This window comes from Vicia villosa, unplaced genomic scaffold (assembly GCF_029867415.1).
Source record: "Vicia villosa cultivar HV-30 ecotype Madison, WI unplaced genomic scaffold, Vvil1.0 ctg.003190F_1_1, whole genome shotgun sequence".
In the NCBI taxonomy this organism is placed as follows: domain Eukaryota; kingdom Viridiplantae; phylum Streptophyta; class Magnoliopsida; order Fabales; family Fabaceae; genus Vicia; species Vicia villosa.
In genome coordinates, this window is record NW_026706135.1 from 198135 (window position 1) to 270223 (window position 72089).

General features: G+C 37.8%; 4 protein-coding genes and 1 non-coding gene across 5 annotated transcripts; 2 read left to right on the top strand and 3 right to left on the bottom strand.

The window, feature by feature from the left end:
* Nucleotides 1-25041: 25041 nt before the first annotated feature.
* Nucleotides 25042-26318, top strand: LOC131640546 (probable WRKY transcription factor 65). Its single transcript, XM_058910946.1, has 3 exons — nt 25042-25279; nt 25380-25508; nt 25669-26318. The coding sequence occupies exons 1-3, from the start codon at nt 25245-25247 to the stop codon at nt 26147-26149; spliced, it is 645 nt and encodes a 214-aa protein (XP_058766929.1). The 5' UTR covers nt 25042-25244; the 3' UTR covers nt 26150-26318.
* Nucleotides 26319-29299: 2981 nt separating this feature from the next.
* Nucleotides 29300-31718, bottom strand: LOC131640551 (pentatricopeptide repeat-containing protein At5g59600-like). Its single transcript, XM_058910948.1, has one exon. The coding sequence runs from the start codon at nt 31716-31718 to the stop codon at nt 30108-30110; it is 1611 nt and encodes a 536-aa protein (XP_058766931.1). The 3' UTR covers nt 29300-30107.
* A 116-nt stretch (nt 31719-31834) lies between these two features.
* Nucleotides 31835-31906, bottom strand: TRNAG-UCC (transfer RNA glycine (anticodon UCC)). The gene has a single exon. It is a non-coding gene; the product is annotated as a tRNA-Gly (tRNA).
* Nucleotides 31907-42081: 10175 nt separating this feature from the next.
* LOC131640552 (uncharacterized) lies at nt 42082-42983 on the top strand. Its single transcript, XM_058910949.1, has 3 exons — nt 42082-42315; nt 42423-42557; nt 42654-42983. The coding sequence occupies exons 1-3, from the start codon at nt 42082-42084 to the stop codon at nt 42981-42983; spliced, it is 699 nt and encodes a 232-aa protein (XP_058766932.1).
* Nucleotides 42984-55510: 12527 nt separating this feature from the next.
* On the bottom strand, nt 55511-57495 carry LOC131640554 (uncharacterized). The gene is made up of 3 exons (XM_058910950.1): nt 57488-57495; nt 56006-56048; nt 55511-55939 (listed from the first exon to the last, which is right to left on the bottom strand). The coding sequence occupies exons 1-3, from the start codon at nt 57493-57495 to the stop codon at nt 55511-55513; spliced, it is 480 nt and encodes a 159-aa protein (XP_058766933.1).
* Nucleotides 57496-72089: the final 14594 nt, after the last annotated feature.

Consider the following 72089-nt stretch of genomic DNA (forward strand, 5'->3'; position numbering starts at 1 on the left):
CAAAGAATTAGGAAATCATTTTTTGTACACAACATCATGGATTAGTCTACAGCAATCATACAAAACTTGGTGGTTAAATTATGTTCCTAAGGTATTAAACGAAATCACTTTGCAAAACCTATCAAAATCAAGAGAAACATGAACATATGTGAACAAAAGATTTATTAAAAATAGTAAGAAAGTTCTACAAATCTTTAAGAAAATACTACAATCATGTACACACATAAAACTACCTAAAACGTATTTTTACTTATTTTTTATTTGAAAGAAAACTGAATTATGAGCTAAGAGTTAAAGGGAAACAAGTTTTAAAACAAAGCCTAAATCTGCCTAAGCCAAGGGTGCATGAGCAAAAAGGAAAAGAACTGAATTTTGGTTATCAGCGCATTTGGGCCCAACAGATGGGGGTGTGGAAAGCAAAAGATTCGCAGGCCCAACCAATGTCACATATTGTTGCATTTTATTTGTTTCATTATTTTCCTTTTTCCAATAATCAGCATGTGCATTTAACAATCATTTTTTATATCATGGTCCTCTTTAACGTGACATAATAAAGGATATCAATTGGTCAAGTATGAACTTAAGTCACTAAAAACAAAATAAGGAAACTAGCCAATCACAACTCGACAACGCAGCACCCAATGATTTGAATAAGGATAAAACCACAAACTCATGGGAGACGGACCAATGGCATGCTGACACGTACATCGCCTGAACTAAAACAAACAAATAACACAGACGCCGGAGAGCCACCTCCGGTCGTCTTCTCCGATCAAGCGCGCGGCGGAGATGAACACAGGTTTCCAGAAATTAAAAACTCCGCCACTATCTCGCTCAGTTTTTTCCGCTGATTACGGATCCGACCTCCGTTTTCACTAATTCAGACTCTAACGTTCTAACCGATAGCGTTCTTTAAAACCCTAACTTCTAAAAGCATCACCAAACATTGCGCTATACGCACCAATAGACTCCCTACCTTCTTCTGAACAATAAAATGCCATTAAAACACACAACGACATGAAGCAAACAGGCACCTGAGTCAATGCTTTCAAGAACCAACGGATACATACGAGCACGTCATTAGCTATGCTATATGAATCCTACTCATGCTGCTAATACATGGAGAGGGGAACAAGATCCCTTACCTGAAGCAAAATATTGAGTCAGCGATGAGGAATTCTGCTGCCTTTTACTCCTTAGCCTTGATGAAGATGAGCTTCGCGATGATGATTGTAAGTTGATGATGGTGCTAGCGTTGTGAGGTTTTGAACGATGAGAAATAAACTCAGCCTTGCTTGAATCTTTGAGGACGGATCTTTGACGAAACGTGATCGGAAGCAAGAGAGTAGATCGGAGTGACGCAAGGTGTACTGATCTGAGAGTGGAGGAATAAGAGTAGAGCTCGTTACAGTGATTGTATGAAGCTCGAAGGAGGAGCAATGGTGGTTGAGTTTGTGGGATGAAGGTGAGGGACGTTCATGGTGGAGAGTGGTAGAGGTAGGTGGTGGTTGAAGAAGGTAGAAGAGTTTGTTACAGTTTGTAACAACTCTTAGGGAGTGTGTGAGGGATGAGAGAATCGGAGAGAGGAGAAGAGAGATATGGCTGTGTGAAAAAATGGAAGGAGTGAGAGTGTCCTCTAATTCATGAAGAGTTTTGATTTATATAGTGGGGATGCATGGGTATTATGGTGGAGTCGCGTGTGGGATAGCATTTCTCTCACAAATTTAGTGAACAAGATTCTCCACTTGTAGCAAATTTCCAGTATGCTTTTTCACGTGGGCAATGACTGCATGGCTCAACTAGGCAAGGCTGGGAAATTCCCTTCTTTATACATGCATGCTGCAGCAACGAAATGATGTCAACACCTCTTCCACATGAGCTCATTTTGACGCCTATATCTCTTGCAGATCTTCACCATTCGATCTGTTTTTGGGTTTATCCTAAAGAGGACATGAAGCTGAAGAGTTTTCATGTTCACATCACCATGAACCTATGCTTACAAGGGTGATAATTATGGCCTTGGACATGATGAATCTACTGCATGGGACATGTACACACGTGACTTGGATTTTGGGCTTACTTTCATAGCAGGGATGCGACTTGCTCAGGGCATGATTTTGAGACTTTATAGTTTGCTCGTCACCCCACTAAAATCCATGATTTTCATCTCATTGGATAAAGGACATGGCGAGGAACAATTCAACCCCAAGGTTGATCCCGATGGAGATTTATGGGCCTCTAAAAATGACTTTGAATTCAGCACGCCACATGTTTGGGAAAATGCCTGCGTGTGGCCTGGATTTATGCCCAACAACATGACTTGAACAAATGTGATTCTGAAAACTTCAAACCAACATAACTCTTGAATCAAGCTTCAAATGGAAAAACTCCCAACTAGAGAATTGTAGAGGGCTATGATTTGAACACTTTTGATGTTGAGCTTGTCTTAAAATTCTGTCGTTTTCAACATGATAATCGGACCTGAAGTCAGCTGCCCAGCCAATTGGAAATTCACCCAAAAATTCTTTAAGTGTAGAACTTTCCTCTTTTGGCAAGTTCCCATTTCAACTAACTTTCCAAATTTGGCAGTTTTGATTATTTCTTGATTTTTTCCTCGTTTCTTTGACTTTATTTGACCGGTTTTCCACCAAAAGTCAATATTTGAATAATTCTTCTGATTTTGACCCAAAGGTCAACTCTTCTGGTTTTCTCTGATTATTGATGAAATTCCCGATTAAATCTTCTCCAGTCAGATCCAGTCAAACGAATGTGTCCTACATGGTCAATATGAAAGCTTCTTACTCATAAGATCCGTTCTTGATTAAATGTTGACCAGAAAGTCAACTGGTTGACTTTGGTCAAAGAAACCCTAATTCAGAATAATCAGATAAGCATCAAGCTTGTACTTCCCAACCAATGCCTTGACTTGAAGGTGAGAAAACCACTGATTCAAGAGTGCCCTCAGAAGGATAGTGCCACGAGACCAGACCTCAGATCCTCATATTTAATCAGGAGTTCTTTGCCATAAAGGCTCTTTCTTTCCAGTCTTCGATTGGTAACCATGATATGAATGCATGAGTTGAATGGCCTATATGAAACATGAATGTAAACCAGATAATTAAGGGTAGGACAAATTTGGGGTATGACAGGGATTCCTTCAGATTATTGACTTTGCAGGAGGACTTTTGATTACCTTAGACATTGTCTCTTTGCCTTTCCTACCTAATGAACTAATAGATATTTTTATGAAAAGAAAAGATAAATGATAATCATGTTCATATGCATCTATTCATTCAAAATTATCATTGGATGTTTGCGTATTCGAAAAAGAGAAAAATGGAAACTCGAAAGAGAGAAAGCAACTTGTATTAAGAAAGCCATGAGTAGGCAAAATAAAAACATATTGTGTGTTTTTTTTTTGAAAAAGGTACAGAATAAAACAAAAGAAAAGTAGCTATGTGTAAACAATCCTATTGAGTTTCAACTCTGCTATTGCTATTATGTCTTCGAGCGTCTCATCCCTTGCTTGTTGGAGAAATATGATTGAATCGATCCGAGCCTTTTGAACTTGATGTTGTAGATGTGTCTGATTGATGAATGATGTGAGCGAGACATAGTTGTACGCTTAATCCTTAACTTTTGCCTAGACCGCCCTTTTAGGTTTTCGGTCTAGCAGGATACCCTTTTTTGCCAAGTCGCCCTTTCGGGTTTTCAACTTGCCGGGTGTACATTTTTTATATATATCCCTAATTTTTGCCCAAACCCTTTTGGTTTGCCGGGATGCCCTTACTTTTGCCTAGGTACATCGGCCTAGCGGGTCATATTTATGCGTAGTATTTTTTAACTATGTCTGCGTTCACAGGCTGTGGAAAGTCTTCTCCGTCCATAGTGGTGAGTATCATGGCTCCTCCGGAAAAGATCTTCTTGATTACAAATGGTCCCTCATAGGTGGGAGTCCACTTGCCCCTAGGATCACCTTGTGGTAGAATAATCCTCTTTATGACCAAGTCACCAGCCTGATAAACTTGTTGTTTGACTCTTTTGTTGAATGCCTTGATCATACGCTTCTGATACAATTGTCCATGACAAACAGCCGCAAGCCTCTTTTCGTCAATCAGGTTTATCTGATCCAGTCGAGTTTGAATCCATTCATCTTCGTCTAGCTCTGCCTCTTTCATGATCCTTAAGGACGGAATCTGAACTTCGATCGGTAGCACAGCCTCCATGCCATAGACTAATGAGAACGGGGTTGCCCCAGTCGATGTGCGTGCAGAAGTACGGTAACCGTGAAGAGCAAACAGTAACATCTCGTGCCAATCCTTATAAGTCACAGTTATTTTCTGTACAATTTTCTTTATGTTCTTGTTGGCGGCTTCCACAGCGCCATTTGTAACACCCGAGGCCGAAGAAGGCGAGGGTTGGTTGCACCGCATGGAACACCTGAGGCCTGAGATGGCAAGGGTGGTCGCCACATCGGAATGAGAGGGATCCTAAGGCTGTGCAGGTATGGGACTGTATGGTCGAAGGAAAGCTTATAAGGATTGATGGGTACTACCTATACCAACAAGATGCATCTTCTTTTCGGGAGCCCGTTCAATAAGAACTCCACAGTTAAGCGTGCTTGACTTGGAGTAGTATTGGGATGGGTGACCTTCTGGGAAGTTTCCCGGAAAGCGTGCGAGTGAGGTCAAAGCATGCTGAAAAGACCCGTGTTGGTTTGTGGGGTCAGTCGATCATCCTGAAAGCAGTCTGGGGCGTTACAAATGGTATTAGAGCCATACCTCTCCCAGTACGATGTGGTTCGAGGACAAACCATGCGGAAGCTGGTGGGCATGTAACACCCGAGGCCGAAGAAGGCGAGGGTTGGTTGCACCGCATGGAACACCTGAGGCCTGAGATGGCAAGGGTGGTCGCCACATCGGAATGAGAGGGATCCTAAGGCTGTGCAGGTATGGGACTGCATGGTCGAAGGAAAGCTTATAAGGATTGATGGGTACTACCTATACCAACAAGATGCATCTTCTTTTCGGGAGCCCGTTCAATAAGAACTCCACAGTTAAGCGTGCTTGACTTGGAGTAGTATTGGGATGGGTGACCTTCTGGGAAGTTTCCCGGAAAGCGTGCGAGTGAGGTCAAAGCATGCTGAAAAGACCCGTGTTGGTTTGTGGGGTCAGTCGATCATCCTGAAAGCAGTCTGGGGCGTTACACCATTCATCTTTGGTCTATATGGAGAAGAGTTGTGATGCTTGATGTTGAACTGTGTGCAGAGCTCGGTGATCATCTTGTTATTCAAATTGGTACCATTATCAGTGATAATCCTCTCGGGGATGCCATACTGACAGATGAGATGGAAGCAGCCTCTACCCATTTGATGGATGCCCCTTTAGGGTATCCTTGAGTCTCGAGGTATCTTTTTACTTCGTGAAACCATGGTTTCTCTTCAACCTCGTTAGTAACTATCTCGTAACAGTATGCTGGTTCGTCATATCTTTCAATAATAACTATAGGAGCCTCGTTGTCCCATCTGACCTTGAACATGGATGACATAGTAGCTAATGCGTCTGCCAGTTGATTCTCTTCTCGGGGAATGTGTTCAAAAGTAATCTCTTCGAAGTGTGGAATTAAAGATAGCACCAAATCTTTATAAGGCATGAGATTAGGATGCTTCGTGTCCCATTCTCCTTTGATTTGACTGATTACTAAGGCTGAATCCAAATATACTTCCAAGAACTTGATTCTTAAGTCGATAGCAGCTCTGAGTCCCAAGATACATGCTTCATACTCAGCCATATTATTGGTACAGTCGAAACATAGTCTTGCTGTGAACGGGGTGTGTCCACCTGCGGGAGAGACAATCACAGCGCCAATACCATTACCAAGTGCATTCGAAGCTCCATCAAAAATCATAGTCCATCGGGATTGTCATACCCCAAAATTTGCCCATCATATTTTCACACTCAAGCTCATTTGAATCTTAGAAGCTTAAGATTCGACTGAGTATACACTCTCCTAAACTACAGTCTCCCAAACTAGGGTTTTGTGTCTCTCCAAGTAAAATCAACTTCTGGTACCTCAAATGGACTTCATGGCCTCTCATATGCCTCAAAATATCCTCATGACAAGTTTCAAGCTCTGATTCCTCATATTGCTCACTCAATGGCCCGAACGATCAATAATCGACTAGTTGATCTAAAAAGTCAAACTATGGTCAAACCACAGTCAAAACTTCTGATTTTTTTGTCAATATGCTCATTATGAAGTATCATTCACCATTTGATCAAGTATTGATCATGGTTCATCAAGGAAAGCTTCAGAATCATCAAGAACCTGAGTTACTAATTTAGGGTTTTGAAAGAAAAAGTCAACTGAACTTTGACCGGCCATAACTTTCACATGGAACATCAGAAATTTCCTATCCAAAGCTCAATTTAAAGGAAATTGAATTCTCTACAAGTTTGTCTCTCACATGCCAAGTCCAAAAATGCTTCATTTGGAAGATATAAGCCAGAACACTACAGGTCCTTCTAGAAGATCGCAAAAGAGTCATCTTTTTGCAAAGAAGTGTACATGAACATGGAAACTTCAATGAAAATGGAACCAAAAGGGGTGTTTAAAGGACTCTTTGATATCTACAAAAAGTATGAGAACACCTTATTATGATTAAAAATGAGGGAGATACGTGTTGCACAAGTTGGTCAATTCTCAAGGAAAGGGCAAAACCTTAATTGGCAAATTTTCAATTTTTGAGTATTGGGCTTTGATTTTTGGTTTTCTCACGTGATCTTAAGCTCATAAGAAGGCCTTCAAACCAAATATTATTTATTTCTTGATTTTATTGCATTTTTATTGGATTTATTCAATTAAATTCAATTTAAAATCAAAGATAAATAATAAATGATTATGTGATCAATATTACAAACCAAAGTCAACCTAAAATCATTCATAAGGACCTCTAAATCCATAATATTAATTTTGTGATATTTATTTATGTTTTATTTGAATTTTATTCATATAAATGGTAAATAAATTAAATAAAATATAATCTTAATGAATCAATGGATAAGGCTTTAGTTTTTAATCATATAGAAGCCCAAAAATACTCCTTGAAGTCCAAAAATTCGTTGGCTTATGTTAAGAAGAAGGTTGACCAAAATTAGAAAGTTTTTTTTTACGTGATTTCCAAACAAATATCAATCTTTCTAATTACATGAGGTTCAAGCCCAAAGGTTTGACCTAATTGGTACACAACATATATGTAGCACGGCCAGATGAAAAAAGTGGGGGAGAGAACGTGAGAAACAAACCCTAAAGTCTTACAAAACCCTAAAAAGTTGCAAGCCACGGATTTCTCACCACAGGCCGTTTCAATCGCATCCAAACATCCAAACATCATCTGCAGGTAATGTATGGTAAGAAGGGATCAAGATCCATGGTTTTAAACTCATAAATCGCAACGTATACATATGCATGTTCATGGTTTTTTCCATATTCATATATCTTGGTTTAAGTGATGTTTCGATTAAAACCATTGTTCGTTTTGAGTTGCTGGGCATCTAAAAGACAGGTTTGAACCATCGTTGCAAGTTCAGAGTGCCTGAAACTCGAGACACCATTACTAGGGCATGGATGGTATTGTGGTTCGTATTCCATGATACAAGCGTTTTTAGGTCAAAACGACCCCACCAATGGGTTCAGCACCTTTGATTTAGGGGGGTAAGGTACCTCTTAAATTTTTATTCTGCGTATTCTTGCGTTTTCTAATTTGCAGGAAATTGGAAGGATTTTTCGCAAGAGAAACTGCAGCAAAATCCATGCCAAAATCCGCAGGTACATAGGTAGAAGAAGATGAATAGGAGGACTGACCGTTTGACCGCGCGCTGCCACTCCCTCATTGGCCAGTCAAATTCCCAGTTTCTCTCTCACCACGCGTGGCATGTAGGCGTTGGACGGTCAACAAACAGAAATCCTCCCTCTTCTCTGATTGGCCGCGCATACAATAAAAGGGGGTCCCACTCTGAATATTTTTTTGACCTTTCCATTCAGTGTTTAGTGACTTATTTATTTCGTTTTGTTTGACCCAACAACAGCAAGCGAATTTGGTACAGATGGCGAGGCACTAAGGATTGTAACCGTGTGATCCCTAGTTCGATCCCTGCATGGGGTGTTTCTTTTTACTTAAAATTGTTTGTTACTTCTCAATCATGGATCCAGTGCTCACGCCCAGCACCAGATCATCATACTCCCATGCTTCTCCACCATAGATCTCTCCCCAGCACCAGATCCAATGTTCATAAAACGAAGGACTACCATGGACCCTCAAGCTGCATCACACTAGATCCTAGAGCTAAGTTTTCTAAAATCCTTTATTTTATTTAATTAATTACATAAACACCTTTATTTATTTTTTTTATAATTCTTTTATTCTTTACTTATTTAAACCAATTACTTTTATCATATAATAATTTCATAACCAAACCCGATTTTATTTTTAATATTAAAAATAATTGTTTTTTTAGTTTTAAATTAATATTTATTCTAGGGTTACAATTTGATTTTGGGCTCGTTAAAATTATTTTATGCCTTAAATCTTGATTTTAGCATGATAACTAATCACTGTCAGTGGTAGGTATGATCCATTAACATCTTTTAGCCTTACAAACCCTGTAGGTCATAATAAGTTTTATTGAATAAACCTGTTAGGTTCAAGGGTAGGGTTGTAAACCTTTTAGGGTTTATAGATTTTTTAATCAATTAAGGTTTGTAGATCACTCATACACTAACCTTTTTCTTTCTTTATTCAAATTTTCAGGATTAATCAAGATTCTCCGATTACGCGCCTTCAATCAAAAAGCTAAGTTTCTGGCTCCTTTTTTGTTTAAATATTATTTTAATTTTTACTTTGTCTTGTAATATAAGTTAGGATTTATTTTTAAATATCGATGAATCTCTCCTACACTCACTGCTATTTATTTTTTTATTATTTTCTCAGATGATCAGAGTCAATCAAAAATTCAGAGAAGATCAAAGAAGATCAAGGCAAAGAAGATGTGGAAATTAATTTTTCCCTTTTATTTCTGTGATTTCTGTTGTCTTTTAATTTCCCCCCATCCCCGCAGGTGTTTATTGTAATAGCGTAGGACATTCTTTTTCTGCCTTTAATTTCTGCCATTTTAACTGCGTGGTTAGTAATCTTAGGGAGTGACAAGATTAATTAACTGAACGATAGCTCACCTAAATCAAGATAACATAACTGAATTTGAACCACCTGATTGTGCCACACACGCACCTTTAGGGTAATCTCTCTGGTTGCCTTCGTTGCTTGTTGCCTTGTTGCCTCTATTGTACTAAATAGTCAAGTCCCTTCGAATATAGGGATACCTTAGCTTGTTGCCTTCGATTCAAAATCACCACGTCCCTCCGATAAAAGATCATAGTCCCTTTCGAGTTGCCTACGATAAATATGATCTCGTCCCTCGATTAAGTGGTGATAGTCCCTTCGATTGCTAAGGTATCCTTACTGTTGCCTTAATGACTATTTTATCCTTCCCTAAAGACTACTTACCTCTTCATGGTGGGGACAGTTTTATGGCGAATGATACTTTCTCGATGACCCTTCACATCCAATTGAAAGACTTCCTGCCTTCTCATGGTATGGATAGACCCTTTCGCCCGAAAGACTTAAAGAACAAGAAATACCATAATCTTAGGGTAGGTAGCTCTTAACTGCTTGCTCACAACAAAATTTCAAATTACTTTTCACACCTCTTTTCCAACTCAATTCAAAACAAGGCTACGCTTATTTACAAGCTAAAGTCCTTAAACAAATCCTTTCTTATTCAAACTTTTTCAAACAAACAAAGTGAGCTAAGCAATTAAGAGCCCATGGATAACCATGGATGCAAAGGGTGCCTTACACCTTCCCTTTGTATAACCTACCCCCCGAACTCAAAATCTTTCAAAGGTCTTTCCTGTTCTTTTTGCCTTTCCAATTGGATAAAATAAAAGTCGGTGGCGACTCTTGCTTACCGCGACATTTCGATCGATAAAAAGTCAGTTCACCGTATTACAGGGATCCTGGTTCAGGTCCTTCATCCGGGCCAGGTTGTTCATAATCAGTAACAAGCATCACATCTTCATCTGGAAATTCAAAACTCATAGATTGATAGTCGTCTACATCTTGTTGGGCCAAATGATCTGCCACTACACTAACTTTGATTGCTTTCTGTGTTGTATATTGGATGTCGTATTCTGTTAGTATCATTTGCCATCTTGCTATTCGTCTAGAGAGAGCGGGTTTTTCGAACACATACTTGATAGGATCCATTCTAGAAATCAACAAAGTGGTATGGTTCAACATATACTGTCTTAGTCGGCGAGCAGCCCATGCCAAAGCACAGCAAGTTTTCTCGAGCAGTGAGTATCTTGTTTCACAGTCGGTAAACTTTTTGCTAAGGTAGTATATTGCATGCTCTTTTCGACCAGACTCGTCATGTTGCCCCAGTACGCACCCCATCGAATTCTCTAACACTGTTAAGTACATGATTAGAGGTCTTCCTTCAGCAGGTGGTATCATGATCGGAGGTTCTTGCAGGTACTTCTTTATCTTGTCAAAGGATTCTTGACATTGGTTGTTCCATTTCACTACTTGATCTTTCCTCAGTAACTTGAAGATTGGCTCACAAGTAGCGGTCAGATGGGAGATAAATCTAGCAATGTAGTTCAGACGTCCCAAGAATCCTCTAACTTCTTTCTCGTTTCGTGGAGCAGGCATCTCTTGTATAGCTTTTACCTTTGCAGGATCGACTTCAATACCTTTACTACTAACAACGAAACCCAACAGCTTACCAGACCTTACGCCAAAGGTACACTTGTTCGGATTCAGTCTCAGCTTGTACTTCTTCAACCTATCAAACAACTTCTGTAAATGGTTTAGATATTCTTCTTCAGCGTTGGACTTTGCAATCATATCGTCAACATAGACCTCTATTTCTTTGTGGATCATGTCATGGAATAGAGCTACCATTGCACGTTGGTACGTTGCCCCAGCGTTCTTCAACCCAAATGGCATGACCTTGTAACAAAAGGTGCCCCAAGGCGTAGTGAAGGTTGTCTTCTCCATGTCTTCGGGTGCCATCTTAATCTGATTGTAACCTGAGAAACCATCCATGAAAGAGAAAACCTTGCATTGTGCAGTACTATCAACCAGAATGTCAATATGCGGTAGTGGGAAATCATCTTTAGGGCTTGCTCGATTCAAATCTCTGTAGTCTACACACATTCTGACATTTCCATCCTTCTTGGGCACGGGTACTATGTTGGCAATCCATGGCGGATAACTCACTACTTTCAGGAACCCAGCGTTGAATTGTTTCTCGACCTCTTCTTTGATTTTCTGAGCCATGTCAGGTCTATTTCTTCGTAACTTCTTTTTAACCGGAGGACTATTTTCTTTGATAGGTAGACGATGAACCACAATATCAGTATCAAGCCCAGACATATCTTCGTAGGACCAAGCAAAGATCTCAACATTGTCTCGTAACATCTGAATTAGTCTTTGTTTGACAGTATCCTCTAATTCAGCCCCTATCTTGATCTCTTTCTTTTCTTTGTCGGTACCTATGTTCACAACCTCAATTGGCTCTTCATGCGGCTGTATAGTCTTCTCTTCTTGCTCTAGTAATCTGGCAAGTTCTCTAGGCACTTCACAACCTTCCTCACCTTCATCCTCGGCTTGGTAGATCGGATTTTCAAAGTCATATTTAGCAATAGCAGAGTCGTTATCAATAGGATCCAGAGTGGATATGAATCTGCAGTGCATGTGGGTGTGTGTGAGAACACATAGCTATAAAAGTAAAGGAAAATAAAAGCGAACACACAATTTGAATACGAAACGTCCAATGTTTTATTGAATGAAAATATGCTTATGAAATGACAAGCCCTAACAATGGACCATTGTGCCTCGGGCAGGACACACGGCTTTAGAGTTTATTGTTTATTGAAGTACATAATTTAAACTTGGAAATAAAAAAGGAAAGCGGGAAATAAAACTAAGAACGACAATTACTCCTGGCTATAGGAGATAGAAACAATGTCTTCAGTCTTCCAGTTGTCAGCCCTTTGTCTGATGTAGGGAAGATCCACTTGTCCAGGTTGTAATTATCTTCATCTTCTCCAATGGCATTGACCCCCTTGCTGATGAAATGATGCTTCAAACCTTCTGGACGAGGATGTTGTTCTCCCTTCTGATCCTTAGCAGTGCGGCCTAAACCCCATTTGTTGGACTTGTATGGAATATCAGGTAATTGCCCCCAGATGGTGCAACCCCCTTCTTCTACCACAGCTCTAGCTTCTTTCAGAGAAGCCATCGCAGGGATAACCCCGGTAACTTTAGGAGGAGTGTAGACGTGCTTAGTCTCGGGAACCACTTGGGGGACTAATTCGTACGCTATACGGGGAGATTCAAAAGCTTCTCTAGTGAACTCAAGATACTTGGTCTCATCTATGAAGCTCACCACATACTCTTCTTCACCATACACAGTGACGATTTTGCCTTTCGCTGGGTATTTCAGTTTCTGATGGAGAGTTGAAGTCACAGCATTTGCCCCATGTATCCAAGGACGTCCTAGTAGACATGAATAGGCGGGACGAATATCCATCACATAGAACAAAGTATTGAAAGTCTGGGAACCTACTCTGATCGGGAGCTCAACTTCGCCATATACAGTACTCATTGTGCCATCGTAAGCTTTTACTATCACATCACTGGATTTCAACTCAATTCCGTCTACTTTGAGTTTGTCCAGCACCAACTTGGGTAGCACATTCAGAGATGAGCCATTGTCAACCAGTACATGAGCCAGGGTGGTACCACCACATTCAATGGAGATATGCAGTGCCTTGTTATGATTCTTCCCACTAGGACTCAGATCAGCATCAGAGAACCCAAGGTAATTATCTGTCGTCAGGTTTGCAATACAATTCTCGAGTTGAGTGACAGTAATCTCTTGTGGCACATGGGCAGCCTCTAGAAACTTCATCATAGCTTTGGCGTGAGTCTTGTAACAACTCAAAAGTGACAGCATAGAGATCTTGGAAGGAGTATGCCCCATTTGTTCAACAATGTCATAATCACTCTTGCGAATGATCTTCAGGAATTCGTTCGTTTCTTCAGATGGTGGATTTTCAGTGACAGTCTCAAGTTCATGCAGTGGTCTTTTACCACGATCATCAGCACTTGGGATAATAGTAGCAGCAGGTGAAGCAGTGTTTGGAGAGATCTCTGGAGAAAACACTCTTCCACTTCTTGTCACTTTACTAGTTCCAGCAATATTACCCACATCGGGATTGACATCTTCAGAAACTTTATCAGATTCAAGCTCTTGCTTAACTCCTTGAACATAGACCTCGGCACCATAATTCCAAGGGACAGCCTTATCAGAAGAATATGGCATCGGACCAGGTTGAGTGATAACGATCGGAGCCACACGGGGTTCAGCAGAAATCTTGAAAGGAGCCTTGGTAGGGATCTTTAGCGGGGCTTTGGAAATTACAAATACATCCTCGAACTTCAAACCACGGGAGAAACCTTCGCACAACTCCTAAATGGAAGGAGTTTTCTCAAACCTGATGGTGCCACGATCCATCCAGCCTTGGATGCCTCTTTTCAAATTCTCACAGCCATTAGGTAGGAATGCATAGTAATAACAGTCAGGGTCGCAGCCTGGAAATAAACCAGCTCACAGCAGCTTTCTCTTGATGTCAGGGAGAGGAGTTGACAGATCTCTTACATCATAGACATGGATTGAGTCCATGATAGCATTAACGGTATTGTCATGCTTTGGCATCGGAGCAGTGATGACATTAGGAGTCTCTAGGGCGTCGAACTCGATTTCACCGGCCTCTATCATGTCTTGAATCTTATTTTTCAATGCCCAACAATTATCAGCAGTGTGTCCAGGGCTATTGGAGTGATACACACATTTTGCATTAGGATCATAATTTGGAGATGTAGTGGTGACGCTCTTTGGAGGATCTCTTATGGTGATCAGGTTGGCTTTCAACAGATGTTGCAGAGCTTGAGATAGAGGCATGTTAATTTTAGTGAATTGCCTCCTTGGTCTATCAGTCTTGCGTTGATACTCTTATCTAGGAGCTTGTTGAGATGTTGGAGTAGAGATGAGGACAGCTCCAACAGATTGGTTATGATCATTCTTATCATGGCCCTTCTGACTAGGGACAGCATTAGACTCGTTTCTTCCATGATATGGTTTCTTTGTAGTACCAGAAGATGAGCCCACTTGAATCTTCCCACTTCGAATACCATTCTCAACATGTTCTCCAGTCAAGATAAGGTCAGTAAACCCAGACGAGGAACTACCCAGCAAGTGACTATAGAATGGTCCAGTTAGCGTGCCCATGAACATGTCCACTAACTCCCTATCAGTCAAGGAAGGTTGGACTCTTCCAGCTAAATCTCTCCACTTTTGCGCATACTCTTTGAAACTTTCCTTAGGTCCCATGGTCATGCTTTGTAGTTGCATGCGAGTTGGTGCAAGATCAGAATTGTATTGGTATTGCCTGTAGAAAGCAACAACCAAATCCTCCCAAGTACGGATGCTAGCACCCTCCAGTTGATAGTACCATTCGAGTTGAGTTCTAGATAAACTTTCCTGAAAGAAATGGATCCAGAGCCTCTTATCAGTAGTGTGAGGCTGAATCTTCCTTACATAAGATCTCAAGTGCATCTTGGGACAGGAGACTCCATCATACTTAGCAAATGCGGGAGTTTTGAATTTCGGAGGAATAACGACCCCAGGAACGAGTCCTAGTTCTTCAAAATCCAGCCCAGGTACCTTCTGAATTTCCACGCTTCTCAGGCGCTCTTCTAGTAGCCTATACTTTTCCTCAGCTTCATCCTCGTCTTGAGGATCCTCTTCTTCTTCCTCACCTTGACCATCAGAGCCCACATTACTTTCAGCGTCGCCATCATGCTCTTCTTCTTCCTCATCCTTAGGAATTTCAGCTTCTTCGACCTTCTTAGGACGACCTTTGAACCTTCTTCCCATGTTGATCACTCCTTTGGGTTTCTTAGCCTTAGTCTTCTTAGTCAGGAGAGCTTTCAGTTCATCTTGCCCCTTGGACAAGTTCAGGATCAAGGCTTGAAATTCAGCGTTCTGAGCTTGGAGATTCTTGACAGATTGTTCGAGATCCATCTTTCCTACTGAAATAAACAGCGGAAAGATGAGGCATTTGTATTTATAAAACCTGTGGTGCGATGTTTATGAATGATATGATTATGCATATGCAATGTTTTCGAGGACCTTGGAATTCAAATTTGTTTAAAACCAAACAAAAAGAAACTTTATTAATAATACTTAAGGAAAAAGTTGTAAATTGTTTTATTATTATCTTTTACAATAATGAAAGTATAAAACTAGAAATAAAATAAACTAGGAATAAAATAATAAAAACAAAAGTCTTCAAGTTTCCCATGGACGCTTCTTTTTTGAACCAATGAAGTTGTTGATGCCTTGCTCCGCTTGAAGTAGCTTTGTGAGCTCTAATACTTTCTTTTCTTTAGCGCGAAACTGAGCTTCAAAAGTGTATCTTTCTTCCTTTAATTGAATCCAAGATCTCTTTAATTCTTCGATGTCAGTTGGCATGTCTGGATGAGCAATAACTTGAGGAACTTTTTCCTCACAATCAGGCTCCACTATCACAGGTAGGACATATGGATAAGGCATGATGAGACGTTGAGCACGAGTGCGCACCCATCTAAGGTAAGGCCCCAAAGGAATGGAGTTTCTTTGCCCCAAGCTCTTGCTATCAGTTTTGTTCACCCTATCCCATGCTCGTATAAACTTCCGGCGGTGATTTTGAGTATCATCTTCATAATCAAACACAACCCCTTGTATAAGCATCTGATGAGGACCATCTCTTCGAGCGTAACCAAACTGACGTAAGGCCAAACAAGGATTATAAGTGATACCCCCTCGTATGCCAAGTAAAGGCACATTAGGATATTGTCCACAGCGGTCGATGATGGTAAAACTCTCCTCGGATAAAGAAAGCCAACGGATATCAGAATGAGAAAGTGACATTATTCTCTTATGCCATTTCAGCCTTTGGTCGTTCCTCATTACTGAGCGAGGAAAGTGCGAAATAAACCACTTGGATAGCAAAGGTATGCAACACATAAGAGTCCCTCGTTTCTTCATAGTACGAGTGTGAAGAGAGTGTAGGATATCTCCAAGCAAAGTAGGAACTGGATTGCGTGTCAGAAATATCTTTATGGCGTGCACATCAATGAACTGATCAGGATTAGGGAATAATACCAAACCATAAATGAGTAAAGCTAATATGTCTTCGAAGGCTTGATAACTCATGGACTTCAAAAACATGCGAGCTTTTCCGAATAAGAACTTAGCGAGGAATCCCTTGACTCCACTTCTAGTTTCCCAATGACCATCAATATCAGACTTCTTAAGATGTAAAGCGGAAGCGATAACTTCCAATTTTGGAATTTCTTCTAAACCATTGAACGGAATCTGATCTCGGATGGAGAGTCCAAGTATGTCAGCAAACTCCTCCATAGTAGGTACCAACTAATAATCCGGGAAAGTAAAGCAATGATGCTCGGGATCGAAGAATTGAAATAGTACACTCATTATTTCTTCGTCAAAACCTGAAGTAACCAAACTAGGCAAGAGACCATGTCTTTCAGTGAATCGGGAACCTCCAGGAATCTCTGATACCAACTCTTTCAGTTCGGAAGGTATCTTCACAAAGTTAACTCGAATGGTGTTTCTAGTCTCCATGACCTACAAAACAGAACAAAGATGAATTCTTTGGTCCTCGAATGGTTAGTCATGATGTTATGATGCTTATGATGTTTATGATGTTTATGATGTCATGATGTCAAGTAGATAACAAACACAAACAAGTCACACAATTTTGCCTTAAGGTTAGGCTTGCATGTAGTCCAGAGGTGCGTACCCTCCCCCTGAAGTTTAGTCGGTTCAAACCTGTCCTATATAAAGATCGGGTTCTAGGGAGCTCATATCATTGACCTTTCTCGAAGGCGCTTATCTCAGTTCGGCAATAGAATCGCCAACCGAAAAGGTCCTGAAAGTCCAGTCCATATGAGTGTAGCTTCGAGTATCAACCAACTTCAGTCGGAACCAAAGCCAGCCATCTCGCTACTTTCTAAAAGGCCAAAGTCAAGTTCGACTAAGGTTCTAAGGGCGAATTAGTGCTTAATGACACCACGCGGCAGCCAAGCATTTCCTCAGGTCGGATCCCAAGGAACACCAGGACAAACCAATGTGTCACACTAACGATGGCCATCAGATCAACCACATCAGTATACGCTGTGCAGTCTCCTTGATCTCATGCCATATACTTAAGGTACTCAGATCCGGGTTAGGATCTTTCACACAGTAAAATACCCAAAACAACCCTGCAAAATTAAAGCAAACAAAGCAAACAATAGAAAACATTTAAGGTGAATCCTAAACTTTTAAGGTAACCCCTCTTTTATCGAAATTTATCCCCAGCAGAGTCGCCAGTTCTGTAATACGGTGAACTGACTTTTATAATCGAAAATGTCGCGGTTAAGCAAGAGTCGCCACCGACTTTTATTTTATCCAAACAAGTTAGAAAGGCTAAAAGAAACAGGAAAAACCTTTTAAATAAAATAGGGTTCGGGGGGTAATTATGCAAAGGGAAGGTGTAAGGCACCCTTTGCATCCATGGTTTTCCATGGGCTCTTAATTGCTTTGCTCTTTGTTTTCAGAAAAGTAGAAGGAAAAGAATAGGGACTTTAGCTCGTAAACGAGCGTAGCCCTTTTGAAGGATTATGAGAAAGAATATAAAAAGTTTAGAGCAAGGCAAAGCAATTAGGGGCAATTACCTTAAACTTAGATGATAGGTTTCTTTTAGCCTTTCAGGATGAAAGGGTCTATCCTTGCCATAAAAGGGCAGGAAGCCTTTCGTTTGGAGGTTGAAGGGTCATCGCATTATCATTCACCATAAGACTGACCCATGCCATAGAGGGGCAGGTAGTCTAAGGGAAGGATCAGAATAGCCTTTTTCATAGTCAGCCAGAGGATACCTCAGCCTTTTTGTAGGCAACTTCCGAGGGTCGAGATCATATGTATCGAAGGCAGCATCATTAGGGACCATGATCTTAATCGAGGCAACTAGCTGAGGTATCCTCGTATTCGAGGGACTGGCTATTCTGCAAAACAACACAAGGCAACAAGGCAACAGGCAACAGGCAACAGGCAACAGAGAGGTTACCCCAAAAGCGTGCGTGGGTGCAACAATCACGTGATTATATTTAGAAAGTTATCTTATAATTAATTATCTAAATTGATTTAAGGCTTGCACTCCCTAAGATTACTAACCACGCAATAATATAAACAATAATAATGGGGAAGGGAAATTGTAACCAGCGGAGGAGCGGGGAATTGAAACCAGCGGGATATAATTAAAACAAAAGGGTTTAACATAAGTAATAATTGAGGACAGGGTTTAGGGTTACCAATGTTCGTGGCTTTGGCAATCTGATAAACCCTGAAAAGGTAAAAATAAACAAAGATAGGGTGAGTGCATTTATCGGTTCAGAGGCAAACGAAATTAACCCTAAAATAAGAAGGTAAAAAGAAATTAAAATAATGAATAAATAAACGAAAAGGTACTTAGCTTTGCATTCGATCTGATATGGTTGGGGGTCGGAGGAAGCCTCAAGGTTAACCTTAGCCTCGATCAGAAGGTTGATGGGCAAAGGTTTGCCTCGAGCCTTAAGCATTGAACCTGATCATCAGAGAATTGACAAAAATATAAGTGTAGGAGGAGTTCTATTGACGAGGAAATTAAACCCTAATCACCTAAAATAAATAACAATAATAATAAAAGAAGGGTTTAGAACTTAGCTTCGTTCTTTTGATGTGGCGCGTAGTCGGAAAGTATCTGGAAAGTCGATCCTTAAAAGGCATAGAAAATATTCAGTGCAGGGCATGATCTTCGTAAACCCTGATTAGGGTACGAATTTAAATAAGAAAATACAAACAATTTAATTAATTATTGGTCTCGCGACCTAATTAATTAAATTAGGGATAAGAAAATTAAATTGAATATGAAAATAATTTCTATGAAATTTTTAGCATTAAAATAGAATAAATGTGATTTTTTTAAGGTATGTATATAAATAATTTAATGCAAATTAAAATAAATAAATAATATAAAATTAAAAAGAATATATAAAAATATATAAATAGATAAAACAAATTAATTGTAAATAAATATGTAAGAACAAATATATAAACATATAAAATAAATAAATAATATAAGTGTTAAATAAATAAATAAACAAATAAATAAAATTATTATTAAAAGAAAGTTTTTAGAATAAAATACAACAAGTAGATTATTATTATAGAAAAAAAATAATTTTTAATGATATATATATTTATATATATAAATAAATATAATAGAGTTACATAATTAATAATAAAATTTTTTAGAAAATACTCATCTGGATCGTGTGTGGCGCACGCGTGAAGATTATGGTACGTCTGCAGAGCTTGGCGCGTTGGATTGAGTATGATGATGAATAGATGGCCAGGATTGAGAGCTGCATCACGCTCATGTGGGAACGCATGCATCGAATCTACCTGGAGACAAAACTCTCGCGCGCGCAAACTTTTTGAATCCATCCAATCAGACTGCGCCACGCAGTCATCTTCTCCACTAAAAAACCTGTAAAACGTTTTTTACAGCGCTTTTTGGCCCGATGCGCTGTAAAAAGCCTTGCACACAAATTGAAAAAAAATAGCGAATAGGAATAAATGGATACAGAAATTTGGCGCACAACCACCAATATATTCCTCTGGAGCTTGCGAATCTGGCTATGGTATTAATTTATCCTAATTTTACCTGTGGACAAAAACCCCAAATCGAACCAAGAACCCTAATAATGGCATCATGCTCATGCCGGCCTTAAATCGTCCCAAACTTTCCAGAAACGATCATTAGACGATAATAAACATAAATACACAATTAATTATGAATGATAATGCTTGTATGATGCAAATCGAATCAAACTTAGAAGTAACAAACCGTGGCAAACAAGGGATGATTGGTGATGCTTCAAGGCTTGATAACAACCTGTAATCGTTCAGTGATGGTCAAGGAACAATTCTTGATCAATTGCAATGCTTGAATCGGCCTAGAACTCCAAATTGACTCTTGAGATTTTCTTGTTTCTTTTACTCGGGCTTGGGAGCTCTTGGAGGCAGAAATCGTGAATCCTATCAATTGGCTCTGTTCATGTACTTATAGAGAAGGATTAGGGTTGACAAAACTGAACAAAATCTTGTTGAATCAAAATATTGCACTCTTGAGAAATTTGATTTTTTCCAATCTTTCTAAAATTGTCCAATTTGCTTTAATCACACCAATCTTGCTTGCCACGAATTTGTACTGAATATGTGGATTAAATGGAGATTGGAATTGAGTCCCACATATTTTTAAATCAAATATTTGATTTTGTTTCAATTTATTTGATTTTAATTCTTTTTAAATTGAATAAAAAATCAAAATAAATTATATGAATCAAGTAAATTCGTGGGGATTGGTTTCTAGGCTTTGGATGACTTGTGGATCAAGATTGAATCAAACGATCTTGGGCCCATTTGCAAAAAATCCAAGTTCCTTCACATTTTTCCCTCCAAAATAGCCAAACTTTGACAAGGTCTATCTCTCTCATTTTTTGAGGCATGAAGGTGTTCTAGGACTTTTTAGAAACCTTAGAGAGTCCCCTAATCAGTGTCTTTGGTCTCATATCAAAATTATTTTCCATGCTCATTTTATGTCCTTTTGAAAAAAGTGTCTTTTTGTTGATTTTTGAAAAGGACCTATAACATTTTGGTCCATATCTCTCAAATGAAGCATTTTTGGACTTGGCATGTGAGAGACAATTTTGTAGAGAATCAAATTTCCTTAAAAATGAGCTTTGGATGGGAAATTTCTGATGTTCCATGTGAGAGTTATGGCTGGTCAAAGTTCAGTTGACTTTTCCTATACAAAACCCTAATTTAGAAACGTTTTGAATTGTTGATTTTTGATCTTTCCTTGATGAACCATGATCAATTCTTGATCAAATGGTGAATGATACTTTAATATGAGGATTTTGACAAAAATCAGGAATTTTGACTTTGCTTTGACCACTGTTGACTTTTAGGTTAATCCAGTCGACTGTTGATTTTTTGAACAATTGAGTGATCAATCTTTTGAGATAAGACTTGATATTTGTCATGGAGATGATGTGAGATATATTGAGCCATATGAGATGCCTTGGAGCCATTGATTCACTGATTTTCCTTTGAATAAACCAAACCCTAGTTTCAGAGCCTTGCATATGAGAGTGTGTCTAGGAGCTTTGTGTATTGATTTGAATTTGAATAAGAGAAATAATATGGGCAAATTTTGGGGTATGACAAAGGGCATTCACCATTTCATGGTTGCTTTCGTCTATCTGTTGTCGGATTGACAACATTGACGTAGTACTTAGAGATGGCAATGTCTGGTTAATGTAACCTATGCCCATAGGTCGACCCCCTGGATTTGATGTGCTTGTTGCCATCATATTGTCGAAATATAATGAAGGATTCGTGTGCAAACCTTGCATCATTGAGGTGGGCATTCCAAATTGAGGGTTAAAACCTGGTGGAGGTATCATTCCTTGAAACGGCGGTCGTAATGGATTAAACGGTGACCGTACATTCATTGGTGATGATACCAATGTTGTTTTTGTCGATCCACCAGTACTTATTGTTCTAACTGGGGACGAATTTGCAGCATTTTGTGATGTTGTTCCAGTGAGAACAACTCCTTGATTTCTAGAAAGGTCAGAATCATTGACATTAACTTCAGACATGTTAATTAATTTTCGACCACTTCTTAATATCATACATAACTTTACACTAACAAATTCAAAACAAATAGCAATTGACGTGTCCCACCGGGTGTGCCAATTTGTTTACCCAGAAATATGGTAAACAAACGCTAGTTTCCTTTTTAAAGGTTACTTTTGTGGAATCAACTAGAATATTCCAGGACTAATTGCTTTCTTTGTTGTGTTACGTGTATCTAATTCGTATTAAATGTAGCAATAATTTTACAGTAAAGAGCACTGAAATTAAAGGCTTTAAAGTAAATTGAAAACGATAAAAATGCAGTAAATGTGCACTGAAAGTAAAACGTAACGTAAATGATTGCGTAGATTAAATTGATGCGCATACGTATATTTCAAAGCAACACTCATTACTCATTTTGCACAGAGATTTGAGTTTTACTTGTGTTTTGTAGAAAATGCGGACCCTAAACTATTCATTTGAAACTTGCTTAAATAGTAAAAATAAAATAACTACTACTAACGATCGACTAATTACTAGCCAACACGTGTCTTCGACATGCAGCATCTCCGTCTGTGAGACTTCCACGCGTCTTTTAGAAACTGCTGAAAACCGTCTGAAACTGTTGCCTTTAACCTCTGATATCTTCCGACTTCAAAACTATACTTGACAAACGCCTAAGTTTTCCTGCATACTTTAGTCGACCATACATGGCAATTTGCCAATTTTAGTCGAACTATCCATGGCAATGATGGCCTTTTTTAGTCGAACAGTAGTCTTGACTAAAAAAGCCTCTTTAGTCAAACTGATTTGACTTAGAATATTTAATAATCTCATGTATCTCAGACTACTTACCATTATTAGCAAGTCGAAATCCTAGGGTAACAATCTTCCAATTAGAAGACGATTACTAAATAACTCCAAAATATCTAGAGTTGATACACTAGACATGATGGTTACCTATTTTGGAGCTTACCCAAGTGAATCCCAAATAGAGATTGATGCCATAAGAGGCACTCATGCTAGATTTTCATATCTATAGAAGTCGTACAAATACCACCAAGATGAAATAGTGGAGGCCGAAGGTGATGATGAACATGTTTTATACTACAGACAAATTGCATTGAGGTCATACCTCATATACTTTGTTGGCACAATCATATTTGTGGAGAATATTTCAACCTACATCGATGTAATGTACCTAACATACTTCACCGACTTAGATCAGATCCACGAGAGTAACTGGGGGGCTACATAGTTGGTTTATTTGTACTTAAAGTAAGGTTAAACTTATCTTTGGAAGACAAGATAATCGACAGAAAGTTTCACGCCGCTTACGATAATATATTTGCCCCTTTATTGTTACTGATATGTCATAACACTTTTGAAAATTCGTCACTAATATTTTAATGGAATCATTTTTAGGCATGGATCATTTGTCGCTTTCCCCGCATATCCAATTGGGAACTTGATGATAGATGCACTGATGATTGGTCACATGCTTTCTCTTATATCCCTATTAGAGGGAATAAGGCAATAGAATCGGTTTAGGTGTTTATTGATTGCACTATAGCACATGACATATGTTAATACTCGTACGAAGATCACCATCAAATGCGTCCCTTGGACGACATAACTTTCTACTCTGGATAGTTTGCTTGTGGGCCGCACATTATGAATCCACATCTTCCTAAGCGGATCATGCGCCCGTTCAAATTTCTTCAAGTTATTCTAAGATCTCCCTCCGTGTTTGCTCCATCAAAAGTCAATGGTAGAGATCATGATGCCATACTCGATGATTTATTTAATCATATGGTACCAGTTGATGCATGGAATTTGCCAGCTGGTGATCCAAGGTCTGCTACATTCGACTACATATAATGGTTCTATAATGTCTCACATCCTTACATGACACCATATGTTGATGGAACACCACCTAGGTCAACTCATCAAAAGATATTGAAAGAGGAGTTGACTAGGGATGGCCACGCTCATGACCTGTTTTCGATCTATCACCATATTACGACGATTGCAAGAGACACGGAATATCTTCCAGTACACGCGACAGAGGAGAAACATTGGATTAGATATATACATTAGATTATTTTTATTTGTATTTTGGTAACAATTGTATTATTTGTATTTTTTGAATAGATTATGTATTGGGATAATGTTTCTGATTAATTAATATTTGATTTTGTATTATTGTTTGAATTTATATATAACATCTTTATGTTATCCTTAGTATAAATAGCCTAAACATAAGCTAGCCTACAAAAATATCCAATTTAGGACAAACTTGTTGCCTGTGACTAATCTTCTAAGTTATGAGGATTTTCAAAGATGCACTTCCATAATACCCTATGAACTATTCAAAACACCCGTCTATGAGCACAAAATAAATACAAATACAAAGATTAGTCTGAATATGCACTTACAGACTGTAAGTTAGTTGGTTCACTTATGAAACACTATATGCATTTAACATAATATAGAAATAGAAATTTGAATTTTCAATGTGCATTTAACATAATATAGAAAAAGAAATTTGAATTTTCAATTTGTTGACTCTCATCTCATGAATGGATAAAGTAATGTCGTTTAAATAAATCATCTTTTTTGAATTATCTCTTTTTGGACTAATCACGAGAAAACATGTCTTCCCTTTTTTTTTACAACGTTAACAATTACAACTAGTATCTCAAGTAAAATCATTTACTTAAAAAACGATCAATTGAAAAGGTAGGGCACGTGTGTAAGAAAGGCAAGATTTATACTCTAACCCAAAAGAATCTCTTCATGATGATGCACGATATCTTATTTATATACTTTGTACCACTCTTCTAGATGTGCCGTTTCATTATTATAAAGTACCCAAGAAAAATCAAACACAAGTAACATTAAACAATGAGACAATCAAACGAAGGCAAAATTAAACTAATCTTTGATTGGAAGAATACTCAAGAAATGACAAAAAGAGAGTAGACTTTAATAAGTGGCCTTATCCTTACAGATATTTTCACATTAAATAATGACATATTAAACCTTAACGTTGCTTTCAAATGACATAAACTTTAAATTAAATTAATTGTCATAAGTTCCCCTAATAAACAAAGTTGATAAATGATCATTGATCCATTCTCTCCAATCTATAATCTTCTTCATTTCATTTCCTTTTAAGCCAATATTATCATCAATATATACATCACTTTGTGCTCTCATAGCACCGACACCTTTTTAGGCTAATCAAGTTGTCAAAATATTAACTAATTCTAAATTGATAGTGAATTTTTTCAAGCTTATGTGAGTGTGAGAGTTTCTTCTAACATGGAAAGATCATCACTCTCTTCATCTACTAAAAGGTAAATCTCATGTTCACTATACTAATTAATTTTTTGTGACATGAAGGAAAATCATAGTACTAGCTTTTGAAGTATTGAAAATGATTTTGCATGTTATTAGGAGAGGTATTAAGAAAAGAGTAGTGGAAATTCCAATGAAGGATGTGGAAGGGACTAATACCCCACCGTCCGATTCATGGGCTTGGAGAAAGTACGGTCAGAAACCCATCAAAGGTTCCCCTTATCCAAGGTACTCTATTATCATTCTCATACTTATCATTTCATCCCAAAAACTCCGTCTATATAAAAACTACATAAAATATCCATGCAGTGAGAAAATATATAGTTGAATTTTGTATATAAGATACATGTAGTAATCTAGATTTTACTGATGGTGAAATTGGTAACAGAGGATACTATAGGTGTAGCAGTTCAAAGAATTGTCCGGCGAGAAAACAAGTGGAAAGGAACCATGAGGACCCCACGGTGCTTCTTGTAACATACACTTCCGATCACAACCACGCCGTGCCGCCACCTAGAAGCTACCGTAATACTAGCAACGCCGCTGCGTCGAACAAAGACTCTGAATCAGAGCAGGAGGCTGAACCTGAAACTGAGGAGATATTTGCGGATCTTGGAGAGGTGTCGTTGATGGCTACCGCGGATGGGTTAGGCGGATGGTTGGGGGAAGTGGAGGCGATTGCGTCGCCGGGGGTTTTGGAGTGTCCGGTTTTCTCGGAGCAGGAGGTGTCGATGTTGGGGGAAGAGGAGATGTCGCTGTTTGCGGATTTGGGGGAGTTACCGGAGTGTTCGGCGGTGTTTTGGAGAGGGAGGAGGAGTGCCGGCGATGTGAGTGTGGGACCACTGGTTGAGGCAAATTGCTCACTGTGACACGTGTCGTAACCTCTACATTTTTCATTTTTTTGTTTTTAGTTTTCCGGGTTTGTTGGGTTTAGTTTGGAAGAAACAAAATACAAGTGGATATATGCAGTTGGGAGATTCTGTCTCCACGTGCTTGTAATTATTATCAACTACAATCCAAATAAGTTCATAACTTGCAGTTTGGTTCAATAATCGATAGCATTAGAGTCTTATCTGGTACTATTAAAGGTGGCAAAATAGATTTAACTTGTTGAACATTTTGATTTTATTTGCAATAATTTCAGAGTGGCTTTGAATTTTAAATCCACACCTTTTAATATGGGTCATTTTGTTTCGTTTTCTCAAATTTTTGCCAGTACAAAATTAACAAGAATTTGTGTAATTTTAAGTTTTTAAGAGTGTAAAACTATCATGCAACTTCTCAAAATCACTCTAACCTACAATTCTACTATGTTTTGCATGGTACAAGTTACAATGATAAGGATTAGAGTGAGGAAATCACATCATATAGATCGTGGTGTGATCCATGATGCAAGCAATAGAATGAGCTGCATGAAATATTGTGTTGCAGTTAATTGGATCATGACGATTTGTGAATCTTTCATATATGCCTCGTATGATAAGTGGTGATTCGTGGTGTGATTGCACCACATCGCACCGTGATTGCGTTATAACAAAACCTAATGAAAGTGAAAGTCTTGGAGGTGTTAAATTTTCTTATAACATACTCCCTCCGTCCCACAATGAGTGACCCAGTCCACCATTTCACACAGATTAAGAAAAGTGGTTAAAAGTATGAGAGAGAATAATATGTTTACTATAATACCCTTATTATGTATTGGAAATGATGAAAAATTTAATAATTAGAGGGTAGAATTGAAAAAAGTTTATTGGAAATTGAAATGGGTCATTCATTTTGGGACATCATTTTATTCTAAATGGGTCACTCATTGTAGGACGGAAGGAGTATTACATAGGGAGTATATGATCATTGCTGTGCACTATATGATGAAATATTTTGCACTATATGATGTATCCCAATCAAATCCAGACACAACAAATAAGCCATCAAAATAGAAAAGGTTTAATAAATTTATTTCTTTGCACTGCACTCCAATATAAGTGAAACCACATTCAAAGAAAACATATCTTTTGTTTAAAGAAGTTGCAACTTCCACAACATGGACAAGGTCCAAGATACAAATAATGCAACCACCATCTTAGATTCAAATACTTTGTTTAGGATATTTACTTTTCAAACATGGAATGTATAGCGTCAGGTCGGGGTATCGTATTTGGAGAAAGGCGAGGAAAAGATATGAAGGGGTGTCTATTGTTGATAATTGGAATAGCCTTTGGAAGATATCGGCACCGGCTAGAGTTAAACATCTCCTTTGGAGGATTTGTAAGGATTGCCTTCCGACGAGAGTGCGCCTCCGCAAACATCATGTTCCATGCATTCCTAATTGTCCGTCTTGTGATAACGGGTCTGAAGATGCTTGGCATATCTTTTTTGGGTGCACTGAGGCAATTTCTTCTTGGCGGGCGTCAGGTTTGTATAATGTTATAATTAACCGTCTCCATTCCTTCCAAGATGCTAAATCTGTTATCTTTGATATATGTTGCAAGGAAGATAGTAATCTTGCTGGTAGAGTAGCGGTACTAATAGAAGGTTTGTGGAAGAATAGAAATGATTTGGTCTGGAATAATGAGAAAGAAGATGCTACTAAACTTGGGTGGCTAGCATTGCATAAGTGGCAAGAATGGTTTTCTGCTCAACAAAGTCGGCACTCCGAAAGTATTGAGGAGAATCTATTACAGTGGCATCCGCCGCCGAGTGGTTCCTTTAAGTGTAATGTGGATGCAGGTTTTAACCGTCATTTAGGTACAACAAACCGTGGGTGGTGCATTCGTGATGATCATGGTGACTTTGTTGTTGCTGGAGCTGCTTGGGATGGTGGTACTTTATCTATTCTAGAAGCAGAGGCTTTAGCCCTTAAGGAAGCTATCCATGGTGTTAGTACCCTTCACCTTGGCCATGTTTTGTTCGAAAGCGATTCTCAAGTGGTTGTCCAAAGTTTAAGTTCAAACGCTTGTGGTAACTCCGAGTTTAATTGTATTATTTCTTCTATTAAATTGTTGCTATTAGATTTTCCCAACTTTGAGGTTAAGTTTGTAAAGCGTCAAGCGAATATGGTTGCTCACACTTTAGCTAAGGCGGCCAATTCCTGGACTCGACGCATGTTATTTGATGAGACTCCTCCTTGTATTTCCCCTTATTTACATAATGAAAGAAGTTAAGTTTGATTTTGTAAAAAAAAAAACATATTATGATCTTTAAATGCTATGATGTTGAGATATTTTTGAATATGTAAGATTTGAGATATTTTTGATGCAAACCTTTTAGTTCAAAAAATATTATCTCTTACAATCAACATTATATTGACAAATCATATTACATTGATGAATTAAATTTATATTGGCAAAGGACATTAAAACATGTTACAATTCACATCAAATTGACAAACTCTATTACAAAGACATTATCTCACATGAGAGCATTAATAACACAATTTATATCTTAGAACAAACAGCTAAGAACACCAATTTTCAGCATTAACTTTAACAATTTTTATACACTTAGCCAACTGCATAATTTTCATTATTATTTTAGATATTTTGATATCTTTTTCACATATTTGAGATAGTGAGTGTCTCTAACCTGTTCTTGAATAATATTGTGTACATATCACTTGAAGAATTTGCACTCAAATTCACTATCATTTTCCTATATGTATAAACAAACACATAATACAAATAGTACTCGACTTTCTACGGCCCAAAATCTTCTCTCTTTTTGATCTCATATTCGTTATAGTCGAACTATAGTTCTAAGTCAAACAATTCAAGAACAAACTTTACACAACCAGAATCAACTTGTATGCTCCAAATATATAAGTAAACATAAAAACACTAATTCCTATTACATTACTAATAAATAAAATTATCATCAAACAAAACTTTAAAAGCTATATGCAATGGAGTTGTTGTTGTTCCAACACCTTGGAGTTATCTTCCTTGCAATTTTGATTAAGGAAGTAAAACAACAATAAATGCTCTAACTAGAGGCCCCAAAGCCATGTCACAAAGTCCCTCCCTTTGACATTAACATATATACCAAAATAAAGTATACAATATGTTTCCAATCCACCTATCATAATTAATTTTCATATCAAACAAAATCTACTTCCTACCCATCAACAACAAAACACCCTAATTCAAAAGGGCCCATAATATCAATATAAACAGAACCAAACTTGACTCTATTATTACACATAGTCGAAAGCTTTATTTAATATTTCACACCTATCTAAAAATAACTACATAGTTTATCAATATTAAAACGTTTTCAAATTGATAATTTATTCAGCAACTATCAAATATATATGTAATCTTGGAAAGCAATACAGTAATAAAGAGAATGAGCAAATACTGTTAACTGTTAAGAGTGCTTTCCTTCTCCAATGTTTGAAAATTGTTGTGACATCAAAAATCGGACTACAAACATCAATGGTAGAAATCAATGCCGGATTACATTGCAGACTTACCAGCTTTAGAGACACTTAGGCTGTGAATGAACAACTTCATTAGTGAAATTACCCTTAAACTTGTTAGGAACTTTGTCAGAGAATACTAACAGTTCATCTCAGCCAGTTAGTTTTAGATTCGAACAACTTGATTTGTCAAACAATGCCTTGTCTGGTCCTTTACTAAATTCACTCTCAAATTTCCCTTCCCTTCAAAACATTTTGCTTGGCGGAAATCAATTCTCGGTCCAATCCCAAGTTCCATTGGAGGACTAAATCAAGTGCCAAAGCTTGATCTTAGCAGAAACTCATTATTCAGAGAATCTCCACCTGAAATTGAACACTGTGTTGAAGAATAAATTTAACCCAACAGCCACCTCTTAATCTTCCTTCCCTTCAAGAATCTCGCATGGCTTTTCAAGCCAACTAAAACCAGGAAACTTATTGACATTTCTTTCCTTCATCACCTTCCTCACATTCCCAACCTCTTCCCAATCACCTTCCGCGGCATAAATATTTGATAGTGTAACAAAGCCACCAGGTCCTTTTAGCTGCATTCTCATTATTTCCTCAGCCATCTTTTTAGCAAGATCTCTTCTTCCATGGATTTTGCACCCGTTTAGAAAAGCTCCAGCAATCGATTCTGTGATTTGTATTGGCATGGCCTTCAGAAACTCATATGCTTCAACAATCTTTCCTGAACGACAGAAGAGATCGACAACGCAAGCATAATGCTCTGTACTTATCTCAACTCCGTAACGTTTTTTCATTAATGTGAATATCTCTAAACCTTTTTCCACTGAACCACTATGGCTGCATGCTGAAAGAATACATGTAAAAGTAACTTCATTTGGCTGCAATCCTTCTTCCAGCATTTTTGTAAACAGGTCCATCGAGGAATCAACCATACCACACTTCCCGTAACAATCAATCATTGCATTCCATGACGCAACATTCTTACAATGAATCTTGTCGAATACATTTCGAGCATCTCTTAAACTCCCACACTTGGAATACATATCAATAAGAGCACTCGCAATGAAAACATTCGCATCAAAACCCTTCCGGCATATAAATCCATGAATCTCTCTTCCCCATTTAACAGAACCTACTGACCCACACGCAGGAAGCAGTGCTGCAAAAGTAACCCGATTAGGACAAGTCCTCGAAACTAGCATCTCCCGAAACATCTTAAAACCTTCCTCAACTTGACGATTTTGCACAAAGCCAGATATCAACGCATTCCACGCAACCACATCAGGAACAAAACCCTCTTTTTTCATTCTCTCCATAAAACCAAACGCTTTCCTACTATCTCTCAAACGAGCATACGTAGCCATAATAGCATTCCACGTAAACTCATTCGGCTCATATCCCTCCATCTTCATCCTCTCAAACAACCCCAACGCTTTCTCAACTTCCCCCAAGTTACAAAACCCACAAATCATTGACGTCCACGAAGCAACATCTCTCTCAGACATTCCATCAAACACCCTACAAGCATAACCAATGCTCCCACATTTACAATACATATCAATCAAACCATTCCCAATACAAACATCACTCCCAAAACCCATCTCACAAATCATCCCATGAACCTGCTTCCCTTTCTCCACATCCATCAAACCAACACAAGTCTTAAGCATAATCCCAAATGTAAACTTATTACCAACATGACCAATTTCGCGCATTCGACGAAAATAAAACAATGCATCATCAAAGTAACCATTGTATACCATACCTAAAACCATCCAATTGAATGCAAAAACATTTGGATTATCAGTTTTTTGAAATAAATTTCTTGCTGATTTTAAGTCTGTGCAACTAGAATACATTCCAATGAGTTTGGAACTCAAAGACATAATATTCATGTTTGTTCCAGTTGTGAGTAACATGGCATGGAGTTGCTTGCCAGGTTTTAAGGCTTTGGATTTTAAGCATTTTTGCAGGCACAAAGCAAAATCATAAGCGGTCCATTTCAAAATTTTCATTTTGCTATTATAACATTACTGCATAAGAAACAAGTTATGATTATTCTTGCGCTCAAAACGACACCGTTATGTTGGGTTTTGGTTTTGTGAAACAAAAAATAAATGTGAAAACAAAATGTGTTTGCCAGGAGTCGAACCCGGGTCTATTGCTTGGAAGGCAATTATCCTAACCGTTGGACTACAAACGCTTGTTGATGATAAGTTTTGTCAGATATTATAAATATTTAATATAAATATTTATACACTACAAGAAAAAAAAAGTAAAATGATATAACGGAGTATCATTGAAACTAATTCTACCCAAACCATGTTTGATTTAGAACTCAGATGATCTTAACTAGAGTTACTTAAACCATGTTGAATAAAGAGATGAAAACAAGATATAATTAAGTAAAATAATTTTTGTAAGAGCATAAATAAACAATTTTATTTTATTAATTTGTCTCCCGAGAAACTGAACTCAAGAATTTTACAAAATGGACACTAAGAATTGTTAGATTTATAGTAATTTGTCGTTTGATATTCGTTAAAAAAAAGGAGAGAAAGTGAATGTCTATTAGTCATTATTAACAAAAAGAAAGCTCATGATTGAAACATTAATTACTGAGAATATTTTAAGATTAATAATGATTTTTTCTTTACCCACCTCCCTATGGGGGTCACCCCAGCGAAAACCCTCATTTTACCCCGCTTCGGAAATGCATTTCCGAAATATTTTTTTTTCTAAATTTTTCCAGACTTCGGAAGTGCATTTCCGAAAAAATCCCAAAAATTGGGATTTTGACTAATTCGGAGATGCATCTCCGAAACAACAAAAAAAAAATTTAAAAAAATCCCAAAAATTAATTTTAGGATATTAATTAATTCAATTATCATAAATTTGATATAATTTATGAGTAATGAATAATAATAATTATATATTTTGATATAATTTATGAGTTATGAATAATAATTATTATATATTTTTATTTTGATTCATATTTTAAAATTTAAAATAATTTTAATTAAAATAATTAAAATAATTTCACTTACAAAATGAGTTATAATTTTTTATTTATATATTTAAATATTTATAATAATTATTATATATCTATATATTTACAAAAATAATTAAAAAAAAATGAGTGTTTTAATTTATATATTTATATATTTATATAATAATTATAATAATTATTATATAATTATAATAATTATTATATATTTATAAAAATTATTATATATTTATATAATAATTATTATATATTAATTATAAATATATTTATACATTTATGTAATAATTATAAAAATTAAAACAATGAGTGTTTTAATTTATAATATATATATTATATTTAATTTTAAATAATTCAAAATTTACTTATGAAATTAAGATGTTTTTGATTTATATAAGTTAGTAAAATAATTTTTAACTTTAAAATTGTTTAGGAAATTTTATACATATTAATTGTATTGATTCACCTTGATTTTATACCTATTAATTGTATTGATTCGCCTTGATTTTGATTTTTTAATAATTATTGAATTCGGAAGTGTATATCCGAAATATTCCAAGACCAATTTGGTCTTGGAATATTTCGGAAGTGTATATCCGAAGACACCCCCTCCCAAAAAAAATTCGGAAGTGTATATCCGAAGACACCCCCTCCCAAAAAAAATGTGTTTTCGGAAATGCATTTCCGAAAACCCAAAAAGGGGGTGTTTTCGGAAATGCATCTCCGAAAACACTTTTTTTCGTATTTTCGGAAGTGCATTTCCGAAATAAAACAAATTTTGAAAAAAAAATAAGCGTTTCGGAAATGCATTTCCGAAGTGAGGGTATTTTGGGTTTTTCACCAGAGGTGACCAAGAAAAGAAGGAGGTGGGTAAAGAAATTTCCTTAATGATTTCCAAATTTGATTATATAGCAGGTTTAATCGAAGATTCAGACAACCTAGTCACGTTGACAATTGATGAGTGGTAGAATAGTCGTCTTTTTCATAAACCAAGAATGAAAAGCTATGAAGAGAAGTCAAAATGACGGCAAAAGTTATTAAGAGATATAATAAACTTTTATATATAAATATTAATTTCAAGATAGTATATCAAGTGAGAGCATTTTTAAATGAGAGATGAGAGAAAGAAATATCAACCATTGGATTCATCAAGAGAGAAATTAATAGCCTCATTAATGTATTAACATTCTCTCTTGATGAATCCAATGATTGATATTTCTTCCTCTCATCTCTCATTTAAAAATACTCTCACTTGATATTCTCCCTTAATTTCAATACATTACTAAAATAAACATATAAAACACAATATATTAAAAAATAATAAGAAAAAATTATACCACTTTTTAATTTAATTGAAATACACGTGTAAAGTGCAAGAGGATTTAACACGATCATTTAATTATAAATGTTGAAATTTAAAAGAAATTTAACTTTTATTTCAATAATTTATAAAATAATACAAACGATGATGTATGACTCATTGATTATTTTACACTCTAGATGGTAGAAAATTCCTAGGTGAACACGGACCTAAGAAATTGTTTTACACACAACCAATCACATAATTTTAATTAATTAAAAAATAAATTAAGAATTTTCTCTCTCCTTCATAATCTCAACTACCCTATAAATCCAATTGAAAACAAAATTAAAATAAAAATAAATTAAAAATTACTCCCTTCTTATTGGTTGTGCCTAAGAATATAGATTTATCTCCGTGTCCATGCAAGAATTCCTCCTACATGGTAATGAATCTCATTACTTTTTACTTTTGTTGGTGGTGTCCTATTCACCTCATTCAAAAAGAAGAAAATTTGATTAGTTTTTATTTTTATTTATACAATTAGTTTTTTTTTCTATTAATGAGTGTGTTAAATTTTACTTTTTAAAGAAGGTAGAGTTTTAATATACTTTTAATTTTTTATGTGTTTCTAATAATAAATAAATGATTAAAAACACTACAAAATTAAATATTACTGCATGTCCTATTGTTGGAATTGAGTTTAAAAAGATTAATTTAAAGTTGAAAATTAAAGAATGGTTTGGTTTGATTCTTTGAAATTTTTGTTATCGTTCACTTGAACCATTATGTTCCATTAACACCAATTAAGTACAGTTTTGGTTAGTTAGATTTCTATGGTGTATCTCAGAACCGACCCCTGAAAACAATATCTTTGCTGAATTATTGAAATATTAAAATGTGCTCTAACTAAGAGAATGTTTTAATATTTCTAGTCATAATAATAATATGGACATACTATGTGGAAACGAAGCAAGTGTCTCTCTTGTTTGAAATTTCGGCCAAGAGTATGGGACAATTACGTAGATGTCGGGTGTAATACACCTGCACCGTAGACATGGATGAATGTTCCATGGACTTTCTGTATTCAGTTTTTCCAACAGTTTTTCTTTACTTTTTGACATTTTTCTACTTTTTATTTTTTATAATTTAGTAATCTGGCCTACGCTGTAATCTAATTCAAGAACACGGTACGTGGGTTTTCTTTCTTTTTGTTTCTATCCAATATCTTGTTTTCATTCTGAAAGTCAATATGTAAATCTAACATTTCTTTCGTTGAAAATATGTCGAAGGTGTATAGGACATGCATGTAGATGTAACCACGTCAATAGATATGAGATCTGTTAGATACCTGCAGAAAATATACATAATGTCTTATTATTTTTTGGATCACCATAAATTTCGTAGCACAAGGTTTATATATCACAATAAGAGAAATGCTATTGAAACACCAAACTATGACACCGTATACGTTTTACATCGTAGTTTTGAATATTATTTTCATTTTGACTCAAGTTTCAATGCATCAGAAAATAATAAAATAAAAGAAAAAATGAATTGGACTGTATAAACATACGGTGTAGTATCAAATATAGATGTAAATTTAGTATTTTTCATCACAATAAATACGGCCCAACATCCTTCAATTATGTGAGAATTGAGATGGGTGAGAGATTTTTATGGAAAAGGCGGCAAGTTATTCATGTGTTTGACATGTAGGCGGCATTTACGTGTGACGAGAGATCCTAAAAAAAAGGCTATATGTTACGATCTCTGGCAAAACAGAGTTAGGTTGAATGAATCTGAGGAGGAACAGGAAGGCGGTTGCGCTTTTTGCTAGGTCTAAACAAACTATAAATATATACCTAGAGGAATAGGTCAATGGTCACGGTTACAACATATACAGTTGACGCCCATCGCATGGTTCGGTAAAAATTTTATGGGGCACACCTAACAAGAGTTTTCACTCAATCAGTTGGCATTCAACAATGGTGGCGCCCTACAAGTCATATTCTTCCAATGGTGACCTAAAAGCCCTCGCAACAATACATTTCTCCTTGGAAGACTTATATCTCTAGAATGAAGCCATGTGTTACAACTCACACATATACGTCAATAATAATATACATGTAGTATTATAAATGGAACACAACAACATCATATATATAAGCAGCAGAACAAAATATGTCTCGGTACATAGTACAAAAGTCGAATGTATCATGGCTAAAAGAATACATAAGATGTACTAGTACATAATCCAAAATACATAGACTGGGAAAAGCACGAGATAGAAAGAAATAACAACGTCCAGCCGAGGATCATCCACAAAATACTAAGTCGTCTTGTTTTTACCTTGGTCCTGCCTCGGGCAACCTGAAAAAGAGATAATTGGATTGAGGTGAGATTACTACATCTCAGTGAGTTCACCTATCCTAAAGGTCCACTCGGTTCTATAGGATACATGCATACAGATCGAATCCACCATTGATTCGGGGTTTGTCCTCACATCCGGTACAAGTACAAAGGAAACACATGAATCGTCCACCACAGAAGTCATCATATCACAAGTACACAAATAGTACAAACAAACACACATGCAGACCCATACCCATGTACGGGGAATCCAGAAGTAGTATCCACCGATATACCTAGGTTGCGCAACACACCCACGGTGAGTAACCAAGTGCCTGTCGTCAAAAGCCTCGCACAAGCCCAACATCAGATGAGGCGGATGAGTCTTACATGGAAATTTTATCTGTGACGAGTACATTCAACTAACTCGGGAACGAAGTGACATTGCCTAAGTGGAATCACAACCACGTCATCATCTATACGCAAATGGGTTCTGCAGGTGCGAAAAAGTCTATTTGACTGCAGAAGCCCACCGAGCGAAAGCCTAGTGATATAGCCTATGTGGCACCACTAGAGGTAAGTTATCAAAGTGATATCACCTAAGTGACATCACTACTCCACCATACAAATTACGCCAAGTGTGTTCCCCAAGTGAGACACACCGTAAAGACTCTCACAGGCACACTATAATGGTAGCTAAGGAGTGTTCATCATACCAAGAACGTCGATATGTTCCGCAAGTGAGATACACCCTATAGACTCTCACAAGCACATCCGCAATGGTAATACAGATAAATATCCCTCAAGCATACATCACACTATACCATACGCAATATCTCACACACCCAGACGTTCAACCCGAACGAATGAAGGAAAATAAGTCAAGGATCATCCAATACCAAATGTTCAACCACCCGTGGTCTTACGAAGGAGCTAGCCGCTAATTCCCAGATTAGTAGGAATATCTACCTGATGATTTAATTGCATCAGAAGAGATGTATGCCTTGATTCCCAGATCATGATTCCCAGATCATGATTCCCAGATCAGAGATACCTATTACCCGTTGATGTCTGAATCAACCGATGTATCTCCCTCGATTCCCAGATCGACCTAAGACCGATGCAAGTTTGGAGACATCTGCTACGTCTGATACTCAGATCAGTCGAGATGTTCCTTCTCTTGATAACCAGATCATTTGAAGTGTTTCCCCTGCCTGTGGGTGCCCGTTCCTTCTTATCGCAAGTTGGAGCTTATTTAATTATCCAGGTCAATTGAAGTTTTTTCTCCCTGCTTGTGGGGGGGGGGGGGGGGTACATTCCTTCTTATTACAAGATGGGATCTTCTATTGATCAAGAGCGCAAATTTTCGAGTTCCTTCTGGTATTCAATCTCCTTCCACCTTGACGGTTCAAAACTTTCGTTTCTCACTCGTCAGGTTCAAGAAGTTTGAATAGGGGCAGTTGTTGCACCCCAAAATTTGCCCTCTTTATTTGAGCTATAAGTTATCAAAGATGTTTAGTTCGTCGTTCGAAAAGGGAAGAAAAATAATAAAGAGTTTTCATGGTTTTAAGGAAATAAGACGTGAGGATTGGTTTATACGGTGAGAATGCGAAGAAATTCACAAGTCTTAGTTGGAAGGTGTTATGAGCTTGGTTCCCGCGCACCCAGGACTGTTTGGACGTCCCCTACAACTTTCGTGTTTGGCTCAGAAACCAATTCTTTGAGGAAGGTGGTCGAATTAGCAAATTACTGGAGCGTTCGCAGTGAAAAATGGTGCTGAATGTAGGTTTTTGGGCCTTAGAAAATTCATATCTCATGATCCGCTTGTCAGATTTGCTCAAAATTTTAACTGCAGCTCTGTGTCATTATTATCGAGATTTCATATGTTCGGGCCGTCGACCAATTATGCACCTAAAGTTCCCAATATTTTGAAGAGCGTCGTGATTTTTTAGTGAAAAGTGTGTTTTCGGGTATGTCGCGACAAGTTTGAAAATTCATAACTTCTTCGATTTTTATCATATGAAGTCCATTCCAGCAGAATTTTCTTGCAAATTTCGTTAGCTTCGATTCTTCGTCACATGTGCACGTTTAGATTTTGAGCAGAAGGTAGAGTTTTATCGAGTTCTTTGAGCGGTACTCACAAAATTCTACACAGTCGTGCCAGATGAATCGGCGTTTCTCGTCATTCAAACGCGCGCAATTTCTTCACTGCTTATCGGATTGAGACGATTCTCGCGGCTACGATCCACAAATTTAGTCATCTTCGAGTTGACATTGGTCCCGGTTCCGAATTTTGCACCGAGCCACATTTCCTCGAAAGCGAGCAAAAAAAGAGATAATTAAGGGCGTTTTTGACATTTCACCACTCGCACTATATAAATCATCTTCCCTCTTTTTCTCTCATAACTTCAATTCACCCAAAAATCTTATAACTTTAAATCTCCCAAAAATATCAAAAACATTTTCTCTCTATTCCCTCTCCATTCTCTTGAATTAAAACCACCAAATTACTCAAAATCTCCAACAATCTTCATCAAGTCTCAAGAACACATCAAGATCAAGACAAGGATGAAGATCTTTTTCCCTCATTGATCATCAATTGAAGTTAGAAGACCTCTCTCTCCACACTCTTGCGCGCCTCACTCTCTCCCTAGATCTCTCGGATTCGCGTTCGTGTTCGTGTTCGCGTCGTGTTCGTGTTCATCCGACGATCTTGATCTCTTCATTTGTTTCTTGGTAATTCACTTCAATTCTTGTTTGATATTAGTATTTGTTGCTTGTTAATGTGAATTAATATGCTACTTGAATATGAAAATTGATTGTTGATGATATTGATGCTAATTGATGGATGATAATTGAATGGAGGATGATTTAATGCTTACTTGATTCAATTTACAAAAATAGTGATGGTGTATGTTGATGATATGTTGAGTTTGTTCATGAATTTAAAATTGGCACATAACATGTTTGTTAAAATGAGTGTGAGAGTTGATTTTTGACTATAATTGATGAAAGATTGAAAGGCATTGTTGTGGTTGTTAATTGTTGACATTTGCTTATGGTTTAGTGTTGATTTTATGAGTTTCCAATGTCATTTCAATGATGTGAATAGTTCTGGAAGTTTATGTGATTTTATTAATGTTTTTTGGCATTCTAATGTGAATGAGAACTATGGTAATGCAAGTGTGTTGGTGTTTGAAAATCATGTTTCCATGTTACTTTTCTACTTGCCAATTATATGTTACCTTGTGCAAATGCCATGAGTCTTCCGCTTGCGTCTAAGTGTGTTTCTTTGGATTATATGGGATTGTCATGACATTGATATTATGCAGAATTTTCGTTTGACATCAATGGTGTTGCATTTCACTAGTTTCAACTCATGAAAATTGGTATTTTGTTGCATATTTGACATGAAACTTGTTGCATTTGATGGTTGCTTGATTCTAAGTGTTTACATGACATGTTTGGGTGCTAATAAATGATGTTTGAGCTGCTGCATTTTTCTTTTTTGTGTTTTCATCGCGTTTTGCTCGGTTCATGCTTTGCGCGCGCGGTGTGTCGGTTCTGCTAAAAATGCCATAACTTTTGAACCGTGATGAGTTTTTGAGCATGCGAATAATATTTTCTATATGAATTGATATTTTCGGAGCTGTTAGTGAGGTTTATTTTTGGTTTCGGCCGACTTTTTCTATCGATTTCGCTTCTGCCCCATTACGAAAGTCGTGCTTCCGGGCCGATTTTGTAAATTCCGACTGCATATTTGAGTTCGTTGACATATTTTTAGCTTACCATGAAATTTTGGTTTAATTCCGACAAGTTTAGTTTTTATCGTTTTTTACCCGATTTTACCGTTTCGGTGTACCTTTTGACTTGTAAATATTTTCTTTGGTTTCCATAATGCTTGTGTACATATTTGATTAACATTTGAGTGCTATTTCTGGTTGTTATCTTACTTTCACTCGATTTATGTTTAAAAAGTGTGTTAATTTCTCATTTTGTTATCCATTTTCGGTGTAAAGCACCAACGCAATTCCGATTGCGGTTTTTGTTATCTCTAACTTGTGTGCTAGTATGCAAGGTATTCCGAAGGCAACTCCCGATCGACGCTTATTCTCTCGTGTTCCGCTTTAACTGCGGGACACGACATTATCTCTTCCCGATTCGCGTACTCGATCATGAGATGCGCACGTCACATTTATATCTGTATTGTCTGGATTTCATGTTCCCTTGCAGGTGTATAGTACGTTTGTGCTCGACGCACATATCGGCGCGTGATTTATTTTCACGGCGCCGATTCTTGTTGACTACGAGTCTAATCGGTGTGCTGATTGTTTGCCTGTTGCTTTTGCTATCTCGCTTGCGAGATCTCTGGTTTTCTTTATTACTGTTTGCAGCAATTCACGGATCATAATCCGTTTGGTATTGATCTCGTTTCATTTTATCTTTTCTCGCACTTTACCGCTTTTCGCATCATCCTATAACATGAGAAGTAGGACCTAGACATTCATCTGGCCAAGCCCTCGAAAGAGGCTCTGTTTTTGTTGGTGTGTTTATATTTGTGCTTTGCGCCAGGGAGTCACGGTGTAATAAGACCTTTAAAGGCACTCCGTTAAGTCCTCATGGAAGGCATGCGGAAAGGCTTAGCAATCAACCCCCGCCTAGTCTCATCGAGTCCGTTCAGTAAGCGCACGCTACGTGTTGCATGCTTCTGAACCAGCACAAGATCCTATTGTCGAGTATGTCAGGTAAAGGGTTCATGCAACCGAACCCCCACATTTCTTAGCTCATGTTGACCGACATTGATGCTCGGTGTACGCACGCACCGTTTTCCTTTTGGATCCGTGACAACTTGGTTGTTGAGAGGGACTCGCTCCTCTTGTCTATGGCCCGATCATTTTCGCGAGGTCTAATGCTTGGTTGACTCGAGTGATTCGCTTCCCTTGGTTATAGCGGGACCGCTTTTCTACTACTCGGCCTGCGCCGGTGGTTTTGTTTGCTTTACGAGCGGAGCTCGTTTGTGTGATATTCTTGTTTGCATTCTCTTTTCCCATAGGTTGCTAGCTTAGTTTAGTCTTGTACCCTTTGTATAATAACATAGGTAGCAAGCTTTCCCCCTTAGCTTAGGTTTTCCTCATGCATTCTTTAAAACACAAACCACACTCTTTGATTTTCTTTTCTTAAGAGCTTGTTATTTCCGCTTCATTCCCAAGTGCAAGACTCCAAAGGTCGAGCAGCGGAGTGCGAATGTAACTCGCTCACCTAAAAAACACAAAACAAATAAAAACTAGTTAGACGAGCTGCGGTACCTCTGATTCCTGAAAAAGGATACGTAGGCAGCGGGGTAGGGCCCGTGCGAGTATAACTCTTTCTTTTCCCTACATTTTGCATGCATTTTAGTTCAGATTAGGCGTAGATTTGTTACACACCCATAGTTTTAGACACAAGCGTGGATACCATCAAATACGATGGGCGCGAGGGGTGCTAATACCTTCCCCTCGCGTAACCGACTCCCTTACCCTCTTCTCTGGTCGTGAGACCGTTGTTTTGTTTTGTGGTTTGGTGGCATTCCCTTCCTTTTCAGGATAAATATGTTAGTGGCGACTCTGTTAATTTTTGCGGTAGCGACACCTACAAGAAAGGATAATGAAAGACTCTACTCTCGATTCATGGATATATTTCAAAAATTGCAAATCAACATTCCTTTTCGGAAGCTTTGGAGCAAATGCCGAAGTATGAAAAGTTCATGAAAGATATTCTTACAAAGAAGAAGAAGAATTACGCCGAGCCCGAAACCGTCATTCTTGATGCGAAGTGTAGTGCAATTATTCAAACTACCTTACCAAGAAAAGAGAATGATCCCGGTAGAGTCACTTTGTCGGTTACTATTGGTGATATTCATGTGGGAAGAGGTTTAGTTGATTTGGGTTCAAGTATCAATCTTATTCCATTGTCCATGGTAAAAAGGTTAGGCATTTTTTACTTAAAAGCGACGATAATGACGTTACAACTAGCTGACAAGTCCACAACCTGTCCTTATGGGGTTGCGAAGATCTACTTGTGAAGGTTGACAAATTCTTGTTTCCCGTTGATTTTGTTGTGATCGACATGGAGGAAGATATTGATACACCATTGATTCTTGGACGAACTTTTATGAAGACGGCAAGGATGATGATTGATATTGACGATGGTTTAATGAAGGTGAGATTTCAAGATGAAGAAGTGTGCTTTGATCTCTTTGAAGCTATGAAACATCTGAGTGATAACAATGATTGTTTTAGAATTGATGCTATGGAGGAAGTTATCATGCAAGTTGAAATTCAAGTTCATTTGTTCAACCCTCTCGAGAAAACATTGACGGAAGCTCTTGATGTTTTTAATGAAGACGAAGAAAAAGAGGTTGAAGAATGTTTGCAAGATCTTGATGTATCCGAAGAGATAAGTCCCTTTGAAGCAAAGATGGAAGAGTTGAAAGATGAGCCAAAGGTGGATGAAGCAAAGTTAGAATTGAAAATGCTACCATCTCACTTGAAATATGCTTTTCTTGAAGAAGGTGGAAAGAAGCCGGTGATAATTTACGGTTCATTGTCAAACAAGGAGGAATATAAGTTAATTCATGTGTTATAGTTAACAAGGAAGCAATAGGATGGGTTATTTCTGATCTAAAAGGGATTAGTCCAGCCTATTGTATGCATAAAATCATGATGGAGGAGGATTTTAAACCGGTTGCTCAACCTCAACGCCGGTTGAATCCTACGATGAAAGAAGTTGTAAGGAAGGAAGTGGTGAAGCTATTGGAAGCCGGAATGATCTATCCTATTTCCGATAGTGCATGAGTGAGTCCAGTCCAGGTGGTACCGAAGAAATGAGGGATGATCGTGATCACAAATGACAAGAATGAGTTGATTCCGACAAGAACATTCACGGAATGGAGGATGTGCATTGATTACCGAAAGCTTAATCAAGCTACTAGGAAAGATCACTTCCCTTTACCTTTTATGGACCAAATGTTAGAAAGATTGTCGGGTCAAGAGTTTTATTGTTTCCTAGATGGCTATTCTGGGTACAATCAAATTTCGGTCAATCCGGAAGATCAAGAGAAAACGGTGTTCACTTGTCCCTTCGAAATTTTTGCTTATAGACGAATGTCGTTTGGATTGTGCAATACACCAGCCACTTTCCAAAGATGTATGCAAGCTATCTTCTCGGACTTCATTGAAAAGACAATGGAAGTTTTCATGGATGACTTCTCCGTCTTTGGAGCATCATTCGATCTTTGTTTGAAGAATTTGGATGCCGTGTTGAAAATATGTGTTAACCAACTTGGTGCTTAATTAGGAAAAATGCAATTTCATGGTGACTGAGGGAATTGTCCTTGGTCATAAAGTCTCTTCCAAAGGCATTGAAGTTGATCGAGCAAAAGTGGAGGTTATTGAGAAGTTACCGCCACCAACAAATGTCAAAGGAATTCGAAGCTTTCTAGGCCATGCGGGATTCTATAAGAGGTTTATCAAGGATTTCTCGAAGATTGCAAAGCTATTGAGCAAATTTTTCAACAAAGATAAGCCTTTTATTTTTGATGATGCATGTTTATTAGCTTTTAATGAATTGAAACAAAGATTGACCACCGCACCCATAATCATAGCGCCCGAGTGGAAACTTGATTTTGAACTAATGTGTGACGCTAGCGATTATGCGGTAGGAGCGGTGTTGGGTCAAAGAAAAGGAAAAAAATTTCATGCTATACATTATGCTAGTAAGGTTCTTAATGAAGCACAAATCAATTATGGAACAACGGAAAAAGAACTACTAGCTATTGTAAATGCATTAGAAAAATTTAGGTAATATTTAATTGGTTCGAAAGTTGTTATGTACACTGACCATGCAACTATAAAATATTTTCTCACCAAGCCGGATTCAAAGTAAAGGCTCATTAGGTGGATTTTGTTGTTACGAGAATTCGACCTAGAGATTCAAGATAAGAAAGGAGCGGAAAACTTGGTGGCGGATCATTTGTCAAGGTTAGTGAGTGAAGAAGTAACCAACAAAGAAGAAGAGGTTTTAGAATCATTCCCGGATGAGAAGTTGTTTATGGTGCAAGAAAGGCTGTGGTTTGCGGACATGGCCAATCATAAGGCATCGGGTTGGATATCGGAGGATTTGAAAGAAATTCCTTCATGATGTCAAGTTCTATGTGTGGGGCGATCCTTACCTATTCAAAATTGGAGTTGATAATGTGTTGAGAAGGTGTGTGACGAAGGAATAAGCAAAGCGAATCTTGTGGCATTGTCATAACTCACCCTATGGTGGACATTATGGTGGGCAAAGGACGGCGGCAAAAGTCCTTCGGTCGAGATTCTTTTGGCCTACTTTGTTTATAGATGCCTACTTACATGCACAAAGTTGTGATGATTGTCAAAGGAGTGGTGGAGTGAATAAAAGAAATGAGATGCCATTGTATAATATGTTGGAAGTTGAGGTTTTAGATTGTTGGGGTATAGATTTTGTGGGCCCGTTTCCACCATCGTTTGCTTGTGAATACATTTTGGTGGCGGTTTATTATGTTTCCAAATGGGTAGAGGCTAGTGCGTGTGCTAAGGCGGATGGCAAGACCGTAATCAAATTCTTGAATAAAAACATCTTTACTAGGTGTGGTACTCTGAGAGTTCTAATTAGTGATGGCGGCTCACACTTTTGCAACACTTCACTGGAAAAAGTCTTGGAGCATTATGGTGTGAAGCACAAGGTTACAACACCCTACCATCCACAAGCCAATGGACAAGCGGAGGTATCTAATCGTGAGTTAAAGAGGATTTTGGAAAAAACTGTTTCTTCTTCAAGAAAGGATTGGGCGCAAAAGTTAGACGAAGCTTTGTGGGCCTATCGGACCGCTTACAAGGCACCGATTGGACTCACTCCATTTCAAATGGTATACGGGAAGAGTTGTCATTTTCCCATGGAGTTGGAGCATAAGGCGTATTGGGCCTTGAAGTTTCTTAATTTTGATCCTAAGTTGAGTGGTGAGAAAAGAAAGTTACAATTGCATGAAATGGAGGAATTGAGACTTCAAGCCTATGAATCCAACAAAATCTACAAGGAGAAAGTGAAGGGATATCATGACAAGAAGATAGAGGAGAAGAATTTAAAAGAAGGTCAAATGGTGCTTTTGTTTAATTCAAGATTGAAATTGTTTTCGGGCAAGTTGAAATCAAAATGGTCGGGTCCGTTCCGAATAAAAGAAGTGAAAGAATATGGAGTGGTTGTGCTTGAAAACCCGACAACAAAAGAAAGTTGGACTGTGAATGGTCAAAGACTCAAAGCTTATCTCGGTGGTGAAGTTGACCGAAGTTCGGAAGTCGTTCCGTTATTTGATGCGTGAAGCCGCCTCGGACCTTCAAGCTAACCGACGTTAAATAAAGCGCTAGTTGGGAGGCACCCCAACATTGTAAGTATTTTCTGTTTCTTGTGTTTTTGGATGTTGGAAAATCGGTGGAGAAAAGTTGGGGAAAACTGGTCTGCTGAAAAACCAGAAAAATGCAGTTTTCTGTTATCCGCTAAGCGGACCTGCGAAAAAACAGAAAAAAAATTAAAGGGCCCAATGGACCAGAACCGGTCCAAAGGCCCAATAAAGCAATGTTTCAATGGCTGAACGGGTTTCTAACCCTAACTCACCACATTTCACAAAACTTTCAAAGGTAGCAACTTTCCTATTCTTCTCCACCATTTCAACTTCAATCAATTCAAAGAAAATCTTTGCTTTTGTTAAATCTCTGCGAATTTCGTTCATATTTCTTGCTAATTCAAGGTATGTAATGCTTTTTATCTTAGTACTTTTTGCTTTTAGATTATTAGAGACTAGGGTTCGTGTAGTAGATATATTTATTATGATTAAATGTGTGATTTAGGAGTAGATTTTGTGAATGGGTACTGTTTTTAAGAAGAAAATTTGTTGATATGTTAGGTTAGGTTAGATTGTTGTTTAGGGTTGGTAGATTTAAGGGTTTTAGTAGTATTCTTCATCCAATGCTTCTTCCTTGCTACTGTACTGTGTATGAAAGAAGGGTTTGAAGCCATTATAGTTGATTGGTGCAGACCTGTTGTCTGCAGAATTTTTGAAAATTTGCGCAGGTCCGCTAAGCCAACCTTGTTTGTTGCATAATTTTTTTCTGTTTTCTGGGCTGAATTGCCATGGGTGCCTGGCTTGTGTACTATTTTAAGAAGCTTATTTGGTTTAATTGACTCTGTTTTAATGATGTTTGGTGTATCTATGTTGATTTTTTTTTCAAATGTCGTCAAGAGCTGATGGAGGAAAGAGAGCCAGGCAACATACGGGATCAAGTTCCGGTACTGCACCAACACCCCCTTTCGATACTCACAGGTTTTTGGGCCCACTACAAAAAGAAGGTTCGACAAATTATGTGATCGGAAGATTTGGCCAAAGAAAGTTTTCGACATTCCGCCTACCGGTCCCTTTAGAGAGTTCTTGGAAAACATTGAAACTAGGAAGTGGGAAGCCATCATCTCTCTGAAAACACAAATCAACGTGGACATTTTGCATGAGTTCTACGCTAATTCTTTTCCCGTGGAAGGGATGAAATACACTTACAACTCATATGTGAGAGGTAGGGCGGTGTCTTTCACTAGGGATGCAATTAACTCATTCCTTGGTGAACCTTTGTGCTTTCCGGCAGGTGGGAAGTGCGCATATGCAAGGAAAGTAGCTGCTAAAACTTGGGATATGCAGGAAATTTCTAATGTTCTCTCATTTGAAAACCGTGGGTTCACTCTTAATCCTTCTGGTTACATAACAAAAATGGATAGAGGGAACATGAACCAAATGGCGCAGCTGTATCTGGTTCTCTTGCTGAGCAATATCAAACCAAGAAGCCACAACTCCGACCTCACTATAGATATGTCTTGTTTGTTATGGTGGATTATGACTGGGGGAGAAGTTGATATCGCACAGATTATCTCTCAGGAGATAAGGGTTTTGGCTTCAAGTGGTCATAAATTGGAGACGAAGCCTGCAACTCAGCTTGGATTTCCTGGTCTCATTATGGGACTTTGTAAGAAAGCTGGCGTGGAGATTCCTGATACGGTAAGCATGAATATCACCAGTATTGTGAACACCAACTACTTTCACAGGTACTGATCTCCCAAGCTAGGCATTAGAGCTCAACCTCAACCACAGGCTATGGCTCCTCCTACTGCTGGAAGGTATAATGAGCAGATGGCTTGCAGGTATAATTGGGCTTATTTTGATGCAAATAGGAGATCGCAAGCGATGATTCATGACTCCCTTTGTAAGTTATACCACCACAAGTGCAATCCGGAGGATGTTCCTACTTTCCGACCAATGAGGAGTATGAAGCTCATTGTGCATGGCCCGCGGAGAGGCCATTTTTCAGAGAGGGGGTGGATGAGGAGGCCGAAGAGGATGAAGAGGCAGAGGAAGATATGGAGCAAGGAGAAGATGATTGAGGATGTTATGCTAATTTTATGTTGTTTAGTTTATGTTTAGTTTTTGCTATTTCTTTTATCGTACTACTTTAACTTTATGATTAAGACTTGGTAGCATTTTAGTTTAATATTGATGTTTGATATTTTGTTCCATCCGTATGCGGATGAGGTTTTGTGTTGTACTTTGGTGGCCATGGGTGCCACTCGAACATATTTTGTAGGCAACTTATGCCTTTGTTTAATTAAGTTGAATGTTTTAAGTATTTTGTTCTTTTGTGGGCAATTTATGTCCTTGTTGTTATTTTAAGTATTAATTTTAATGTTGTTAGTATAGTATTGTGTTTTTAGTAGTGTTATTTAGTTTGTTTAGGATTATTAGTAGTATATAGAATGTATATAAATAAGATTTCTTTTATATTAAGTTAGGTTAGTTAGCATATTTTGGTTAATTGTAGGTTAGGGTGTACATATATTGTATATATGGTGTATATAAATTTTTTGTGTTTGTCTTTGAAATAGAAGTTATGCTCTAAAGAAGCAAAGTTGTGCCAAGGTGTGTCAACATCAAATTGGGATGGTGATGATAATATTCTTGATGATGTACATACCAAGGTAAGAATTTTATTGCTTTGTAGATTAGAATATGACTATGGATTAGGTGCTTTACATAAATTTTGAGCCACATTGCATTTTGTAAATCTTGTTTATGCTTGAATCACTTTGTACAAAAATAAGAGTGTTCTAGCAATAGGTGTTAACTCAAATGATTCATGTTTAATCTTGTTTTGTTATGAGACATTAGGACTTAGAAGGGATCGAGGAAATTTTTTTTGAGCACTACAAGAAAAACCACCATAAAAAGGGCTACCCGTGAGAATGTGATCATTTGCAACCAATTTTGAGCCTAAAAATTTATTTTTGACAAGTGAATCAAAGAAAAATGCAATAAATTTTGAATGATAAGAAAAGAAAAGTCTTGATTCACTTGAAAACTTTCTTTGGTAAACACTTAACCCAATAGCAATTGAACCTTAAATGGAAAGCATTGATGTCTTGATGGATAGAAATGTTTAAAGTTGGGGAGAGAGGTCTACTAAAGATAAGAAAAAGAAAGAAAATGGTGGTGCAATGCATTCTTTGAAAAAGAAAAGAAATGAAAAAGAGAAAGAACAAAAAGTAAAGAAAGAAGAAAAATCTAAATGATTCAAAGAAATGAAAAGAATGCATTGTGTGTTGAAGAACAAAAGGGTAACAAATATGTAGTTGTGTAAATAAATAAATAAATGCTTTCCATGATCATTCACCCTTTTTGTTTCAATGGTCGTGTACATATATTATCACTTGTTTGGAACCCAGGCCAAGTTACAACCGAATGAAGCCCTCAGTGATCTTTTTGTCTATTGTTTCGTGTGCATAGTATAGATGAATATATGAATTGTTTTGGATGTGTGTAATACGGTGGGAGAACTGACTTTTTTGAAATGTCGCGGTTAAGCAAGAGTCGCCACCGACTTTTATTTTATCCAATTGGAAAGGCAAAAAGAACAGGAAAGACCTTTGAAAGATTTTGAGTTCGGGGGGTAGGTTATACAAAGGGAAGGTGTGAGCACCCTTTGTATCCATGGTTATCCATGGGCTCTTAATTGCTTAGCTCACTTGTTTGTTTGAATTGTTTGAAAAAAGTGTCGTGTGTGAATTGAAAAGATTTGAATAAGGACTTTAGCTTGTAAATAAGCGTAGCCTTTTGGAAATCGTTTTGAAAAGGAGGTGTGCAAAGCATTTTGAATTTTGAATTGAATGTGAGCAAGCATTTAAGAACACCTACCCTAAGATTGTCTTTCTTGTTCTTTAAGTCTTTCGGGCGAAAGAGTCTATCCATACCATGAGAGGGCAGGAAGTCTTTCAATTGGATGTGCGGGTCATCGAAGGGTCATCGAGAATTATCGTTCGCCTCAAGATTGTACCTACCATAAAGAGGGCAGGTAGTCTAAGGGAAGGATATAATAGTCATTTAGGCAATAGTAAGGACACCTTAGCATTCGAAGGGACTACCACCTTTTAATCGAGGGACGAGATCATATTTATCGTAGGCAACTCGAAGGGACTATGATCTTTTATCGGAGGGACATGGTGATTTTGAATCGAAGGCATCAAGCTAAGGTATCCCTATATCCGAGGGACTTGACTATTTTTGATCGAGAAGGCAGCAGAAGAGGAGTTACCCTAAAGGTGGGTGTATGCAGCAATCACGTGATTGTATTCAAATATTTATCTCGAATTAGTGAGCTACGTTCAATTAATTACCTTGCACTCCCTATTAACTAACCACGCAGTTAATATAAGCAGAATTAAAGGCAGAAATTTAAAAGTCCTACGCTATTACAATAAACACCTGTGGGCAGAAAAATAAAGGCGGAAAATAAAACCTACAACTATTACAAGAAAATTTATTGCGACCTATACACTTTTTCTAGAATTTAAATGGCAGAAAAATAAATAATTAAATAAATGGCATAAAGGCAGAAATTAAATAAAGGCATTCGACAATCATTGGAGTTTTTGAGATGAGAAAGGAAGACCGCATTTACAGTTAAAAAATTAGAGGTAAAAGTATAAGCCTAAAAATAAAATGCTAGCCTAAAAAGAAAATGGAGAGAACACTAACCTTAAAAACCTAATGGTTAAGAAAAACCTTGTGGCTGAAAACCTAAGCCTACAGTTAATAGACAACACCTACCTTAAGATTTCTAGGGCTATCTATGGTCTTTGAAGTTGAGGGTAATCCTAAAAAAACTAATTAAAATTAAACCTAAATTATTTATCCTAATCCTCATTGATTAATTAATCCTAAACTATTAAATTAATTGACTAACTAAAAATTAATATCAAACTAATTATTAAATCGAAAATTAATTAAAAAAAAGAAAGTTAATCCTTATTATATTAATTAACTGAAATTAATAAAAACTAACCTAAAAAACTAAAATTATCAATGTTAATTTTATACTATTAATCAATGGTTAATTAGAAAAAAAAAGATAATTAATGGTTTAAATAAAACACAAACAAAAAGAAAACAAAAAGAAAACAAAGAAAATAATTAAAAAAAAAAAAGAAATCTGGGCGCTGGGAATCTGATGTGAGGACTTCTTGAAGGTCTATGGTGCGCCGCTGTAACAGATGCATTGGATCTGGAACGATGGAGATCAGATGGCTGGTAAGTGAAGGTGCGTCGTGGCCCTCCTTGGGCGTGTCGCATGGAATTGGTAAGAAAGAGCCTTGTAAAAATTAAATTGTCTATTGAAGGGTTCGAACCCACTACCCTTAGACCGCCAAATCCTCTCTTTCGCCACTAGTGTTGCGCTTGCTAGCTGCAAATGAACCAACCAGAAATTAAGAAAAGCACAAAATATGATAACTGGGGTCAGTCAAACAATAAGCAAAGTCAGTGGGGTCCCTGGTCTTTTGCGTGTTGGCCAATGAGGGAAAGAGAGAGGGTGTTGAGAAGGTTGACCGGCCAATAGCGAATAGCCACGCGCGCACTTGGAAGTCAGACTCGCTGACCAACGAATGGATCGTCACCACGTGTAAGGGTGTTGCTCATCTTCTTCACGAAAAATTGCAGGAATCTTAGCTACGATTCTGGGACGTTTTAGCTACGGCTCTGGCTTCGACGTTTCGTAGCGAATCTGCAACAATGCAAAACTCGAAAAATAGACGTTAGCACCAAAAGAAAGCGCCCAGATCCTCATGAAATCTTCCCCTAAACACGAGTGTGGTATTAGTTTCTGGAGAATCCTCCTGTAACTATCCATACGAAGCTCACAAGCTCCCTTGCCCTAACAATGGCAAGTGATCGTCCGGCCACCAAAAGCTGCGAGTGAATGATCAAATCGCTTCTAATACATCATACGAACACGTTAGTAACGTTAGTTTTAATCGAAACAAACGATAAGATCAAAAACGATAATAAACATGTTTTGAGAAATATGAATGTGTATGTGCAGCTATAGGACGAGCATGGGACTGTACAAGGAACGCTTCCTACCTTCCCTTACCTGAAGAACAAGACTGGATGATTATAAAACTATGAAGAGGTCTGCCAATCAAGTTTTTGAAAATTGTAAACTTTAGGTGTAACTTTGCACTTGGAAACCCTAGTCCTTTGGCTCCCTTTTTTTCGTGTCCCTCTTTCAGAATAAATAGCATATATATAGAGGAGCATATTAGGGTTAAAAACTTGTAGAGAAAGCCATTCATTGATTGGGAAAATATTTGATTGGATCTTGCATGAAGACTTTCCAATATTGGCCAATTTGCTCCTTCTCTTTCCAATCTCAATCTCCACGAAATTAGATCAAATATATTTTTGATTGTTGATTTAACTTGGTTAAAATACTCTCTCTAATCAAATCTTTGATTTTTATTTGAATTACTTGAATTATATCAATTTCAAATGAATGAAAAATTCATATAAAATCAAATAAATCTCATAAATTCGTGGAAATTGGATTTCATAGCTTTGATGACTTGGTAACCAAGATTGGATCTTAAAAACTTAGGCACAGTTGCAAGAGAATCCATTTTGTCCATTATTTGCTTCATATTTTTCAATCAAATTTATCCAACTTTGACAAGACATATCTCTCTCAATTTTTTAGTTATGGAGGAGTTCTAGGACTTTTTGGAAACCACAAGATGTCCTCTACAAGCCACTTTGGGATCTTTTTCCCATTTGGAGATTTTATCTTGATGATATGGCTCCTGACAAAAAACAACTTTTTGCGAGCTTCTAGAAGGACCTGTAATGTTTTGGCTTATATCTCTCAAATGAAGCATTTTTTGCCTTGGCTTTAGAGAGACAAAGTTGTAGATAATTCAATTTACTTAAAAATGAGCTTTGGATGGAAAATTTCTGATGTTCCATGTGAAAGTTATGGCTGGTCAAAGTTTAGTTGACTTTAGGTCAAAAACCCTAACTTAGAAACTTTAGGTTTTGTTGATTTCTGAACTTTCCTTGATGAATCATGATCAATCCTTGATCAAATGATGAATTATACTTCAAAATAAGGATGTTGACAAAAAAATCAGGAATTTTGAGTGTACTTTGACCACTGTGGACTTTTAGGTCAAACTAGTCGACTGTTGACTTTCTGAGCAATTGACTGAGCAAACTTGTACTGTGAGACTTGAAACTTGGTATAGGAACTCTTTGGGACATATGGGAAGCCATGAAGTCCATTTGAGGCGTCAGAAGTTGATTTTCTCCTTGAGAAGGTCAAAACCCTAGCTGAAGGGCTGTTGCTTAGGAGAGTGTACACTCAGTCAAGTCTTGAGCTTTTGTCATTTAGATGAGCTTGAATATGAAAATATGATGGGAAAATTTTGGGGTATGACAAATTTTGGAGACTAAAAGAAGAAGTTGTGTATCAGAAGGTCCGCTAAACGGACCACTAGCGCGCTTATGCTCCAAAGTTTCATCACCCCGCTTGAAGCGAGGCTTGGCAGAGGCGAAATCCAAATTTGAGTCCGCTTAGGGGACCCATTCGCTTAGCAGATGCTGAAGACAAAACATATATTTTGGGATGTCCGCTTAGCGGACCTAGGCCGCTTAGAGGACCTACTTTTTGGTCACTTGTGTTTAGGCACTTTAACATGATATTTTGGGGTTCTTACCTACTTTTAACACAACATACTTTTACAAAAAGTTAGGGCAAGAGAAAAGAGGAGAGAAAAAACCATTTTCAAGTGAATCTTCAAGATTTCAAAGCATCTTCTTTCATCTTTCTTTGAGTTTGATGCTACCAAATCTTGTTTTGTTGCTTGTTGTTGAAGCTTCCACGGCTATGGAGAGCTAAGTTTCATCTTGTGTCAAGATTAGAGGTAGTTAGTTTGTAAATATGTATTTTCTTTGATCTTTTGTATATGAACTTGGTTGATGATTAATATATGGTGAATATCTTGTTATTCATGTTATATTTGTTGTTTTGGATCACTATTGAGAGATATGTTTCAAATCTTGACCTAAAGGATATTCATCTATCAATAAACAAACTCTAGAGAAAGATTTGTGAGTTGATAATCACTTGTATCAAGCTTTTAAGATTATCAAGTTGATTATCGGCATGAGAGATCATCTGACGGTTAATATGATAATAATCACAATATTACTTTAGAGATAAACGGTATCGAGAGGATACGTGGTTGTATTAATCATTAATAGGTTCGTATACATGATTCTTAGAATACATATGAAGCAAACTAATGAACACCAATCTTGGCACAGTTTACTCAAATTGTTTTCAAACCCTATTTTATTGTCTTTATTAACTTTTCATGCTCTCTACATTTTATGTCACCAAACTTTTATCCAACCTTAACTCAAAATACACTAAACTGTAGAACGGTGGTAGTATTGCATCAATCCCTAAGGAAACGATAAAGGAAATACTTATCATATATTCTAACAAGTGGAGAGGGGTGAGATGGCTCGACATCTGCGTGACTGCAGGGGAGCTTATTATTTATTGTAGTGGTTATACGATATATTTGTGCATCATCGTGCTGCTAGTAGCTGGGCTTTTGCGACCAGGGCATATCTTATGATGTTGGTCGGTTGTATGATTTTTGGGTACAAGACCTTTACTCTTGTTGAGGCCCGATATTTGCTGCTGTTTAGAGACTTAGAGAGAATTAGTGCTTACAGATGGGCATCTGCTGCACTGGTCACTCTCTATAGATATTTTAGAGATGCATCTATGTTTAGTTGCAAGCAGTTAGGTGGATATCCTACTCTTCTATAGGTATTTATGTTATTTTAATTTTTATCCTTTAATTAATTGTATGTAAATTCATATATTTTTATTTATATTATTTAATATATGTATATTAATTTATATGATATAATTTATTTGGTAACAATGTTGGATTCATGAGTACTTTCCCACACTTGGAAGGAAAGGAGAGAACTGGCGTCCATCTGAAAATTATGGGCTTCCTCGGGCGATGAGATGGTCGTACAAGCAAGGAGCCATGAAGTTGGATCAGTTGAGACCGTTTTTGGACTAGCTGACTCCTACAGACGTCATATGGCGCCCATTTGAGGATTACAGACGTCGTCTTCAAGATATTGCAACCATACACCATAATCAACCTCATTACTAGCCCATACAACATCTTTCCACAATGTGTCTATCGTCTCTTGCATGTCTTTCATCACATATTCCTTGCATTTCATCCCAACATTTTTGTTAATGTGAAAACGACATAGCAAGTTATGCATCGTGGGAAACACAACTTCAACTGCTTTCATCAAAGCAAGATCTCTATCCGTCAAAATCACTTGTGGACCCATATCTTTCTTCACAAACAATTGCTTCAGCTTATCCAAGACCCAACAATAACTCTCTGTATGCTCACACTCCATATAAGCAGATGCAACCGCAAATGTCAACTCGGTCGATGTCATGCCAACTATTTCAAACAGAGGTTGTCTATATTTGTTGGTCTTATATGTGGCGTCCATAATCAAGACAGTTGGAAAAAGATTCAGCAACTTTACCGAATCTCGATGAGCCCAAAAAATCTCTCAAAACTTTCGAATCATCCCTTTTCCTACTCCAATAAATATAGTTCGCCTCCTCTATAAGCTTAAGCAAATGTTGTATCTCACTTCTTGGACCTCTTATCTCTACTTATATCACACTCTTATGCTTGTATATTTGCGTGATACGAGTGACATTTTCAGGATCTCGCTCTTGCAAGGAAATCAATATGTGTATAGGCGGAACATGTCTCTTTGTCAAATCAACAACATACTGCTTCTCATCTGTTGTCAACCTACCAACAAATGAATGACCTTCTAATCTAACTGGTAAACCATGATTATGAACTCTACATTTTACATCAACCTTCCATCCAAACCCATCTTTTGCTGGAGTCGACCTGATTTTGAATGGACATCCATGTCTCTTAGTAGCACTTTGAGTCTCAATTTTATCCTTATATTTTCCCCCTTTATCGCACCCAAATATCACTTTGTTGCTTCTTCCTCTTTTGCCTATTTCGGTGTCCAAACGGGTGATGATAATGGTCACTTTATTATTGATTCCAGTTTCTTTAACCTATCAGATAACCTCTTCCCGTATGACAAATCTTTGTGAAGTTGTGAAAGCATCGGTGGTATCTACAGTTGTCTCGTTTTTTGACAAATCTGGAGCAGAATTTCCATACCTGAAAAAAAACATAAAAAAATTCAAAAAAATGGCAAAAAGCATTCTGGAAGACATATGAAAAGAGTTTCGGAAACACATTCCGGAATGCATTGGTAAACTCTTCCGGTTTGCAAAAGAGCGTACCAGAACACTTTATCAAAGTGTTCCGGTTTGGTTTTCATCTTTCCAGAACAGTTTTAGAAAGACTTCCGGGTGGTTTTTCTTGTGAATCGGAAGAGTTGGGGAATGAGTTGCGGTTTGTTTATTTACATATCGGAAGACTTGCATAAAGTGTTCCAAAATTGAGGCGCGTAGGGTGCAGTTTTTCAGATTTTTTGGACTTTTTGAGTGAATGGTAAAATAGTTAATAACTTTAGGGGGTAAAATTCCCCCCCCCCCCCCTCATAAGCCCAATATCACACTTTTTTGACCATGTTGACTTGCCTTGACTCCAAAAAACATTGTGGGCTCTTGGCATTAAGGCTTAACTGATTTGCTTCTCGCTCCACACCCCTGGCTTTACATTTTTTTTATTAATTATTTTTCCTTTTAATTTTTTATGCTTCTCTTGAAAAATAATAAATAATAAAGAATATAAAATGTCATAATATTTTTAGAAATTATTTTAGCATTTTATTTTCTCATTTTTTCCCAATGTTTTAACTCAAAATATGGCCATGACCTTAATGCTTCTTTTGTGCTTAATTTTTGTGTGTGCTTGATGCTTAATCTTGCTTGATGATTGTTTGCTTATGTGTTAACATGTTTCTTTTCTTTTAAAAGACAAAAAATATTTTTCTTAATAAAATAAAAAAAAATACGTAATAAATATGATACGTATAAATTTGTCATGAGCATTAAGTATATAGGAAAAGATGAGCAGGAGTTATTCCTTACCTCTTCTTAGAGTATTTTGTATATGAGACACTTGGCTCATTTGTACGGAATACTCGCTCTCATATCATAGAATTTAGTATTATATGTATCCCAAACAATATCAAAACTAAAGTAGAATATACTAAAATACCCCCAGACCTTGAGTATCATTTGATGTATCTCCTAACAAAACACTTCAACAAATCCAAATCCTTTTGCCTCTTGGATTTTCTCTTTAACCTTTTCATACAAGGGCATGTTATTTACGTTCTATCTCAACACAGGCTATGCCTAATGCTAGAACGTGAACGTGAACGTTAACATTGTCCATAAAATACACATAACAAACAAGCCTTTTTCGAGACGAACTACTGAACTCTGATTTCTTCATTGCACATTGAAGATACGTAGGCACAGGGTTCAGGAAATCTTGGCGAGTTCAATAATAATAACCTTTTCTTTTTTTTAATCAATTCATTTATGAATTCCCTTAGCAAGTTAGTCTTTAGATAAACACACCATTTGATTAGAACAACCAGAGTGGATCCCGTCGAGTATAACAGATGTAAGGGGTGCTAATACCTTCCCATTGCGTACTTAATTCCCGAACCCGAATTTGGTTGTGATACCATGTTCTTTCCCTTCTGAGGTTTTCTCGATGTTTTCCTTTCTCCTTTGGGATAAATAAAGTTCGATGGCGACTTTGTATTTTTTGCGGTAGCGACAATCACTTATAGATATGTTACCTCGGTTTTTTATAACACCAAGGTAAAATGTGGTTAATTTTATCAAAAAATTCAAATGAGGCGCTCCCAAGACATATACTCTCGGTTTTTAACATGTTCAAGATGAAAGTTTCGTCGTAAAAAGTGTTATTCGTTATAGTGCCAACCACCAAATTGACTAGCATTTCTGCCACTAGCATTGAGTATTCATCTTTTAATATTGCAGCGTTCAGGTCTCTAAAGTCGATAAAAACTCTAAGAGTCCCATTCTTTTTAATCACAAGGACAATGTTTGCAAACCAGTCGACATACCTAACAGTCCTAATGAACTTAGTTTTGAGAAGTCTTTAAATTACTACTTTAATCTTCGACATGACTTCTAGAACAAACTTTCTTAGAATTTGCTTTATTGGCTTCTTGTTAGGTCTAATAGGTAGTTTTATCTCCACCGAATCCCGACTAAGTCTTGGTATCTAGATCCCAGGAAAAGCAGTCCTTGAACTCCTTCAATAGTTTAATTATTTGCGTTCTTAGGCTTGGGTCGATTTTGACATTTATATATGTTGGCCTTTTGACCGTCCCATCCCCCGAATCTATCTCTTCCAAAGGATCCTGAGCTTGCATCTTTTTGGTAAAGACTATTAGGTCTTTTTCAAACTCCAAAGGCTCTTCGTCATATATACAGTCGAGCCTGCGACTTTTTGAAGCTATTTCTTGGTTATTCTAAAAAAATTTAATGTTTCAAAGTCTCAACTGTTATGGCTTCGACATCCATTTTTTGTTGAACTTCGGCCTTTAAAGTCCTTCTTATTTAATTATCAGCCACCTAGACCGCAATCTGAGGTAGTGCTTGTGCCTCAATCATTAATTTCTTATGTAGACCATCTATAACACCCTATCTACTTTAAGGATTACTGACTGACCCCACAAACCAACACGGGTCTTTTCAGCATGCTTTGTCCTCACTCACATGCTTTCTAGGAAACTTCCCAGAAATTCACCAATCCAATTACTACTTAAATTCAAGCATGCTTAACTATGGAGTTCTTATTTGTTAAGCTACCGAAAAGAAGATGCATCTGGTTGGTATAGGTAGTACCAATCAATCCTTATAAGCCTTTCTTTAACCATGTCGTCTCATTCCTGCACAACCTTATGATCCCTTTCATTCTGATGTGAATTCAATTTTTCTTAGAAGCTACCACAAGCCACTCATTGTCATGCCTTATGCACCAGCGACCACTCCCCTCCCCCGTCGGCCTCGGGTGTTACATGTCCACCAGCTTCTGCTTGGTTCATACCCGAACTACATCATACTGGAAAAGGTCTGCTCAGATACCATCTGTAACTCTCCATATTGCTTTCAATATTACTGAATGACCCCACAAACCAACATGAGTCTTTTTATCATGTTTTGTCCTCACTCACATGCTTTTTGGGAAATTCAGACTCATCATTATTGACTAGTTGTGGACCGTCCTTTCGGGCCATACCCCTCCGTGGGTGGGATACGTGAACTGACTCTTTTTTGTCGATCGGACGCTTTCGCGTCACTTTTTGAAAAAGTTTACAGAGTCGCCACCGACCTTTTATTTTATCCAATGAAGGAAAGGTTTATAAAAGAAACAGAAAAAAGACCTTTGAGAGATTCTGGGTAAGGGGGTAGGTTATACAAAGGGAAGGTGTTAGCACCCTTTGTATCCATGGTTATCCATGGGCTCTTTAGTTTGCTTAGCTCATTTGCTTTACTTTTCAATTGATTCGGAATGCTTTACCTGTGTTTTTGAAATACCTTTGCAAATAGAATTTGTAATGATCCTTGTGCGGATATATACAAATGCTTGTTTATCTTTCGAAAGATGTTTTGAAAAGATCGTTAATTTTGTAATGATCCGTGTTTGGATGTATACAAAATATTGTCTTTTGGAAAATTCGTTTTAAAAAACAACAGTGTATGAGAATTTTGTTTGTTTTGATTTTTGAGCAAGCAAACTAGGAGGTCTACCCTGAGTTAGGAGGTCTTTATCCTTGTTCCCTTTAAAAATCTATCCATTCGTCGGATATAAACAAAAGGTTCGATTTTGTACTCGAAACAGTAGAAATGTAACTTTGATTTTGAAAAGAGTGAAAAGGGGTTACCCTAGGAGGTGCAAATGTGATTGTGATTGAATTCAGATATTTATCTTTGAAGTTAGTGATCTGACGGTTCAGTTTTATCTTTGACATACACGCAGTTTATATGGGTGCTGGAAATTAAAATGCGGAAATGTAAAGTGCAGAAAGTAAATCTACGCTATTACATCGATTGTGCGGGAAATGTAAACTAGCCTATTTACATGAATTTGACATCCTATACATTTATCTAGGAATTTTAAATTGCAAGAAATAAAAGGCATATTTTTGTATTTTTGTGATTTATTTTAAATATAATTAATGCATTATTAATTAATTTAAAATAAAGAAAAGATGGAAATATGATTAAACCTAGCAAATAAGTTTAAAAATATGTACAAAATGTTTGTTAATTGATTTTAGAACAAAACTAATTTTTTTGGAATTTTTGAAATTTGTTTTTGGATATTTTAAGTTAATCAAAACATAATTATGCAAATAATTACACAAATAATTAAAACTTAAAGAGAAAATTATCCTAAATATGTACAAAATTAGTTTATGATATATAAACAATATTTAACACAAAGAACAATTTTTTTTATGATTTTTTGACTAATTAAAATAATTAATAAGCAAATATACAAATACATACTAATTAATTATGAAAAATATTGAAATTTTGAAGAAAAATAAAATATTTTTGTTTCATAAAATAATATATTATTTTAGAAGTTTAAAATATTTTTTGTGGAATTTTTTGAATTTTTAAGCTATTTTTAATTAATTTATCAAAGAAATTAAAATAAAATAGAAAATAAAAAAGGATACTTATTCAGTGTGGAAGTTGACTGAGGGAGCATGGTGTAGCTGCGTGTGTGAGGCGTTGGATTGGAGATTGAATTGATCCAAGGGTTCAGATCTGAGGTCACATGAAGCACATGATTAAAGCAAGGCATGGGATTAGTGGGAGACCAAAGTCAGACTGGTCCCCACCCTCGCCTGCATGGACCAATGGAAACAGAGGAGAGAAGGTTGAAAAGTTGACTGACGAACCACGCTCGGACGCGTGGTCGTCTTCAACCTCCGTCCCATGCACTTTTTCAGACAGATAGCGGGGGTTTTTAACCCCCTCTATTTCACGATACAAAAACGTTATTTTCGGTAGCTTCCCAAACCTGCAAGAACACACGTTAGCAACATATGAAAACAACCCAGATCCACTAAACATGATGCCCTGAATCCAAATATGTCATTAGTTTCGTGGTTTGATGCTCATAGCTATAGGTTCGAAGATGTTAAAGTATGAACACTCATAAGCTTATGTTAATGGCATATGGCTATCCTCACGTGGGAGTTGGCATGTTAAGGCCCAGATCATTTGCATAGGACCTTATGAGCATGATAGGATGGTTGGTTAGCATTGAAATCAGTTGCATATACAAAAACGAAAATAAAATTCATATGTACATGAAGAGTATTATATGCTTTATACGACTCTCATGGGCCTGTGTTTAAAGTTCAATCTTACTCTATTATCTTTGAGAAGATGATTAGAATGCTTGGTTTGTATTAATATTGATTGGAAAATTGATTTTGAAAATTACAAAGTATGGAGATTTTTTGAGAATTTTGAGAGGTTTGTGGCTATTCTCTTGCTATCTCTTCGTGTGTCCTCTTTTTTTGCTGAAGTATGATGCTTCTTTTATAGCCCAAAGGCTGCTTGGAAGTGAAGCAAGAAGCCTTGTTGCCTTTGTTGAAAGTTTGGTTTTTAAAATATTAAAAACCTTGAATTTTTGACCAATCCTTGACTCCATTCAATGCTCTTGCCTTGGGCATCAATTTTCTGCAGAAAAATGAAGACTTTGGAGGTGTGTCATACTTGGAGATCAAGCCATCAATTATCCATGCAATTTCCTTTAATTTTAATCTTAAAATAAGATAAAATTATGTCAAAAATGGATAATATAGATGTGGGCTTTGTCTTGGTCGTGGGAGGCCCATAGTAACATGGCAAAGATGTTTGGACCACAAAAACTTGGCATCTTTTGGAAAAAAAACATTTTTGAGCAATGTTGATTTCATGCATTTTCCCAAAATTTAGCCAACTTCAACAAGGTGTAAATCCTTCAATTTTTGTCATATGAAGGAGATCTTGCACTTTTTGGAAACCTCAAAGAGTCCTCTAACCAATGTCTTTGGTTTCATGTCAAAATGATTTTTGGTTCTCCTTGTGTGTCCTTTTGAAAAAAGTGTCTTTTTGTTGACTTTGAAAATGACCTGTAATGTCTTTGGCCATATTTTTCAAATGGTGAATGCAATGACCATGGGATCAATTGCATTTGAAAGATAATTGAATTTCCTTCAAAATGAGCTTTGGTTGACATTTTTTGGATGAAGGATGAGAGAGTTATGATCAGTCAAAGTTGAGTTGACTTTTCAGGCAAAAACCCTAATTTTGAATCTTAGGGTTTTGTTGATTTTTGATCTTTCCTTGATGAATTGTGATCATCCAATGATCAAATGTTGAATCCTTTGACAAAATATGGACTTTGACAAAAAATTTCATTTTTGACTGTCAGTTGACTTTTTTGGTCAAACGGGTCGTCTGTTGACTGTTTGAGCTGCTGACGGTGCGTCTGAGTGAATTGAAGTTTGAAAATTTGTATGATGGTACTTTGAGATGTATGGATGTATATGAAATCCATTTGAGCTCTCAAAACTTGTTGCTCCTGTTAAAACAAGAAAAACCCTGATTAGGGACTGTCTGTATAGGAGGCAGTTAAGCGTACCTGATTTTTGTGCAGTGTTGAGTTTCTGCTAATCATGTGATATTCAGAAGACTTCTAACACAAAAATCTTGGAAATTTGAATTGTGAATGATTGATTTGATTGATTGTACAAATCACTGTGAATTGTACTGTCTGCAGTTTGTCTGTCAACCGACTGTTCGTGTACAGTATAGTGTGAGTTTCCTGCTTCTGCGCCTGCAAAAAGAGTTAACTCTGCATGATTGTGTTAGTACTATTTATCTGTAAATAAATAAATAGTATTTGTGAAGTAAAGAACAGTATTTGGCGTTTGCGTAAGAATAAATTCCACTGTAAGCCAAGTTACTGTGTAAGAAAAATTCTGAAAACCAAGTTCTTCATATGTCAGGATATTTTGAAAAAATCCATGTTTATATGAGACTCTTAATTTTCATATTGAAACTTTTCCTGAAAAAAGAAGTGGGCAAATTTTGGGGTATAACAGTTGCCCCTATTCAATCTTCTTAAACCTGAAGAGATTGTCTGAAATCTGAGGGTAGAAGATGATTGAATAAATAGATGCCCTGAAAATTTGCACTTACCTTGATCAGCAGAGATGTTGGAAGTTGCATTTGAATGTTGTCTGTGAAATGTTGTTGGCAGATTGAAACATTACCTGAGATGGGCTTTCGGATGCCACCTGGACAATGTGTTGATGGTTTGTTCATCAGAATGAATCTGTTGATTATATCTTGATGAAGGATTTGAAAGTTGATCATTGTGGAACCGTTTGAGGTATCACTTTAGATCTGCAATGTTAGATCGTTCTGGAACCGTCTGAGGTTTCGCCTTAGATCTGCAATGTTAGATCGTTCTGGAACCGTCTGAGGTTTCGCCTTAGATCTATAATGCTAGATCGTTCTGGAACCGTCTGAGGTTTCGCCTTAGATCTATAATGCTAGATGATAAATGAGTTGAGAATGAGAGTTCTTCAGAGTGAATCTTTGGTTTGATTGTATCTGAAAGGACTGCTTGTCTGAATAAGTTTCAGGATGAACACTGCATGTGAGTGAGAACATCTTTGCTGAAGACATCTGTCTACCTGAAAAATCAAGTTAATAATATGCGATGTCTATGATGCATGTATGATATGAGATCCTCGAGCTAGAGGAGAAATATGCAAGTTATGTTGTGTATGAATATGCGTATGATGCATGATTGTGAATGTGAATATGAGTGTGAATGTGATGCATGGTTTATGCAGCTTAGAGCGTGTCAAGCTCCTGATTGGGAAAATAAATCCCAGCTTAGTCGTCAAGAAATGAAGGCATTGTGATTGGGAAAATAAATCCCTGCTAGCCATTTGGAAGTGAAGGCATCGTGGTTGTTGATGATCTTCTGTCTCGCTTGAGTACCCTGGGTTGGGGAAATTCTTTGAGAACCAGGATGTTCTATTGAAGGATCTTTGATTACTGCTCGGGGATGAACAGTAGTTTTGAGAGTTCGGACTGTGACGCCCTTTGGAGTGGGAATGAGGAAGATGCATAATCCTCCGATGCACTATCTGACCAAGTTTGGGTGCGGAGATCACACCTTCTGAAGACAGTAATCTGGAACAACCCTGCTGGGGAATAAGACTTCTTTCGAAAGAAAAATCTTTTTGAGGGATTTGTTGAGGAATGTGTCTCCATTGGGGAAACTTCCTTCTGATGCTGGTTTAGGATAATGTCCAAATAATTGGGACATGTCCGGAATGCTATTCCTGTTTTTCCTGGTAAACATCAATCATATTCAAATGCATATGTTCATTCAAAATATCATTGGGATGCTCGCGTATTCAAAACAGAAAAAATGAAAATGTTAGTTATAAGCTGCATTGATTTTTGAAAAGGTGCCGTGATAGGCGGATTAGTATAGGGAGACAACAATCCTAGAAGTAGGAAATTGTCAGAAAGTTTTGAAAAGTATTTATGAAAAGAAATAGCTATGTGAGAACGATCCAGTCAAGTTTCAATTCTGCTATTGCCAATCTGTCTTCGAGCATCTCATCCCTCACTTGTTGGAAGAAAGTGATTGGACTGATCGGTGTCTTTGAGGTGTTGAACCTTGTCGGTGAGTAGGCAGCTGAGCGGGACATAGTTGTATGCTTTATTCCCTAATTTTTGCCTAGGCTGCCCTTTCAGGTTTTCAGCCTACCGGGATTGTATTTGTTTTGTCTCTAATTTTTGCCTGGATCGCCCTTTCGGGTTTTCAATCCACCGAGACGCTCATTTTTGCCTAAGTTGCCCTTTCAGGTTTTCAACTTAGCGAGCTGTATTTTTTTTTTTTTTAAGCAAAGTACTTTTTGACTATGTCCGCATTCACAGGGTGTGGGAAATCCTCGCCATCCATGGTGGTAAGCAACATGGCACCGCCGGAGAATATTTTCTTGATTATGAATGGTCCCTCGTAGGTGGGGGTCCATTTGCCTCTGGGATCACCTTGTGGTAAAATGATGCGTTTGATAACCAAGCCACCAGTTTGGTATGCTTGACTTTTGACTTTCTTGTTGAATGCTTTGATCATGCGCTTTTGGTATAGCTGGCCATGACAGATAGCTGCAAGTCTTTTCTCATCGATCAAGTGTATTTGGTCGAATCGAGTTTGAATCCAATCGTCTTCGTCTAGATCGGCTTCTTTCATGATCCTTAAGGAAGGAATCTGGATTTCGATTGGGAGAACTGCTTCCATACCGTAGACTAACGAGAATGGAGTTGCCCCTGTTGAAGTACGCGCAGATGTGCGATAACCATGAAGAGCAAAAGGTAACATCTCATGCCAGTCTTTGTAGGTTACTGTCATCTTTTGTATGATTTTCTTGATGTTTTTGTTGGCGGCTTCGACAGCGCCGTTCATCTTTGGTCGATATGGAGAAGAATTATGATGTTTGATCTGGAACTGCGTGCAGAGTTCAGTAATCATTTTGTTGTTTAGATTCGTGCCATTGTCAGTGATGATCCTTTCGGGGATGCCGTACCGACAAATGAGATTGTGCTTGATAAACCTGGCTACCACATTCTTGGTGACAGAAGCATATGAAGCTGCCTCTACCCACTTTGTGAAGTAGTCAATAGCGACCAGGATAAAGCGATGTCCGTTGGAAGCAGTAGGTTTGATTTCTCCAATCATATCAATACCCCACATTGCGAAAGGCCAAGGAGCCGTCAGAACGTTTAATGGAACTGGAGGTACATGCACTTTGTCGGCATATATCTGGCATTTGTGACAAGTTTTGGAATGATGATGGCAATCTGTCTCCATGGTAGACCAGTAGTAACCTGCTCTCAAGATCTTTTTAGCCATTGTATGTCCGTTGGAATGAGTACCGAAGGTACCATTGTGTATGTCTTCCATGATTTGTTCTGCTTCCTTCTTGTTTACGCAACGAAGTAAAGTCGAGTCATGGTTGCGCTTGTACAAAGTTCCATTGCTTAGGAAGAATTTGGAGGCAAATCTCCTTAGAAACTTTCTGTCGTTAATAGATGCTCCTTCAGGGTACTCCTGGGTTTCGAGATACCTTTGTATTTCATGGAACCATGATTTGTCTTCCATTTGTTTGGTATCGATCTCATTGCAATAGGCTGGTTCGTCTTGCCTGTAAATGGTGATCATAGGAGCTTCGTCGTCCCAATTGACTTTGAACATGGATGACATGGTAGCTAAGGCATCAGCTAGTTGATTTTCTTCGCGTGGGATGTGTTCGAAAGTGATCTCCTCGAAGTAAGGAATCAAACTCAACACATGTTCTTTGTATGGAATTAGATTTGGGTGCTTTGTGTCCCATTCCCCTTTGACTTGGTAGATTACCAAGGCCGAGTCTCCGTAGACTTCAAGGAATTTGATTTTTAGATCAATTGCAGCTTTGAGACCCAGAATGCATGCTTCGTATTCGGCTATATTGTTGGTGCAATTGAAACACAATCTGGCGGTGAAGGGTGTATGACCTCCTGTGGGGGAAATGATCACAGCTCCGATGCCATTGCCGAGCGCATTAGAAGCTCCGTCAAAAACCATAGTCCATCGGGATCCTGGTTGTTTGTAGTCATTGACTAGCATAATGTCTTCGTCTGGGAAGTCAAAGTTCAATGCCTGATAATCATCTACTGCTTGATGAGCTAAATGATCAGCTACCACACTTCCTTTGATTGCTTTTTGCGAAGTGTATTGAATGTCATATTCTGTTAGGATCATTTGCCATCTTGCAATCCTTCCAGAGAGAGCAGGTTTTTCGAACACGTATTTGATTGGATCCATCTTGGAGATCAGGAAAGTGGTGTGATTTAGCATATACTGTCTTAGTCGGCGAGCCGCCCATGCTAAGGCACAGCAAGTTTTTTCGAGTAGTGAGTATCTTGTTTCACAATCGGTAAACTTTTTGCTAAGATAGTAGATTGCGTGCTCCTTTCGACCGGAATCGTCATGTTGTCCGAGTACACACCCCATTGAATCTTCTAACACAGTTAGGTACATTATCAGAGGTCTGCCTTCCACAGGAGGTAACAAGATTGGCGGTTTTTGAAGGTATTCTTTGATTTTATCAAAGGCTAACTGGCATTTGTCATTCCATCTTTCCACTTGATCTTTCTTCAGTAATTTGAAGATTGGCACACAAGTAGGAGTCATATGGGCAATGAATCTGGCTATGTAGTTTAGACGTCCCAAGAATCCTCTGACTTGTTTCTCGGTACGGGGTATAGGCATTTCTTGAATGGCTTTGACCTTGGCAGGATCAACCTCAATACCTTTACTGCTGACGATGAAACCTAAGAGTTTACCGGATCTTACTCCAAAGGTACACTTGTTCGGGTTCAGTCGCAATCTGTATTTCTTGAGTCTGTCAAACAGCTTGTGTAAATGACTCAAATGTTCTTCTTCGGTGTTGGATTTTGCGATCATGTCATCGACATACACCTCTATTTCCTGATGAATCATATCATGAAATAGTGTTACCATTGCTCGTTGGTAGGTAGCTCCAGCATTTTTTAGACCAAAGGGCATTACTTTGTAACAAAAGGTTCCCCAGGGAGTTGTGAAGGTTGTTTTTTCCATGTCTTCGGGTGCCATCTTGATTTGATTGTACCCTGAGAATCCGTCCATAAAGGAGAATACCTTGCATTGTGCGGTATTGTCAACTAGTACATCGATGTGCGGTAAAGGGAAATCATCTTTAGGGCTTGCCCGGTTCAGATCTCTGTAGTCTACACACATTCTGACTTTCCCGTCTTTTTTGGGTACAGGCACGATGTTAGCTATCCAAGGAGGATAACTTACAACTTTTAGGAATCCGGCATTGAATTGTTTTTCAACCTCGTCTTTGATCTTTTTTGACATATCAGGCTTACTCCTTCGCAGTCTCTGTTTGACCGGAGTGCTTCCTTCTTTGATTGGCAGGCGATGAACTACAATGTCCGTGTCAAGGCCAGGCATATCTTGATAAGACCAGGCGAATATCTCGGCGTAGTCTTGCAACAATTGAATCAGTCTTTGCTTGACATTGTTTTCTAAGTCAGCCCCAATTCTGACCTCTTTCTTTTCTTCGTCATTGCCCAAGTTGATGACCTCAATCGGCTCCTCATGAGGCTGTATGGCTTTTTCTTCTTGTTCTAGAAGTCTTGCAATTTCTCTTGGCACTTCACAATCTTCCTCACTTTCGTCCTCAGTTTGGTAGATCGGATTTTCAAAGTCATGACGGGCAATAGCAGAGTCGTTATTGACTGGATCCAGCGTGTATGTGAATCTGCATGGTAGATATGTGAGTGTGTATGAAGAGAAAAACATAGCTATTTGAAAGCGAATAAAGAAAGAAAAAAGGATCACAAAATTTTGAACATGCAAGCATCCCATGATTTTATTGAATGCACATAATCATGATATGACAAACCCTTTTTGTAGAAGGACCGTTGTGCTAAGGCACACGGCTTTCAAGCTCATGGTTCGATTGTTCAGGAACCACTTTTATCTTTGCACAATATACACAAAGAAAACAGGAAATGGCATTTACTCCTGATCAAAGGAGATCACATCCTCTGCTTTCCAGTTGTTCAATCCACCGTTGTTAGCAGGGAGCACCCAGCTGTTCCAGTTGCAGTTGTTCTTTTCGTCTTCCGTAGCATTGATTCCGCTAGTGGGAAAATGCGTAGGTAATTCCTCAGGATAAGTTGGATGATTTGTTGGATATGAGAATCCAGGTGGAGGTCCCTCTATTGGCTGAGCGAGATGCTCGATAAGGCCGTCCCATGCAGTAGGAATGATGTTTTGAATAGAGACTTGTGCATCCTGATAAGGAGTGTACTGTGACAGAAAATAACCTTCGTTGTTTGGCATCTTCCTGGCTTCTTCAAGAGCGAAGTTGTCGTCGTACTGTTCGTCCCATCCAGTCGGGACAATGTCTTTGATGGGAGTTGAAAAGCTCGGAGGAGCGGAATATTTCACCATATAGTCGTATTTGCCGCTGGGTTCTCCTAGCGTGTCCCATACTTCTTTGGGTGGATTTTGATATTGCTGAGTGACGGGACTTGTGATACTTCCGTCATTTTGATTACCCTCTTCTGTTGGAGTAAGATCTTCCAGAGCAATGTAAGAATTCTGAGGTGTGATATACTGGTAGTTGTAACCGTCATTTGGTCCTCCCACAGCATCCCACATTCCCATGGTAATGGGTGGAATTTCGTCTGGATATGGCTGAATGATGTGGTTCAAGTATGTCCCTTCATCATCAATGGCGTTTACTTCTTGGCTGGCGAAGTGTGATATTAACCCTTCAGAGCGAGGATTTTGATCATTCTTTTGATTTTCACCATTATAGCCCAGACCTAGCTTGTCGGACTTGTAGGGTATATCAGGGAGTTGTCCCCATACTGTGCGATCACCCTGTTCAATCATGGCTTTGGCATCTTTGAGAGAAGCCATAGTTGTAGCTGGAGTAGCAGGAATATGCTTGGTGGTAGAGATATCTGGAGATACAACCTCAAAAGCTTGATACGGAGTTTCGATGGATTCGCCCTCCATCTCAACATACTTGTCGTTGCTCAAGTGACTGACCATATATTCTTCTTCGCCATAGACTGTGACAACCTTTCCTTTTACTGGGTATTTTAACTTCTGATGCAGGGTAGAAGTTACAGCGTTTGCCCCATGTATCCAAGGGCGTCCTAGTAAACAGGAGTATGTTGGAAGAACGTCTATTACGGAAAAGATAACATCGAAAGTTTGAGAGCCCACTCTGATTGGGAGCTTAACTTCTCCGTACACCGTTCTTGTTGACCCATCGAAGGCTCTTACAACCACATCACTTGGTTGTAGCACAACTCCTTTGAAGTCAAGTTTTTCCAGTATTACCTTTGGTAACACGTTTAGAGAGGAACCATTGTCTATTAGCACATGAGACAGAGTGGGGCCGTTGCATTCGATAGAGATGTGCAGGGCCTTGTTGTGATTTCTTCCAGCAGGAGTTAGATCCACATCAGAGAAACCAAGACCATTGGGCACTGTAAGACTGGCGACACAATTCTCAAATTGGTCGATTGGGATTTCTTGAGGCACATGCGCAGCTTGAAGGAACTTCATTAGAGCTTTAGCATGAGCTTCTGAATATTTTAGCAGAGATAACATTGAGATTTTTGAAGCAGTATGCCCCAGTTGTTCGACAATATTGTAATCACTTTTGCAGATGATTTTCAATATTTCGTCCATCTCTTGCTTTGATGGATCCTCAGCAGTGATCTCTACCGGATTTTGAACTGGTTCGATCAGTGGCTCTTTGCCTCGAGTGTTGATATCTGGAATAGGAATTGGAACCTGGATTGGACTAGCAGCAATATTTGGAGAAATTTCTGGTGAAAAGATTCTTCCACTTCTCGTGATCTTGCTAGTGCCTGCAATGTTACTTACAGCTGAAGTAGTTAGTGTTGCGTCCTCTTTAGTCGAGGGATCCTGCTTAACTCCATGAATGTAAACATTAGTGTCATATCCCCATGGGACAGCTTTGTCTGAGGAGTATGGAAATGGAGTTGGTCTAGCAATGACTACTGATGCCACTTTGAGTGTAGCAGAAAGTTTGAATGGAGCCTTGGTAGAGATTTTGAATGGTAAGCTGGAGATCACTGAGACGTCTTCCATTCTTATCCCGTTGGCAAAGACTTTGCCCAACATGTCCATAGAAGGGAGCCTCTCAAACATAATGATATGGCGATCCATGTGTTTTTGAATTCCCATCTTTAGATTTTCACAACCATTGGGTTGGCGTGAGCAATAAAAGCAGTCGGGATCACAACCTGGAAAGTAACCAGCTTGGATGAACTTTCTTTTGACTTCGAGGAGTGGAATTGATACTTCGTTCACATCATAAATGTAAACTGTGTCTATGATAGCATTAACAGTTTTGTCATGCTTTGGCATAGGTGCTGTGATGACATTTGGAGTTTCTGGAGGATCGAACTCAATTTCTCCAGCATCTATCATGTCTTGGATTTTATTTTTCAGGGCCCAGCAGTGATCTGCGTCATGTCCTGGACAGTTTGAATGATAGGCACATGTTGCATCAGGGCGATAATTCAGAGAAGAAGTATTGACATTCTTCGGAGGACCCCTTAATGTGATCAGATCCGCTTTAAGCAAGTGCTGCAATGCCTGAGAGATTGGCATGTTGATTTTGGTGAAAGTTCTTCTTGGTGCATCTGGTCGATGCGTATATTTTGGCTGTTGATCTTTTTGAGGTGCAGATGCGGAGATCATAACTGCCCCTACAGATTGATGCTGATCACTTTTGTGACTTGTCTGAATTTGCGCTGTATTGACCTCATTTCTGATGGGCCTTTTTGTAGTACCAGAGGAGGATCCTACTTGAATTTTTCCATTTCGAATGCCACTTTCGACACGTTCTCCGGTCAGTATTAGGTCAGTGAAACCTGATGATGAACTTCCCAGCAAATGGCTATAGAATGGGCCAGTTAAAGTGCCCATGAACATGTCGACTAGTTCGCGATCAGATAAGGGTGGTTGAACCCTTCCAGCCATATCTCTCCACTTTTGTGCATACTCTTTGAAACTTTCTTTTGGTCCCATAGACATGCCTCGCAATTGAGTACGAGTGGGTGTAAGATCAGCATTGTATTGGTACAGTTTGTAAAAAGCAGCAGCTAATTCTTCCCAAGTATGAACCTTGGTATTTTCTAGCTGGTAGTACCATTCGAGTTGTGTACCTGACAGACTTTCTTGGAAAAAGTGAATCCACAATTTGTTATCTGTTGTATGAGGTTGTATCTTCCTCACATAAGATCTCAAATGTAGTTTTGGACAAGAAACTCCATCATACTTTGCAAAGGTTGGAACTTTGAATTTTGGAGGGATGACAACATCCGACACGAGTCCCAGATCATTGAAATCTAAGCCAGGTATTTTTTGTATTTCCATAGCTTTCATACGATCCTCCAACTGTTGGTATTTGTCATCATCCTGTTCGTCTCCAGAATGATCTTCTTCTTCATTTGAAGAGAGAGAGGGTTTAGCAGAACCCTGGTTGCTTTGATTATCTTCTTGTTCACCATCACCGACTATTTC

What these genes read in the sequence shown, in the direction of transcription:
- LOC131640546 (XM_058910946.1), top strand. Translation starts at nt 25,245, where the DNA reads ATGGAAAGATCATCACTCTCTTCATCTACTAAAAG. An exon ending in CTCTCTTCATCTACTAAAAG is followed by an intron (nt 25,280 to 25,379) that starts GTAAATCTCATG and finishes GCATGTTATTAG; the next exon opens with GAGAGGTATTAAGAAAAGAG. An exon ending in AAAGGTTCCCCTTATCCAAG is followed by an intron (nt 25,509 to 25,668) that starts GTACTCTATTAT and finishes AATTGGTAACAG; the next exon opens with AGGATACTATAGGTGTAGCA.
- LOC131640551 (XM_058910948.1), bottom strand. Translation starts at nt 31,718, where the DNA reads ATGAAAATTTTGAAATGGACCGCTTATGATTTTGCTTTGTGCCTGCAA.
- LOC131640552 (XM_058910949.1), top strand. Translation starts at nt 42,082, where the DNA reads ATGCCGAAGTATGAAAAGTTCATGAAAGATATTCTTACAAAGAAGAAG. An exon ending in ATCTTATTCCATTGTCCATG is followed by an intron (nt 42,316 to 42,422) that starts GTAAAAAGGTTA and finishes CTACTTGTGAAG; the next exon opens with GTTGACAAATTCTTGTTTCC. An exon ending in TTGACGATGGTTTAATGAAG is followed by an intron (nt 42,558 to 42,653) that starts GTGAGATTTCAA and finishes GATGCTATGGAG; the next exon opens with GAAGTTATCATGCAAGTTGA.
- LOC131640554 (XM_058910950.1), bottom strand. An exon ending in TGTCAAAAAACGAGACAACT is followed by an intron (nt 55,940 to 56,005) that starts GTAGATACCACC and finishes GTTATCTGATAG; the next exon opens with GTTAAAGAAACTGGAATCAA.